Below are 59,990 nucleotides of genomic sequence, written 5' to 3'. Positions count from 1 at the left end.
TCTCTACATGTCAAAGTTTGTGTTTGGTGTGTCTTGCTGTAGGTCCCAGTCACTCTCTACATGTCAAAGTGGGTGTTTGGTGTGTCTTGCTGTAGGTCCCAGTCACTCTCTACATGTCAAGGTGGGTGTTTGGTGTGTCTTGCTCTAGGTCCCAGTCACTCACTACATGTCAAAGTGGGTGTTTGGTGCGTCTTGCTCTATGTCCCGGTCACTCACTACCACTACATGTCAAAGTGGGTGTTTGGTGTGTCTTGCTCTAGGTCCCAGTCACTCACTATATGTCGTTGTGGGTGTTTGGTGTGTCTTGATCTAGGTCCCAGTCACTCACTACATGTCAAAGTGGGTGTTTGGTGTGTCTTGCTGTAGGTCCCAGTCACTCTCTACATGTCAAAGTGGGTGTTTGGTGTGTCTTGCTGTAGGTCCCAGTCACTCACTACATGTCAAAGTGGGTGTTTGGTGTGTCTTGCTGTAGGTCCCAGTCACTCTCTACATGTCAAAGTGGGTGTTTGGTGTGTCTTGCTGTAGGTCCCAGTCACTCACTACATGTCAAAGTGGGTGTTTGGTGCGTCTTGCTCTATGTCCCGGTCACTCACTACCACTACATGTCAAAGTGGGTGTTTGGTGTGTCTTGCTCTAGGTCCCAGTCACTCACTACATGTTAAAGTGGGTGTTTGGTGTGTCTTGATCTATGTCCCAGTCACTCACTACATGTCAAAGTGGGTGTTTGGTGTGTCTTGCTGTAGGTCCCAGTCACTCTCTACATGTCAAAGTGGGTGTTTGGTGTGTCTTGCTGTAGGTCCCAGTCACTCTCTACATGTCAAAGTGGGTGTTTGGTGTGTCTTGCTGTAGGTCCCAGTCACTCTCTACATGTCAAAGTGGGTGTTTGGTGTGTCTTGCTCTAGGTCCCAGTCACTCACTACATGTTAAAGTGGGTGTTTGGTGCGTCTTGCTCTATGTCCCGGTCACTCACTACCACTACATGTCAAAGTGGGTGTTTGGTGTGTCTTGCTCTAGGTCCCAGTCACTCACTATATGTCGTTGTGGGTGTTTGGTGTGTCTTGATCTATGTCCCAGTCACTCACTACATGTCAAAGTGGGTGTTTGGTGTGTCTTGCTGTAGGTCCCAGTCACTCTCTACATGTCAAAGTGGGTGTTTGGTGTGTCTTGCTGTAGGTCCCAGTCACTCTCTACATGTCAAAGTGGGTGTTTGGTGTGTCTTGCTCTAGGTCCCAGTCACTCACTACATGTCAAAGTGGGTGTTTGGTGCGTCTTGCTCTATGTCCCGGTCACTCACTACCACTACATGTCAAAGTGGGTGTTTGGTGTGTCTTGCTCTAGGTCCCAGTCACTCACTACATGTCAAAGTGGGTGTTTGGTGTGTCTTGCTCTATGTCCCAGTCACTCACTACATGTCAAAGTGGGTGTTTGGTGTGTCTTGCTCTATGTCCCAGTCACTCACTACCACTGCATGTTAAAGTGGGTGTGTAGTGTGTCTTGCTCTATGTCCCAGTCACTCACTACATGTTAAAGTGGGTGTTTGGTGTGTCTTGCTCTATGTCCCAGTCACTCACTATATGTCAGAATGGGTGTTTGGTGTGTCTTGCCATGTGTCCCAGTGACACACAATATGTCAAAGTAGGTGTTTGGTGTGTCTTGCCATTTGTTTCGGTGGCTCACTGTATGTCCGAGGCACTCACTGTATGAAAAATGGGTGTTTTCAACGGTGAAACCTACCAGTATTTTAATCGTTTTATATGTGTTATTTTAATGCGTGGCTCCATTTATCTATATTGTCAACAGCTGAAAGGTTGGTGTAAATGCTGCAGGAAGCTAAAATACTGTAAGTGCCCATGGTCCCCAGTAATAAAGACTATTTATGGTTAAACTACTAATCCGAGAGCGATTGTCTGTTGCAGCATACTACTACAATGGAGATAGTCTATTGCAATCAGCTGTTGCAGTAGTTCGTCTCTCCTTGCATTGCCTCACCTGAAGCCATTTCCTAAATGAATTTGTAGTTTATATGAAATAGAAACAAGCTGAAATAGTTTCAGCCTTTTGATGCGACATGCGTGACTCGTTCTCAAGTACAAAATTATTCGCATTCATATTTCTCTTCTTAATTATAACGCTGGGGATAACCGGGCTCGAGTCGTGTTTCTCGAGGAATCACCCGGACGTTCCTCGCTAGCGCATAGCTAGGTCAAGGACATCGTAACAAAAGCCGCCCAGACAACGCATTGACATAACTGGGGACAGGTTTACTGGTGTTGTGTTTGTTAAAACCACACACACTAGATATCGATCATTTTGCATGCTGGCTGTAAAACTCCTTTTACCATGACTTATCACAGTGTATGAAACGCTTTCTGCTGCATTGTACCAACCAGGGTTATGTTTGCATACATCGTTTGCGCGATTCGAACCCTGTTATATTCCGTGCCGTGAGCCAACGGAACCTGGCGCCCCATTTGATTGATATTCGACTCGATCGGTCGAATAAATTCAAATTCAGACGACGCTACGTGACGACGGTCAGTTAATTTGGACATTAATGCTCGAGCCCGCTATGATGTATTACAAAACACATTTACTTGTAGGCAACTGATACTGTGCAATTCGACACAATAGTCGTAACAGAAATTGAACACGTGACCGTTATGGTTCATGTATAACGTTGTGGTCTGTATTGTGAACATATCATCGTTGTATGAAAGGAGATATGTTGTGTGTTGGCGGGCTGAAAATACGTACCTTTGTAGTACCCTTAAGCGCACAATGGTTTTAAGTGCACAGAAAGTATTAACATTCATCAGTGGGCGGAGCACAACATACGTTACATATTTGGACAGTTTGAGCAGTGCATGCTGACCCTTTACGCGAACACCTTTCGTCATCAGTGAATTTTACCGGACCATTCACAGCTTTTTGGTTGTACTGTCCGGTACACCAACTGGAATCGAATTTCTGAGAATAGGTAATCTTTGTGACTGACGTCTACATTTACATATCTATCAGGTAAATACCACGTAACATTCAGCAATAATATTGTTTGGGATTTTATACACACACACACGAATATCACAACTATCCTTTTACGATTCCATCTACATAACAAGTGGGTGTTTACTTATCATTGTCAAAGAACGAGAGCGGAATCTGTCGTACCTATAGCAACCATCACAAATACATGCAAAGGCAAGTATTTCCCTGTTCCTACCCAATCCTCCTTACCTCGTTGAGTGAATTTAAAATACAATATTTCCATGGATGATGACACAACGTTGAACGTGTTCATTCAACGCGAAACATACATTATGTTCAACGGTACGGTTTATATTACCATTTTTGTCACTCATCAATACACCAAATAAAAGCAACTGCTGAATTAAACAGATATGCTTTATGCTGTATATCAGGCCCTTGGTGGGAACATTTGGAGTGAGTGAGTGAGTTATATTTTAACGTCACATCGGCAACTTGTGGACCAAGTTGTGGAATTCCAGCTTGAACCCCAGCAGGGCGAACATTTGGAAAAGCTATAAATATGTACACGCTGTATGATGAGCTGACAATATGCTGACATAAAGTATTGTGATTCATATCTAATCTTCAGAACTTGTAGGAACTTACCTCTGACATGTTATCACCTGACATCAGTCTTATAAAGATTTCAGTTAATGACATTGCCTGCAAAGCAGTCTCTTCTCACCTGGAAACAGCTATTACATATTAGCAGGACATCTTTTAAATCAGCATGACTGAATACAAACAAGCGTTCTATATGTGGAGTATTAGAACAACCACCACTTTCAGGTAAAGGTCTGATGCTATTGCACCCAAACAAGGTTATTACTTCTACTGATACGGGGGAAGTTCACTAGTTAACTTGATCACAGATACATGTGATCAACGGTTAATGACGGATCATTTCTGAACAAAACATTACTGTAAGATTTACCTCCCTTGATCATTTGTAATTTGCAGACATGGGGATGTAGATGTCTTTGATCGTGACGCCCCATACATGCACCCATACAAGTACGGGGTGGAATAGGTCAAAGCAGCATAAGCTAGTCGTCAGTGCCAACGTAATGGATCTGACACATCTCGGTATCCCGATCTGTGGGCTGGTGTTTACGCTATCAATCACTGCTGTATTTGGTACATTTATAGAAATGGAATATTACTGCCTCAGCGAGCGAATTTACTTTCACACCCCTATTAGAAATATTCCAGAAATATTATGTCGCGGCTTGCGACACCAGAAATGTGATGTCACACATCGTGCCCATGTGAGGAATCAAACTTGGATTTTCAGTGTGACGAGCGAATGTTTTCATCGTCATCGCCATCAGGGAGTTTATCTCTATGAATATTCTGATACACCTATCATCTGAATAGAAGGAGTGAGCAGGAGGGACAGACGGAAATGCTCTGACATACGTGAGAACGAAAGAATAAGAATGTCATTTCAAGAACTGTTTTCGCTGTGATCAGCTTATTTCAGCACTAGTTAAATGAATTGAGTAGAACATGGTTGAAAACCGGTGTTAAGTGCAAAAACAGACTGAATACTGAGTATACGTCATTACCCAGGGAGTCATCCAAACATCTAATATATCGTAATCCCCTAGGGAATGCAGAACTACCTCCAAGATCAGAAACCGCCAGGAAGCTGTTGAATCCAACCGCCAGTTAACAGTACACAAGGCCATGGCAGTTACTCTGATATTAATCGTTGTGTGGTTAGCTGACTTGCCGAGTTATTGCAATCCAGACAGAACCAGTTGAAAGACCAGTCCCTCTCACTTGTGTATATGCCACGGTATACATACTGTGATCATCACCTACACCACAACGTCGCTCCCATAGCAATAAGGAAAATGTACATGTATGTATAAATTGTTATATACAGCTAGATTTTGTTATATCCTTTCTTTGTAAGCCAATCCAACAGAATTATATATTGTGTATAAAATGAGAATTCCACAACATGACCAATGATACGAATAAGTGGATTGGCATGACTGGGTGACATCTTCCGATCTCACTACATTACCTGTACAATAAATATATACTGAACTACAAAAGAAACGTCGCATTTCAAAACCAAATGCAAAATTTTGTTCTTGCAAAATGGTGTTTTTATCATGATTGCATTGTTTTGTTAACATGGCTTTCAATCCAAATTGACAGTTGTTACAAACATCAGTGTGTTTTCTGATGAAAAGGCATATCGACTAAACGCACCTAAAAAGGCAGACGTGGTACAAGGTTCCGTTGACATTCGTGAAAATGAAGATGCACGCGCATATCGTGAAACCTCTACCGATGAAAGAAAGTCTCAAACTCGCCCGAACATGTATTTGTCGCCATGACACGAATTATTTGAGACCAGAGGAACGATGTCTTCCGACGACTGCAAGTTGGCCAAACTGCCAATCATTTCAATGTGCAGGCTGGGACAATCTAACGACTGTAAGAGTGGTATGAGGTGGGAAACAGCATATAAGACCGTCCAGGTGAAGGGCGACCTTCAGTAACATCACAACGTCAAGACCGATAGATTATGTGCAACCATCTGCTAGAACGCTACCAGAGAACGACGGAAACAGCACTCCAGACCATTGGGACTCACAACAGACCCACCACTGTCGATATAATGCGTCGACCTTCCGCGAGAGAAACCTGTGTTGTCACAGAGCATATCGCAGTCCTGTCCTCACTGCTCACCACCGTCCAAACCGACTTCAGTGGACACCTCCGCATCGAAATGGACGCTATCCACAATAGAGGACTCTGCTTTTATCTCACGAAAACCGATATTGTGTTTCAATAGGCTGTGGCAGAGTGAGAGTATGGTGAGGCATTGGAACTGTTTTCCGATGACGGTATTGTTGACCATGGGATGGTCCAGGCATCATGGTGTGGGGTGCAATCGGTCTGAACCAGTTAGCGGACACCGTGGTGTTCCAGAACCTTGGTCCAGGATGAAGAAATGACGTGACAGATGCTCACTATATTGACCAAGTCACAAGGCTCCATGTCGTATGCTACATTTTGGACGTTACAGAAATCATATCTTCCAACAAGATCACACTGCCAGAGCAACATTTGCTTCCTAAGACAACATGGCATCCAAACTCTACAGTAGTCTGCACTCACTTTAGGATTTAAGTCCAATGGAACACCTTTGGGACGATATTCAAAGAAGACTGAATGAGCTCCAACAAAGGCCGACAACTGCGACGTGACTCGATCAGGCACTTCGGAGATCATGGTCCCAGAGCCAATGACTTTTATCAACCGGCTAATTCATTCCATACACAGATGATGCAACACTTTCATGAATGTCAATGGAGGCAATACAAAATGTTGATTATGGGTATCTTAATGATGCCATGAAGGGTGAATTTGTTTGTGTCAACGCTAAGTGTGATTCCCACAAGTGTGGTAACCATAATTATCAAGTTAGAACTAAGCCCTCCGTTTTTATTGTTACTGAGAGTGAATTAAAGTGTATCCTTCAAGAAACCACTATCAGTGTGACATTTCTTTTGTGGTTCAGTATATATCGTGCTCTCATTAATCAGTGATCGATGGGATCCCATGATGCACACTGAAGAATAATACGGACTTAACACTTTAGTTACATTTATCTACTGTGACTTCTACAAGAATGAATGCCACGTTGTGTATGTAATTATTATGCATTATGTGTGATTATGCTGACCCATCATTCACCTGAAGATCCGGGTTAGAATATTGATCTTCAGTAACCCGTAACCCATACATATCATAGAGGCGACTGACGGGATCGGGTGAGCAGGCTCGCTTACATGGTTGACTCGTCATCGGTTTCTGTTACGCAGATCCATGCTCCTACTGTTGATCACTGGATTTACAGACCGACGCCATTTAACTGGAATGTTGTTGAGTGCAGTGTAAATCTAAACACATCCACCCACTCAGCATTCACCTGCCGAATGTGAAGGAATTGAGTACGAAGAAGGTGTTGACATACCAATATGAAGCTCGGATTGCAATCACTCACCAAGTAGGTCCTGCCGTGACTAGTGCAAGCAAGGTAACTTCACAGCTTATACCCCCATGACGCTTTGAAAAGGACAAACCCTGAACACCGACTAAATCCTAAACTCACTTGTCTCTTATGAGTGAAACTACACATCGATATTTTCATAAGACAGAGGGAAGGAGTTGGTGTGATGAAATCATCAAGTGACTACATCTGGTTCCACGATGTCATCAGTCTACCTATTTGTGTGTGTGTGTGTGTGTGTGTGTGTGTGTGTGTGTGTGTGTGTGTGTGTGTGTGTGTGTGTGTGTGTGTGTGTGTGTGTGTGTGTGTGTGTGTGTGTGTTTTGGAGGCCATGTGTGCACGAATGAGATGTAAAGTATGCGAGTTCTACATTACTTGCTAGTGAACGAGTAAAGCGGAATGCAATGTTTTCTATAAAAGTTTTGCCTAACCTCAAAAATAAATTTCTGATTGGCTAAGCGCTCTTCTGTTATTTCCAAAGTAGACCACTTACAAGCGAGGTGAATTTCAGTGTACCTTGCTGCCCATGGCAGCTCATTCGGTACTTCGTGATAGAACTTCTTTATCTCGAATAACTTTCAATCACGCATGATGCTCGGAAATTACGCCTAGTACAAATCGATGGAAGGGAGATAACTCTAAAGCTGTTTTTTGTGTGTCGTCTGCTAAATCCAGCAAAGGCAACGAAAAGATTTGCCTTGCATTCCAATAAATAAATTGACAAACTGTTCAAATGTAGTCCCTGTGAATATTTTGCAGGCAAATTACACCGCGTCGACTTTACTAAAACAATACTTGCGGCAAACACCAGAAAGATGAAAGATTCGAATCGTTGGATTCACACAGGCTGGCTGAAGTGTACTACTATCCGATAGTCATGCTTCAAACAGATCAAAATTAGCATTGAGGTGTTCTGTAAGATAAACACTTTGTTCACTGGTGCCTCGGGGCGTGTGTGTTCATGTACCATAGATGTTTGTTTATGTTCATCGGCATAGATCTAAACAAACATCGAGGATATGTAAACCGAAGCCCCTCGTGACCAGTGAACAACTTAAACTATTTCTTACACCCCTAATCTTCCATTCCCTAGCACTTACACAGCGTCACCGCCTGAGAATGACACACCTCGATTATTTCACGAAACAGAGTCTCTTGGGCGTGAGATATATTTTCGAAGTAAAATTGTCCGACTTGATCCCTGTCAATCAATGACCACACGGGCGATTTCTCCATTGCATTTCTTTCGAAGAGATTTACGCTGTAGTGCTGTCAACACATAACAATGAACACGTGGTTAATCTGAATAATATAAATTTTATTACCTGAAGAAGAAAACGGATACTGTTATACAAACAAACAAACAAAAAACATTGATAAGAACACCCCACCAAGCACAATTATCATATTCAATAGATTATTGTAAAGCGAGATATTCAAATGCAAAACCTAGGAGCTAAATATAGTAATTTCTTTTGGAATTTGTTCAATGTTTGATGAATACTCGGTCCCTACATGTTCTGTTACGTCATCTATCAGAGAGGAATTTTAACTGTTTAATACTAGGAATTGAAAACTAGCCAAAGTCATAGCCAAGCAATATCTAGAAATTACTATTACAAATAGAATAAAAACAACATTTTTTTTCGAATTTCTGAAAGAGAAGATTAAAAAAAGAGAGTCTCGAAACCTCAAAAGATCGACCAAAATATATCCTGCTGAATGTGAAATAACAGGAGCGATTAATTTCTCCAGTCCATAGACAATACTAGAGGACTAGTACCGGCTGGTTCACGAACGAGGGTCTAATACAGAAAAAGAATCGCATTCCTTATCACGATCCAATTATTACAAATCTTCCATTATGCATATACCTGTTGTGTGATTAAAATAGACACATATTCCTATAAAAGTTAAAACACCAATACAAGTTTATTCACAAATGCAAAGTATAGCAAAACAAACACTGACCATAGATCAGGTATCACGTGGCTTGGTTTTGAAACGCACGTATATAAATTTATGTTACAGTCGGATTATGAACTCAGTTCGTGAAATGGCTAAACATTTCAGTCATTTCGTAAAATAAAACGGGTCGGCCATTTCGCGTTATTTTGTGTAACAATCGATATACCATCTATATGTGATGGACAGGGGGTTTTTGAAGTGTGGCTGTTCTGGATACAGCAAGTGTCAAACAAACAGGTGTAAATGTTATAAAGCCAAGCGTAAAGCCAAACTGAAGTGCAACAGTCGTTGACACACTAGTTTTAATTTTAATTCTCCCTTAATATCGTGATTCAGGCTGATGAGAATGCATTTATCGGTCGACGATGATATTAAAGATAATGATACAACGCAATAATAACCGAACATGGCAATTTTCACAACTTACATACAACATGACCAACACCAGCACAAAAATACAGTTACTGTAAGCACAACAGTTATATTAAGAATTAAAATGTCAGCGGCGTTGGTTATATAATATCATAATCAGAGTAGGAATTAAACCCAAAGGTAGTCTAGATGTTGAGGTACAATGAGTTTGTGAGTGGAATACCCTTGTCAGGTTTTTCCATATCATTCCAGATTTGTTGGTGATTCTGTTTTCTATACTCCAAGAATTGTCAACAGACATAAGTATGTTACTTATTTCCTTAGAAGTAAATCTTTCTCTCCGTACTCATGAATCTAATTCTGACTATGACATCGTCTGTGAATATGTAAAAAGTGACATAAAATGACGTGAGGGATTACATTTGCACGCAAAGCGAAACGATACACAGTATATTAAAATATTACAGGGTGATCTATACACACCCTTTTCAAATTCAGATGGGAAATGACAATGAAAATAGTTCCCCAAAGCCAATATTTTAAAATAAAAGATGTACACAATCTCAACATGTTTGCCATTAATATTACGTTGAATATATTAATATATATTTTTGTCGTTTGATTTGTATTGGTGTGCTTATTTTTCAGTATCTCTAACGTTCCATAAATATTCACAGTGATGTCAGTTATGACATTTGAACTTTAAACAGCTGTATCGACGATGTCATACCTTTTAATAAACACTGATACATTATCTTACAGAATTACAATACATTGTTAAACGCGACTTCGAACAACCTGGATAGTATAAACAGATAATGGACATGTGATACAGATAATGGACATGTGATACAGATAATGGACATGTGATACAGATAATGGACATGTGAAATACAAACGCAGCAAATACTGATATCTACCCAAAAACATTTTGAAGAAAAGATCACAACACTTATAATCTATAATATCCAATATACCTGAGTAATCAAATATGAATAAATGACCAACTACAAAGTGATATGTTTAAGAGAGCAATTTCAATTTAGTTTCAAATGTGCTCCACGGGCATGTAATTGTGTGACAATTTAGCCACACACACACGATGTTTTCTGATACTTCTTTTGTCAGGGGACATAAGCGGATATCGCCCCGAATTACTGATCGTATCACCTGAATGCGTAACACCGAAAATTAGTCAGAGAACTGTCTGTATGTTTGTCTTCTGAAAGTTACCAGTACAACTGACTGTGTAAGAACAAACTAAAACCACGAATGATCGCAAGAAACAAATCAGCTACTATTAACCTGGCGGTTTCTCCAGTTCCATGTGAATAAAATCATCGACATACAGTTTAATATGGAGCTGTCAGTGGTAGCACCACGATCTCTTCCAGAACATAATGCTATGGCACATCGTGTTTTATATAGAGTGATTAAAGCGTTCTTCACGTCTATGCCCGGGATTGATTCCCCACATGGGTACAATGTGTGATAACCGTTTCCCGTGTCTCTTGTCGTACTATTGCAGGAACACTGCTGAAGGCGGCGGAAAAACCAAAATGGCGGTATACTAAAACCAAAATGGCGGTATATGCCAGATACATGGGTCACCGAAAATCAGAGATGACACCAGGAACTCCCCTTTACATAGAATTTCTGATAATTATGATAACCTAGGACATGTAAAATAAACAACAGACAAGGGCATTCTTTTCATGGGTTACCTGTACATACACATTACAAAAACACTTTGAATTAAAAATAGTTCACTTTCATTATCTTGCTGTTTGTGTCACGTTTGCTATCATTATAATCTCTGAATTCGATTTGATGTAAATATTTACTTATTTTGATATTTGTATTCCAAAATGAATAGTTCCATGACAACAGAAAGACTGCCTGCTGGCAATGTTAGTTATCATAAGTTTACATTTACACCATCGACAAAACGGGAGTCCGCCTGGGAAAGCCACATGAAAATACCAATTGCCGCTAAAGCCACATTTCAAGAAAAATCCTCGGTACCGCCAATCATGGTGAAAGCCACAGAGTTTCTCAAATAAACGTCACACCTAAGATGGGCTTCCTCACTCTGTGCGTGTCTTCATCCACCCCACAAACTGCATTGTCACATGAGAGAAACAAAGAGATTAAAAACATTGACAGTTTCAATAAATAAGTAGTTGATTGCCCTAAACGTCGCCTTACTGTATCAAGCACAGAAGCCTTTGTAACACGTCATCACAAACAGGAACAAATGCCGTCTTGGTGCATACTATGTCATGTCTGACGAAAATGTCTTTGAGACCCTAAAATCATTAAATCTACATGTGAGGGTGTTGATTAGGAATTTGGTTTTGCTGCCACGACCCACATGACTCAGACTACATGACCAAATATGTTTTCAGTACCAAAATAATCCAGCTTTGATATAGTAAAACAACGTTTCAAGCATTAGGTATATGGTAAGGTGCAAGTAACCAAATTATCAAAACCCCTCTAAATATGGGATTTTTTGAGAGTCATAATGAGTGATACACTGAACTGACATCAACAAAAGATGTTTGCTGGTCCTTGTAGTGTGGAGACCCGGAAATAGGGCGTATTCCACTACGGGAATATTTCAGCCATATAAATTGTTAAATAAAACGTAATAGTGCATAACACGGCATGGAGACCCGGTAATTGTGTGTAGAGCAGGATGGAGACCCGGTAACATTGCGTAAAACAGCATGGAAACAAGGCATAGTACGTAAAACAGGATGGAGACCCGGTAATAGTGCGTAAAACTGGATGGAGACCCGGTACTAATGCGTAAAGAGAGCATGGGGACCCAGCTATAGTGGGTTAAACAGCGTGTAGACGCGGTAATTGTGAGTAAAACTGGATGGAGACCCGGCAATAGTGCGTGAAACTGGATGGGGACCCGGTACCAGTGCTTAAAACAAGATGGAGACCCGTTAATAGTGCATGAAACTGACCAGGTACTAGTGCGTAAAACAGCATGGAAACCCAATTATAGTGGGTTAAACGGGGTGGAGATCCGGTACAAGTGCGCAAAGCTGGATGGAGACCCAGTAACAGTGCGTACAAATAGCATGGAGACCCAGTAACAGTGCGTACAAATAGCATGGAGATCCAGTTATCGTGGGTTAAACAGAATGGAGACCCGGTAATAGTGCGTAAAACAGCATGGAAACCAGGCATAGTGAAAAAAATAGAATGGAGACCCTGTAATTATGTGTAAAACAGTATGGAGGCCCGGGCGGAAAATAGGGCAGCATACTAAAGCCCGCTTTATAGGCAACAGCGTACAAGACAGTCTGGAGACTCAAATAGGAGACGGAATAATGATGTGGGTTAGGGGAAACAGTGTGAACTACTGGAGACCCAAGTGAAAGACGTAGATGAGCAAGGCAGTAAAAGTGAAAGGTTGATAAAATACACAACACAGCAGGTTATATATCCAATTGTCAATAGAGGAGTACATATGGGTTTTTAATGACAAAATATATTTGGAAAATAGTTCTAAAACGTTTGTTGACAGGTCCAAGAGAAAACTAATTTTGCAAAACGTATCTCATAACGAATCAATTAGACACTGAAACTCGGTGGTTTAATAGTCGGATTCATGTCAACAGTCACTGGTTCTTTTGATGAAACTGTATACTGAGCGAAAAACACACTGTGAAAAAGAAATAACCAGTGTGACAGGAGATTACAAAGACTCCACACATTTCATCTTGGAAATGGTGTGGGCAAACGGATACGTATGTGTTGGATACCTTGCTTTCCATTTGAATATTATTGCTTATATATAGTCGCACAAATATTTTAAGTATAATTTATAAATAGTTACTATAGATAGGGCACATTTCTGAACCAGTATAAGGTAAAATGAATTAATACCAATAAAACGACGACATGTCAGCTAAAGCTACAGTTCAACAGTGAACGTCTTGAAGAAAATGTGTTTTTACACAGAGATAAACAAGAACCGAACAAAAGATATATTTGTAATAACGTACAGATATCTGAAGGGGAAATATGACAATATTTCAACGAATTTATTTTATCGACGTCTGGATGTGGCCTCAAATTTTGAGTTTTACCATTGTTCGGAGTTTATTCCTTTGGGCTGTATCAGTCAGAGGACTGTGGTGATATGTTTGGAGTTGCATCAACCTGCTGGGGTATCTTGAAAGCGGACGCAGCGACGTGAGGTAGATACAGTGTCCATGTAGATCACAGAGACACATTTCACATCCTCTTTGCACGTGATAACGCAGTCTTCCAGGAACTCCATGTCCTCGGACTTGTAGGGCCGGGCTGAGACAGTGCCTCTTGCGAACTGAGTTTCCCCATTAGCTGAAATGTATATACACACTCAGTGAATGTTTCCCTTGAAACTGAGTCTCTCAAATACAACCACGCTGACAACCCCCCAGATACCACGGTGAAAGGACAGGGAGATTGGATGTCAAGGGCACCGATATATCCATGTGGTCATTCCCCGCAAGCAGGTACCGGCGTTGGTCGGGAAAGGACATTTGAACAACGGGCAAATCGACGCTCACGTGCCGCAGACATCGTCGCGCCTCCACCGCGTCTCAGAGTACCGTGGGGAAACCATCACCATTATGGCTGCGACGAAACTATCAAAAGCGTATTCTTAATGGTAGACAGTGTATATACGATAGTTGATAAGGGATGACCAGTAAATGTTCCATGTAATACGTATGACAGACTGATGGCTCATGGGTATGGACATCGCGTTCCATAATGCTCTACGAGAGGAATAATAGAGAATCAAACATGACGTCATCATCTCGCTGCAATAGCTGTAAGAGTGAGTGAGTTTAGTTTTACACCACACTCAGCGATATTCTATCAATCTGGCAGCTGTCTGTATCCGCGGATACGTGCGGAGTGTTCACTTAACTAGCGGGCGTACACGTTGTTAGGCACTCGGAATCATTAACATAAACAGGTTCAATTCCAGTTTCACCTTTTAGAACCAGCGTCCCATTTCGAGTGCAAGGTTAGGATATATTTCCACATGGTTGACTAATGTGAAGCTATCAGATGAAATTGAAAACATTCACACTAATAAAGATATTCGTCTTCACTGACATTCGAACCCACTGACAAGTATTTGAGCCCATCAGTTTCGTTCAATATAAAAACAGTTCATAATTACCTTTCACCAGAAATGTTATCCCATTTTAAGAATTTCACCTCTATTCTGAAAATGGACGGTAGTCTTAGGAAGAAGTGCGCTGTAAACCCGCCGTTAGGAAAACCTGTTTACTACTGAAATACGCTTGTAAACTTGTTTACGATGAAAAGTGTTAGCATTCTGTTGGGTACTTCAGAAATACTTACGACCATTATGTGCCTTTTTAACAAATGCTTTAATGTTGGTCGGAAGAGCAGTGTTGATAGTGGTAGGTCGAAAATAGTTATCTGGAAAAAAGTAAGGTAGTTTGGTAACATGTTACTTCACTTACCACACAACATATTTTCCGGTTGTATCTTACCATTAAACAACATGAGGCCTTTCCACAACCACGAGTACATTCGGTAAAAGTAGACATGATAGCTATACCATGAGTATTTTTCCATGACTAACTATAACATGAAGTGTTCACATGACGGTTTGGGTGTTGTGGCCATTTGGTAACACCCTGCACAAACACATGCAAAACCAAACGCATGCATGAAAAACAGCAGAATATATTTATGGTACCAGTCAAATTAGTGAAATGCATCGGACATCGTTTTAGTCAAAGATGATTGTTTAAATTCCAGCGTAAGAGTTTACTGACGCTTGGATGCGACCTTGATTGAACAACGCCCGGACAAGAGTCTTATGACAATTAAACAGCAAGCTCGATTGCATCTTTAACGTTATGAAATGTAAACACTAAGAGGTGAAGCTTGGTGACTATTCTGAGGCCTTGAATGTTGCAAACGTCATCCAAAACAATTTGACCGAGGTCACATGGAACACTTGGAATTTTTTGTAGAAGTGGCTATCTTGGTTGCGTCGAAAAGTTGTGCTTCAGGAGAGGCAAGCATCTTCGTACCGGTCACGGACCACGTTTATTGTCCAACGGAAATGCAGTATATGACGCTGGTTATTAGTTCTTAGACAGGATTTGTGAAACTGGTCAAATTTGTATGAAAAGGTTCGGAGATGGAACATTGATGAAGCGTTTTCAAAAGGCCTGTACAGTAATAAGCTACGGTCCACTCGGGTTTATTACACAATATTTTCATTTGTTTGAGTGGCATTCTAGAAATTGGTGGTATAGCGATGACCACACTTTAAAATAATAGATAAGGAGTTGATCATCCATTTTTTATCATTTCAATAATATTTTCTGAATATTCACGTTCGTTTTCAGAGAGAGTTGGAACATTCCATTTCTCACAAACAATAGGCAGCAGTCGCAACCTGGGTATATTGACCAAAGAATGAGCATTGAAAATATCTTTTATAACACAGACAGAAATATCTCACATGTTCTATACATCTGTAATCATGTTGCCCGCCTCGCCATGACAATGAAGTAACAGCTCACGCGAATACTTTCCTTTTATATGACGATAATTCCCTATAACATGGGAGTCAATGAATCCTTAATTGTTCTCTGATACAGGGTATGAACATGCCGTTGGAAATGAGAATGCTATGTAGGAACAAGATATGAATGCTAATGGAACATTGAATTCATGTTCTATTAAGATTTGGTGCACGCATCCAGTTGTTTAGTCAACGGTCTTGCACCTGTCATAAATATCTGCGGGAATATTCCCAACGGATGTAATCATATAACAACTAAATGTTTTTAATAAGACTTGTGAATCAAACTGTCAGGAGTAGATGTATTCATTATAGCTTCCTTCATACAATAATCATCGAATACTGCTTCTTCCTGAAACTGAGTTCTGAAACCTTTAGTGTATTTTCAAAAGTAGAATTGATAGAATTTCTGAATTCAACAAAGTAATGAAAACTGAGATTCCTCTGGTGCCATTCGGTATTAATTATTCAACGTTATGGCCACACCTGCGCTGGAATGAATGAACTTGATCGGTTATGTAATGATCGTTAGTTTAAAGGTAGACTAGCCATACGTCTTTGTAATATAATTTCATGCATTAATCAAAGTAACTGCAAGAGTCGTTATCAGCGGAGGGTCTTGAATTCTTTCAATACTCAAGATATCATTTTTAACACTTTGTTGTTGAAGTGATTATTGTGTCATAATTTATTGAAACGTCTTGTTGGGAATTTGAGACTCACGTCCCTGATATATTGGATCTCTACAGAGGGAACTGTGTTGTCTGTCAACATGTTTTATTGAAGCCCATTTGACAAAGAGCTGGCATCAAATTTCCACCAGTCAACATTTCTTTTCTGTTCAGCAATATCAATTCTTGAGTGAATTTTCTGTGACGATCGCAAAGAACATGTGTCATTATGGTTACATTATCGAAGACCTCTGTAAAACTTTGGAATTTTTTTCAAACCTCGCGAATTTGACACATCAGTTGCAGTGCTACCAGCTGACATTCCTGCAACTGTCATCGTGCTTTAAACAGTAGTTGAGTTTGTATCTGTTTGTGATGGATGACATAATGATGCAGGATTCGCTAAACACCTAACTTCATGTGCAGTTGAACAGCGATTCATGTCATGGTTATAACGTAGTCAAAATCAGACAATTGACTGAAGGCAGATATTCTTTATGATTATGGAAATGTTTTTTTCATGTCTTTCCCTTTTGTTGCATGTCTCTGAGGAAGCAGTAAAGACGCGTTTTGTAACCTAAATTGCATGAACAGCTATCCTATCATCGTTGACTTAACCAGCTTTTATTTCTAAATACTGAGTTAGAATAATGAAAACGCATGTAAAGAATTTTATACTTGCGTTCAGTACGGTATGAGATCTTCGCTCCTCACATAAACTAAAGCAACGCGGATTATTTTGAAGATGATGGTTTTAGTAATGCAAGTGCAGAATTAATGACTTGTGTAACAGCAAAAGAGGTATGCACAAAATAATCAAATCTTCCTTGAATTGTAACAGCGTCCTAAACTTGCAAACGCATGTATGTACACAAATGATCATAAAAACGTTGTGTAAAATGTGTCTCGGATATTCCAGGTAATAGCTTCACATCACCCAGATTTCAATTTTTCATGTTTCAAACAAAGTCGGTACACATGTGTTACTGTATGTCCCAAACATACCAATACAGAACAGAGTTTTATTTGTGGATAAATCTGGTTTATGAACGTAATGAGGACAGGATTAGGCATCATGGTACGCTTGGTGCACCCTCCATAAGCAAAAGCAGGATTGCGTCATTTTTATATTTCATATGGCCAAGGAATCTGTGTAAGGACTTGTTCAGGTCCTCGTAAGGTACCCTCCGGCAGTCACAACAACAAGACAACGTTGTCTTCTGATTGACTGCCTACCACCTCTGAACATTGCGTTTGTCAACCTGCATCAATGCTGCACCGACACTGCTCCCAGCCTCAACAGTCAGGGATTGAAGTCTAAGGGCAGGAATGCTTCTTCAAAAAGCTTCCCATTGGTGTTCTATGGGATTGAGGTCAGGTGATATCAATGACCACCAGTCGCACACAGCTGTTTGTGGTCAGGACCATGAGCCACCATGTTTCTACACATCTTGGCATTCACCAAAAAGACGAATGCACTGTCAGTCTCCCGCAAATCCTTCTCAAGTTAAGCTAGTGCCTACAGATGAGTGAGCAAGTTTAGTTTTACTCCGCCCCAACAATATTCTACCTATATGGCGGTGGTCCTTAAAAAATCGAGTCTGGACCAGAAAATGCAGTGATCAACAACATGGGCATCGATCTGCGCAATCGGGAACTGACGACATGTGTCAACCAAGTCAGCGAGGCTGACCATCCGATCCCGTTAGTCGCTTCTCACGACAAGCACAGAAGCCTCTCTGGGAATGAACAGTGCGACAATAAATCAGCAAAGCCATGCATGTTCTGACCGCTGTCCGGTGAGGTCACTAGCGAGCAGAAGGACGAGTAATATTGCTTGTATGAGACACATACGTTCCGACATCTGTTCGGACCAGCTTGTTGTAGTAGGAAAGTACTGCCTCGGGTCTGAGAATCTTACCTGTGTAACGTATGTCATGGTTCCCATTCTCGTGGCCAGAAAAAAGTTCAACCTGCAACCTGTAATGACACTTCTATCCCCAGGAAGATGGTGTTTTGCAATATGTATATTTTCACATTTGGCGTATCGTACGGTGTTAGTCCCAAGACGTGTGAGCTTACCGCCACCAAAGTCCAAGCAATATATTGACTCGTCTGTGAAAGGAGCAACGGTTGCCGCTTGATTGCTATGTTGTATAAAGGTCATACGACCCATGGTACAAGGCGGTACAATAGTGATTTTGGTTACCATTTTCATACAACGCTGACAGGAACAAGGTACACATGTTCTAAGAACTTGACAAAATTATTTATTATGTTAATGTCTGATGGTGCACATATGCTTTGGAGTGAATATTAGTATCCATGGACATGGCTGAAGAGAATGTAACGCTGACGCATATCCTCATAGCGTCTACAAATATAAACAGCATGAATTTCATCCTCAATACTTTTACAGTGTTTATATAACACGATATCATTACTGAAAGAGGTAGTACATCTTCTAATATATTTGATACCTAGTGCATTACATCCTGATCTAAATAATGTGAACAGACGCTTGTACATGTTCCTTGTGTTAAATGATAAATATTTTCCCAGGTCAACAGAGATTTATGGGACTTTGAAGACATTGAAGGGACGTCTAGGGAAAGATGTCACTCTTGCATAGAACAGTGGATAATTCTTTTAGTAAGAATACATGGAGACATTATTGCATCACCCACGTCTGGTAAAGTCCAGGAAGTTCCAAAGCCATAACGAAGTAACAAATTACTGACGTGCCGAGCCCCCGTGGGACGGCTCGTGGATTCAGCAGATAATAACGTTGAAAACCTTCATATGGATATCTATTTGGATGCAATCTTTATAATCTTCGACAGTATTTAGTACATTTGACAAAATTAACACGGGTTTATTACGGGTGCCCTCCCACATTCCCCGTAGGCAACCGCATTAGATGATCTGTAACTAATGTAAAGTAAAAATGTTTCGACAATTTCAATACTTTCTCTCATTTGGGAACTCCACATCTCTGCACCATATGTTAGAATTAGAACAATCGTTTTTATCTATGATATAAAATCTTTCTGAGAGTTACATACCATATCGGGTTATAAATGACTTGATCGGCCACAGTGCCTTATTAGTTTGATCGGATAATGTATTAATGCCTTGGTCCAAATCAATTTGGGAGTTATCATAGATATTTATAAATACTGACAGCTTCCATTCGAATGCCATAAAACCGTTAATCGCTGTAGTCTAACAACAGCAGCCGCTATCCAAACCATATCATCTGCAAATAGGAGAGCAATAATATTCAGCACACCTTCGGAAACACATATAGCATCATCATACTTATTTTCTTAGGTCAAGACAAGTCAATTAATATGTAAACAAAATAATATCGGACTAAGGACACAGCCGTGTCGGACCTCATAGGCGCTATCAAAATATTCAGTTAATTTCCTTCCGTTCTCATAGAATACATGGAAGCTTGCAGGGATCTTCGAAACCACGAACCTTCTGGATGGAGCATGTTTCAAAGTATTTGTGTCGAAACATAGTTTCCTGTCACTTTTTGCAGTGTCGTGCTGGGCAGATCTTGCTGTGGTCAACCTCCTTCATGAGAGCAGCCGATCAGGGATTGATCTCCATCATCTGGCCAGTTTGGTCACACAGGATAGTTCAAGAAATGACGCTCCAACTGGCATTGTGGGATTGCTTTGCTGTTTCAGTTATGCCACGTCATGTATGTGTAATGGGAGGTTAGTTTTAGCATTATTCCAGTAATACTGAAGTGGGGAATCTAACCCAGTATTGTGACGTGACGAGAGAAGAATTTAACGATTAGGTTGTCTCACCGTCCCATAACGCATCATGTAGTTTCTGTTGCCGGGTCACCTCAGATGCAGATAAATGACACCTTAACGTTTCTTAACTCGAGCTAATACAGATTCATGTTGACTGCCAATATTCAGACCATTTTATTGAACATGCCATGTTTTATGATGGGTGATGTATTACGGCGAATCTGACCTAGTTCATGTATAATGACTTTTTCTCACATGTCTGGTTAGTTATGCAAATATCCCGTTTTGTTTTGTTATAACAGCATTTCATAAATTTTTATTTCTGTTTATAATCATATTAACTTAGTTGTTTACATCTTTGTGAGGTGCGTTCTTCACAGTCTTTATTTGGAAATTTGGATATCCAACCAAATGATATCACCATAATATATATTCCTCATCTGACAAGGTCGGGTTTTAACATGTTGTTCTAGTTTAGCTTCTTGACAATATTAAAAGACATATTCAAACTTCTAAATATCCCCCTGGAAGAAATGTTCCTTCATAGTGAACAGGCGGAAATGTTGCCCTTGGGTTTGGTTGAGACTAATTACCCAACAGTACTGAAGACTATATAATCGGCGTCAATTTGTTCCGAGAAAATGAGATCATAACGCGGACCCTGCTGACAATCATTAGCGAAATGATGATAATTATTTGCATCACGAACCTGTCTGACAGATGTTTCCTTCAAATCCATCCTGGCAGGTACAGTTGAAAGCACTGCCTCTAGCAACACAAGTCCCGTTGTTCTGGCAGGGATTCCTCACACAGGGATCACCGCCTGCAACACAATGTTTAATGTCTCTCACAAAATCACCGATTTAACGAAAGGGGCCGGTCATAGTTTTCATAAATAATCTATTTTCATTTTTGTCATTGAATAGTTCATTTTCTGTGAACCTTCATGCTTGAAAAGCACCACAACGCTGGATCCCTACGACGCATGATGAAAGAATTTAATGCTCAATGTTAGATACAAAGACATTTTTGTCATTGACTGAGGATACCTATTTCACAGTCTGTGCCATTGATACCATCAGGACAAGTACACGTGTACCCATTGACCACGTCAACACAGGTGCCGTTGTTGACACATGGGTCACTGGTGCATTCGTCAATATCTGAAACATGCACAGATGAACTGATGAAACAATAGAGGAGGAATTTAGTGATGTTTAGTCTGGCCAGGGATATGTTCACTTACTCTTTCTGCAGTGTGTGTCCAATCTGTTGGAAGTTCAGTGGCTGTTGCTGATCATCCCCCAAACATTTGATGTTTTATTTGTGAGTATTTTGTTTAATCCCGTCGCCTTGTAGGCCACGTAGTTCTTGGATATTGTAGTTCATGCAACTGGTTCCTCAGTCGTGCCGTGATCGGTCAGACATTGTCGTTTTTATGCTTGTTGCACAATTGAATTTCGTAAGTGTAATATAGTGTCATACATTTGTTATTTTGGATGTGTTGCAATTTGATGACAAATAAACGGAAAGCCATATTTTCCATAGCACAGTAATTCATGTCGCACGTGTACTTAATGTGGTGTACTATTGTGATAACTGATAACAGTTCGGTGATAAAAACCTGCTGGTATATTTTGTGTGATCAAGGTACGTTTCCGTTTCAATATATGAAAATACTCCTCACCCGTGCTACAGTTCCGGTCTGTGTATCCAGGTCCACAGTCACAGGTGTAGTTGTTGACGTGGTCGACACATGCTCCGTGCACACATGGACTATTAACGCAGTCGTCGATATCTACATTCATATCATTTATTTATTCATGTCTATTATATGGCCAACATGCTTTCATCGATATCTTCCTGATGTCACTAACTACGATGAGAAGTTTTCAGTATATGCACAATGATCAACAACCCTTGACACCCCTTCCATTCATCCCAAAAGTGCCCGTGAAGGTGCGGGTTAGAAATGGTCTTAAGTAACCTATTCTTGTCATAAGAAACGACTAACGGGGTCGGGTGGTCCGACTCGCTGACTTGGTTGACACACGTCATCGTATTCCTATTGTGTAGATGCTCGTGCCGTTGATTGCTCGATTTTGTTTCATTTCACATAATTCATAATAATACAGTCAAGCAGTACATTAAGAGCCACGGTTGACATATTTCAGTATGGATTAAGGAAACAGAATACACAAAATAATCTGTTAACTTTGTCTTCCTAGAAAAGGGGTTATTTCGGGTCTTTATGTGAACTTATTGACTGATAATGGGGCGTTGATGTAGCCTAGTGGCAAAAGCATTAGGTCGTTATGCCCAAGACTCGGGTCCTTTGAGATTATCCACATAGGGACAGCCAACTGTGAAGTCTGTTTCTGTTGTCCCCTGTCTTGGCATTACAGGAGTTTTGATACAAACGGCATGAATATGGGATCACGTGTGTACTATTGCACGATTTGACCAACTAATACTTTGCCAAACAAAGTGACAATGGATATTAGTAAGCACATTGTTCAACTTCTCACCTGTGCTACAGTTCCGATCTGTGTACCCAGGTTCACAGTCACAGGTGTAGTTGTTGACGAGGTCGACACAGTTGCCGTGTACACATGGGTTTGGTGCGCAGTCGTCCACATCTGCATGTAACATCCACAACCGAAATACACGACAGCGATTGGATTAAGCCAAAACATATCACAACAAAAAGAGTGATAGTCAGATGTTCTGCATCCTAAATGCCCTGTACATGGGTCGTAGCACAGTATATTTACAGTGCTTTATGTTGTGAAAATAGGTAAATGTATAAGGCTGTATACCGCAAGCTTTTCCAACGATTTGTGATGCAATATTTGGTTCAGATAGATTGTCTGAAATTATACGTATTTTGTGATTGTCTGTTTTAATTTAAGCTCAAAGCTACGCATTCTAAGATGTTTTGGTGAAAAAAAACGTATTGTCGTCACTGCGCCATTTCAGTCTCCACCTCGTAATCAAACGTACACTTCATAACCGATGCATGTTAGTTGTTATCGTCTCGCACAGCCTCCTGCCTGAACCATATTTGGGGAAATATGTGATGAGAAACTAGAATATCTTCATGTGGCCTTAGCAAGAAAATACACAGACTAGATGAACATCGCGACTTTGAGAGGTGTCGTGTATGACAGCCCACATTTTGTTTCCGTCACTCAACTTTGCACTCTCCTACCCAGAGTTCCATGCGGCGAGCCAGCATAGCATCTCTGCCACAGGCCAGAAAGATGTGACTAGTCCTCACATCTTACACAGTTCAGTCAATATAATGTACAAATTTCATAACTGTTTTATTTTTGTTGAGTCTACACATCTAATTAAACATCTTTGTTAAAACGGTTCATTTTCACTGAGAAATTATCCTAAAACTTGTAACACTATTACGATTTGCGTAGCGACCCTTTGTTTACGTGGGTTGTACGGCTCCACAGGCTGTCATCGAAACCTAATGGATAGCAAACGATGCAAACGGTTTGAAATATAAATATGTTTTGTCATTTACCTTACTGACGCAAACTCAATATATTTTATACAAGGTCACAATGTTTCGAAACAGTTCCTAGTCTCTTCTTCAGGTGATTTAATGATGTACAAATCTGTGTTGGTCCGTGAGTTAGTGGGCACGTAGCTTAGTCCTTTGGATAGCAGTGAGATCTGTGAGGTTGTCAAGGGTTTGCTGCTCAGGTTTATTACTGTTTTCTTCAGGTATTCATCTCAGTTTTCCCCTAGCTGTTAGAGGTCTAGGTTGACGAGGTCTAGGAATTTATTGACGTGGCTGATTCTGATCTTGTCGTGAAGTGACTTAGCTGAGGTGGTCGTGATGTTCTGAATCTTCTCATATATGTCTGACTCCAGTTGGTGTTGTGGGGTTGACTTGCCATTCTCTATGGCTTGGTGAAGGTGACTCCTGTTTTGCCTCAGGTTGCTTATCTGGTGTTTCAGTATCTTGCTGCTGACATCGTGCAGGAGCTTAGCGATAGCTGTTGTTGTCCGTCGGAGGGAGGTTTTCAGTTGCAAGCCTTAACGGACTAGTTTGTTATCTCGGCATCAAGGAATGTAAACTGGTTGTCGTTTCGAGTCTTCTTGGTTGGTTGAATCGGTTGATCGCTGCGACTGCCTCATCTCCATGATGATGTCGTATAAGTTGTTTCAAAGGCATATAGAAGTTGGTGGAATCAAACTCAATATACTTTAAGGTTCAACTTCTTTATTATACAAGGTCGTAACGTTTCGAGACAGTTCCTAGTCTCTTCTTCAGGTTACTTCTGAGTATACTGAATTTGATTCAACCAACTTCTTGAATCGCTTGCTTTATGCGAGTCTCAGCATATTAATGAATGTGCGCATTTGTTCACAAACACGAGAAAAGTCCGGTCACGTGATATGCAAGTTACCCCGTGGCAGTGATGTTATGCTAAGTTATCGCTGCGCCGGGGTGTAGTAACTTTGGTCATTTGACCAAGTGCAAATAGTGTCGGCAGCACGCGATGTTATTACACAATGTGTACTAACATTGAGGACTTATTAAACAGTATTATAGTCAAAACGTAAGAAATAAATACACGTAGTACACCAGAGAACAACAGTTCTTAATTTTTAACCACTGGCGTTTAGAAAAGAAATCCCTTCTCATTCCACACTGTACGTGACGAAACCAGACTGACTTTGAGTGTGATACATTCGCTATAAACTAATAATCCTCAGATATTTCAAGGCACCCGTGACGAGCCCGTCAACCCCCTGGTCAGCAAGGTCCATAGCACTCCACTGCTGGTCGCAAGGAGCGGCCCAATTGGGCAACCTGTTTGCATTGGGTTGCGTCCCGTGTCGGTGGAGGACGGGACCCTGATGGTTGAGGGCAACTGGACCTTTAACCATGTTCTGTGTGTGTTAACACACCACTTCGGCCCTTACGTCACCTAGACGGGTGGTTGAATGGGCCCGATTCGACCAATCGGCCGGTCATGCAAAGCCCTGTGCATGGATTAAATATGTCACAAATTTCGGCCTTGGCTGAATTATTCATCGATTTTTCTGGTTTTGGAATGTATTTTTGAAGTTCTGAACTTTGCCTAGAGTCTTATGCCCAGAAGGTGGTGACTCATGGGCCAATCTGGTGGATTAATATTTTTATAATTCTTCTGCTGGAGTATATCATCCGGATATCCTTGGTGCTGCAAGCTGGAGACCCGCTTGCTTTAGCATTGTCCTTGTGAGTGAGTGAGTGAGTGAGTGAGTTAAAATTTAACGTCACATCGGCAATATCTCAGCCATATCGTGACGAGAACATCTAATATCAAAATTAATTATATGTCTACTATAAAACCTGTCAACGAAGGACAGTAAAACAACTAGAATATCACAAATGGAATTAAAACTAGCATGGAAAGTTAAAAACAACATCACCATTAGGACAATACACTATAAAATCAGGCTATAGATCACCAAACTAGGGACCATGGGGACTTACAGTACCTTTGCTACCTGCATGGACCCCAGTTGGATTTACATCATCCCTTCAGCTGCTGGCGAGTGTGCAATATGCTAGCCAAAATTAAAACAACAAGAATACTACGATTAAAAACCTGGTAGATTTAAATTTACATGGAATGTTTGTGGACTTACGTACCCTCTCAGTGGGACAATAATTTTACAATACTTCAACCCCCCTTTTGAGGGTACAGCCACTAACAATTCTAGTTCCTAACCTAAACTACCAATCATTAAAATACATTTATATACAGAACATATTACTCAAAATTCAACCAAGAAATAAATTTCCTTTAAAAAAACAATAATTAAATGAGCGTTGACTGTGTTAAAAAGATCCTTAACAGTTTTTACAGAAAAATACTTATCCCTTATGATGGAGAATTCAACACAGTCAAGCAGGATATGCTTGACCGTGACTCTCTCATCACAAGGGATACAAAACGGAGGATCCTCACCTTTTAAAAGGTATGCATGAGTGTATCTTGTATGGCCAATACGACATCGTCGCAAAATGACTTCTTCAAATCTGGACTGACAACCCAAGTATGTATAACCAATGTAGGGTTTTATTTCATGTAGTTTATTTATACCTACTTGGGTGTCCCACTTCTTCTGCATCAGATCACGAGTGTAAGCTCTAATGCTAGTTTTGTAGTCAGAATAAGGAATACGAAGTGGTGTCACAGATTTGTTGAGTGCTGCCTAAGCAGCAAGATCGGCCATTGCGTTACCGGAAATGCCAACGTGGCTGGGTAACCAACAGAAGACGATGTCGTATTGGCCAGTAGCAAGATCATTATATAATTCAATAATTTCAATTAAAAGTGGATGTTTACAAGAAATATTTTTAATCGCCTGAAGGCAAGAAAGAGAGTCGGAATAGATTATATATTGTTTATGTTTATAGCGTCTTTGAATATATTTAAGAGCTGTTAATATGGCGTTAGCCTCAGCGGTAAAAATAGAACTGTTGTCTGGTAATCTAGAAGATATTGTTCTGGATCCAATGACAGTGGCACAAGCTACTGCGCCACCGTCCTTGGACCCATCTGTAAATAAGGATTTATAACTGCTATATTTATGTTTCAATTCATTATATTCTTGTTTATACTGTAATTCATTAGTTTCTGATTTTTTAAATGTGGTCAGTGTTAGGTCCACTTGTGGCCTAACCAACTGCCAAGGAGGAGAAGAAAGAAGACGGGAAGGAGCTATGTTTTCCAGCCCAATGCCGGCAGCAGCAAGAAATGGTTTAATTCTTAAACCAAGAGGCGGTATAAGCGAAGATTTCATATTGTATAAATTCTCACACAGAGGACTGAAAACACAGTTATATGCAGGGTTTGACTCACTGGAATATGATTTTGTTACATACTGTAAAGCTAATGTGATACGTCGCTGCTCAAGAGATGGCTCATCGGCCTCAACGTACAGGCTGTCAACAGGTGAAGTTCGAAAGGAGCCAAGACAAAGTCTTAGACCTTGATGCTGAACAGAATCTAAAAGTTTCAGGTTGCTTTTGCAGGCTCCACCATAGACAATGGAGCCATAATCAAGTTTTGACCGGATCAGTGATCGATACAGTTGCAGGAGGGTAGCTTGGTCCCCTCCCCATTTAGAATTTGAAACGACTTTCAACAAGTCAAGTGCCTTCAGGCATTTAGTTTTGAGGGATTTGATATGTGGTAGAAACGTTAAATGTGAGTCAAAAATTAATCCCAAGAACTTGGCCTCCTTTACAACTTTGATGGGAGTGCCATCTAGAGATAGTTCTGGGTCCTTATGTGGTTTATATTTTCTGCAAAAATGTATACAATTAGTTTTGGACTTCGAAAATTTGAAGCCGTTTTCAAGACACCATTTATTTATTTTGTTTAAACACAACTGCAGTTGCCGTTCAAAAGTATGCATATTTTTACCTCGGCAAGAAATATTAAAATCATCCACAAAAAGCGATCCATCAATTGAATCATTTAAAACTTTTGATAAACTGTTGATCTTGATGCTAAAAAGAGTGACAGATAAAATACTGCCTTGTGGAACACCCTGATCCTGATTGTAATGATCAGACAGGGTAGAACCCACACGGACCTGGAATTGTCTGTCATTTAAAAAGTTGGCAATAAATTGAGGCAAACGACCTCGCAAACCAAAGTCATGTAAATCCCTCAAAATACCATGTTTCCAGGTTGTGTCATATGCTTTCTCAAGATCAAAAAAGATAGACACAGCAAGTTGTTTATTAATTAGTTAACAAATGATTCCAGTCGCACTAAGTGATCGACAGTACTTCTGTTTTTTACGGAAACCACACTGTATATCTGTGATAAGATTATTTGTTTCCAAGTACCAAACAAGTCGATTATTTATCATACGTTCCATGGTCTTGCAAACACAGCTAGTTGGTGAAATAGGTCGATAATTGGACGGATCCGTATGATCACGTCCAGGTTTAGGTATTGGTACTACTATGGCGTCACGCCATGACGGAGGAAAGTTACCCGATGTCCAAATATCATCAAAAATATTGAGACGAGTTTCTAGGCAGGATTCCGGTAAGTGCTTCAGGAGTTGATAATGTATGTTATCAGCTCCAGTAGCAGTGTCATGAGCTTGATCAAGAGCAGTATGGAGTTCATGAATAGAAAACGTTTCATTATAATCTTCACCATTATCAGAATTGAAATTAATAGTTTTCTTTTCTTGTTGTTTTTGATATTGCTGGAATTGGTACATAATTTGAAGAGGAAGAGTGTTTAGCAAGGGTTTCACCTAGTTTATTAGCAATATCTGATTTATCAGTAAGCAATTGATGTTTAAGATGATGGACAGTAGATTTAGTACCTTTACCTTTGATTTTCTGGACCATGTTCCATACCTTGGACATAGGTGTCCGAGAATTTATTTTGGACACATAATTTTGCCAAGATTGGCGTTTGTTTTGTTTGAAAGTACGCCGTGCTTTAGCATTTAAAATTTTAAATTTATTTAAATTATGCACCATAGGATGGCGACGGAAATAATGTTCAGCTTTCTTCCCTGCCTTCCTAGTTTGTTTGCACTCATCGTTGAACCATGGTTTTCTTATGTGTGGAACTCAGAGGAATTTGGTATACACGCATCAGCTATGGAATTCAATTCATCAGAAAAAGATTTAATAGCATCAGGAACGTCAATAAAACGTTCGGGTTTAAGTTTTTCCGCACACAGTGTTTCATATAAAGCCCAGTTAGCCTTTTCAAAATTCCGCCTTGATGATGGAGGAACATCAGATGGAGTTACAGCTTTTAATATAACAGGAAAATGGTCACTTCCACAGAGGTCATTGTGGACTGACCATTCGAATTCATTTAATAGTTCGGATTTTGTCAATGACAAGTCGAAAGCAGAATAAGTCCCTGTACCAGGATGTAAATATGTGTTGGAACCATCATTATAAATACATAAGTCATTGTCAGAACAAAAGTCCTCCAACAATTTACCTCTAGTGTTTGTATTTACACTACCCCAGAGTGGGTTGTGCCCATTTAAATCTCCCATTATAATACAGGGCTTCGGGAGCTGATCATAAAGAGCTTGAAGATCGGTTTTGGCAAAAGCCGAAGATGGTGAAATAAAAAGAGAGCATAGCGTAAACGCTACATGTAAAGTAATTCTCACTGCAACAGCCTGCATATTAGTATTAAGTGAAACAGGGCTTTGAATAACGTTTTGTTTGACTAGAATGGATGATCCGCCAGTGGCCCTATCACCCGGAGGTGAAAAACAATGATATGCATTAAAATGACGAAGGTCAAATGTATCTGTTTGCTTTAAATATGTCTCTTGGAGACATAACGCTGAAGGTGTGAAATCTTGGACTAATAGCTGTACTTCATGTAAATTTGTCCGCAATCCTCTGCAGTTCCACTGTGCAATATTATTGGAATAAACTATCTTTTGGGAGATTTATTGGGGATCTACCCCGCACTCTTTTGGAGGGCGACAAGCTATGTGCCCTAGAATGGACGTTTTCAGAAACGTCCATATCTTCAAGAGACCCATATTTATTGTACAATTGAATTTTATTTTGTGACCCCTTAGGAGCTCTGCTACTGTGTTGTTTTGAAGTATCAGGCTTTGGCTTTGGTTTACTTTTCACCGTTTGTTGACTATCAGATGTTTATTGAGACCTTGAATGTGACTGAGATGATGATGATTTGTGATCAGAAGACGACTTTGAGGTACTAGGGAGTGGTTCCTCAGTCTGTGATGATATAGCAGGGTACAAAAGCTGTGGAGAATCGCAATTTACCCAAGTCAAGGTAGTTTGGCAGCCTGTGGATGGTTTTGTTATTTTCGAGCGTGACTCCAATGTTGTTTTTGCTACTGCAGCATAGCTTTCTGGAAGATCAGATCTTTTTACTATATTTTTGGCCTCAGAAAAAGAGATATTTTGAGTGAATTTGATTCTATTTATTTCCATTTGTTCTTTCCAAACAGGACACCGTTTAGAAAATGAGGAATGGTCGCCTGAGCAGTTGGTGCATTTTTTAAAATCACTGGTACAATCTTCTGTTGTGTGTGTCTTCTCACCACAGTGGGCACACACAACGGACAATGTACAAGTATTTACACCATGGCCGTACTTCTGACATTTAAAACACCTGAGCGGGTTCGGAATGTACACGTCAACCTTGATGTTGCAGTAACCAGCCTTCAATGATTTTGGAGCTGTCGGAGATGAAAAGGAGAACAGATAAGTATTGGTTGGAACACTTTCATTGTTTTGGCGGACTGAAAAGCGTTTGACGTCGAGCACACCTTGATCTTTCATTTCAGTCATGATGTCAAGTTCTGTCATGTCAGAAAACAACCGATCACGGTCTCTGATGATTCCTTTGCTTGTGTTTAACGTCTTATGAGCAGATACAGTAACAGGAATTCCAACAAACGATTCTATGCTCATCAAATTGACTGACTGCTGCCGTTTCCCACACTCAACCTGCAGTGCACCTGAACGTAACCGTTTAATGTTCTTAACTTCCCTGGCAATACCTTGAATACCTTTGGCAACAGCGAAATGGTTCAATTTTAGAGGCGTTTTATCAGCAGATTCGATCACAAGAAAGCGTGGCCAAAACTCAATTGATCTGGACGGTCGAAGGTCATTATCATCAACATCATTTTCAAGAGGACGTTTGTTTTTTTTTGTGGGGATTTCATAAACCATATTTAGGGTTGAGATTTCATCATCCGAGCTCCCCACCCACCACGGAGTATCACAAGGACAATGCTAAAAACAAGCGGATCTCCAGCTTGCAGCACCAAGGATACCCGGATGATATACTCCAGCAGAAAAATTAAAAGATTAATAGTTCCACCAGATTGGCCCATGAGCCACCGCCTTCTGGCATACGACTCTAGGCAAAAACAAACAACATTAAGATCAAAACATTCGCCAAGTCTTTAGACATGTTATAATTTCGTAATTTTCTCACAACAGTAAACAAATGTAGCACAGGGCTTGGCGTGACCAGCCGATTGGTCGAACCGGGCCTATTCGACCACCCGTCTAGGCGAAGTCAGGGCCAAAGTGGTGTATTGAGCAACAGGAACACGGTTGCAGGCCCCTATTGCCCTCAACCACCAGGATCCCCTCCTCCGCCGACACAGGCCGCAACCCACGGCAAACGGGTTGGTGGACCAGATATCCCCCCGGGTCCACTACGGGGGTGTCGGCGAGCTCTTAGCGTGACCCAGCACCCACCACGAGGAGGTGGCTCGCCACGGGTGCCGCATTGTCCTTGTGATACTCCGTGGTGGGTGGATAGCTCGGATGATGAACCACATTACACTAACCATGGCATATGAAATTTCACCCAAAAATACCAAAATTTCCACTTGAAATTGACCCTGATGATACTGACGACAGACCAGGATGTTAAAAACATTAGACGCTAACGTTCGGGTGCGCTGATAGTGGAATGCGGGGAAAAAGCAGCAAATCAACCAAACTGATGAACATTAAATCTTTCGTGGGCATTCCGGTCACTGTCTCTGCTCACAAAACCTTGAACACAAGTAAAGGTATCGTCAGAGATCGTGATCGATTGTTTGATCTTGATATAGTATCAGAAATGAAGAATCAAGGTGTGCTTTATGTCAAGTGCTTTTCATTTCGGAAAAGGCAGCCGTGGCGAGCCACCTCCTCGTGGTGGGTGCTGAGTAACGCCAAGAGCTCGCCGACACCCCCGTAGTGGACCCGGGGGATATTTGGTCCACCAACCCGTTTGCCGTGGGTTGCGACCCTGTGTCGGCGGAGGAAGGGATCCTGGTGGTTTAGGGCAATAGGAGTTTGAAGCCGTGTTCCTGTTGCTCAACACATCACTTTGGCCCTGACTTCGCCTAGACGGGTGGTAGAACTGGCCCGGTTCTATCAATCGGCTGGTCACGCCATGCCCTCTGCATAGTAAACGTTTTTTGCACACTCAACTACTTATTGGGTCTTGGGCATTTCGATTTTTCATTTCCAAACTATTAATATATTTAATGCCTAGAGTCCTATGCCAGAAGGCGGTGGCTCATGGGCCAATCTAGCAATGTTGACCTCCAAGTCCAATATGTGTCCAATCATTTGTCACGGGCAGAACCACCCTGGCAATTTATTTGGTATACAAATGTTGCTGTTTGTGTCATAGTTGCCGGAGTATAGCATCCCTGTATCCCTGGTGTCGGCATCTTGGAGATCCGATGCTATTTGACATCGTCCTTGTTGACAATCCATGGTGGGTGGGGAGTAGGGATGCTGAATTTGTTCCTTCAATCATGGATCCCCAGTCATCTGGTTCATGGCGAAATGAAAAAAAAGAGACGAACTGAAGATATTGATGAATCAACAAGAAGCGTTTCTTCCAATGCTGATTCCTGGGCACGCTTCTTAGTGATTGAGGCAACAGACAATCTTCCTATTAAATTAAACCCCTTTGCCATTTCTAAGGCTGTTTCAGGTATTTGTGGAGAGGTTCGCAATGTCACCCGTCTTCGTAGTGGTTCACTTCTGGTGGAATGCGCACGGAGACAGCAATCTCTAAATCATTTATCTATCAAAACATTTGCCAATATTGAGGTTGCTGTGTCCATGCACAGAACATTAAATTCCTGCCGGGGCATTGTTCGGGACAGGGCTCGCTGCCTGTCTGACATGTCAGAACAAGACATAGTAACTGAACTTCATGATCAGGGAGTCACAGCTGTAAAACGGTTCACCGTCAAGAAAGAAGGAATCAGTGTCAATACCAATACATATCTCTTGACGTTTGCTCGTGCATCCTTACCACCTTCAATCAAAGCAGGGTATTTCAATCTTGGAGTGGACGTGAATGTCCCCAGCCCGCTTCGCTGCTTTAAATATCAGACGTTCGGTCATGGGGCTAGTTCTTGTCGTGGTTCGGCTGCATGTCATCGTTGTGGTGAACACCATGCAAATACAGACTGCAACAATGAGTTCACATGCGCAAACTGTCCTGGACCTCATGCTGCTACATCAAAATCTTGTCCTGTTTGGCAAAAGGAGTCCAAAATAATGAAAGGAATATTTCTTACTTTGACGCAAAAAACTGTTGACAGCTGAAACCACACCTCCATTAAATAAGACCTACTCTGCTGCCGTCACTCACGCTGTTATGACATCTCCTGTAAGTTGTCAGACAGACTTGACATGGGTTAAGTCTGCAAAACCCATTACCTTATCCTCAGTTGCAAAACCATCTTCCCCAGTAACTCAATCTACATCTGGATCACAGACTGAGAGACAGCCTGAGCCCAAATCACAATCGTCTGACAAACAGACCGACGGTCAAAAACAGAAAGGAAAAAAAATAAATAGAAAATCAATTCCCATCATCCCTTCATCTTCAGAAGTTCCTGTAGAAAACTCTTTTGGGCCTCTGGATATGGATATCACTCTGTCCTCACAGGACCGCAGGAGGAATTTACCCTCCACACATTCGCGTGGAAGATCACCAATTGAGCCACCATGAACCAGTCCAATCTATTGCAGTGGAATTGTAGAGGACTAAAAACTAATTTCAACGAGGTACAATTGCTGATACAGGACTTTCAGCCGTCTACGCTGTGTCTCCAAGAGATATATCTTAAAAATACAGATACCTTGAATTTGAGACAGTATAACGCTTATCATTCTTTTTCTCCTCCGGGAGGACGAGCTACTGGAGGCGCTTCTATTCTCGTTCATCAGAGCGTAATACATAGCCCTGTTACTCTAAAAACAAATCTTCAAGCAGTAGCTGTTCGCCTGACTTTACACATTGCTTTGACATTGTGCAGTTTGTATATCCCTCCATCTTCCAATATTTGTCAATCAGATCTTCAAAGTCTATATGATCAGCTCCCAAAACCATGTATTATTATGGGGGACCTCAACGGACACAATCCACTATGGGGAAGTGACCATACTATTAATAAAGGCAAAATCCTTGAGGAATTAATTTCCGATAATAATTTGTGTATTTTCAATGATGACTCAGCTACTTATTTACATCCAGCTACGGGAAAGTGCTCTTCCCTGGATTTATCACTAGCTGATTCCAACTTATACAATGAATTTGAATGGCTGGTCCATGATGACCTATGTGGGAGTGATCACTTCCCCACCATGCTGAAATCCATCAACCCTGGTGATGATCCACCGGTATCAAGACGGAACTTTGCTAGGGCTGATTGGTCATTATATCAGACACTGTGTGCTGCACACTTGAAGCATGATCTTTTTAAGAACAGTGAAGATCCCATACAGTCCTTTTCGGATGTACTAAATGTCATTGCTGACAAAACAATTCCTAAGTCCTCTGCGATTCCACATATTCGTAAACCATGGTTTACTGACGAGTGTAAAATATAGGAAGAAAGCCGAAAAATATTTTTGCAAACATCCTACAGTTCATAATCTAGACAAATTCAAAATTACTAACGCCAAGGCTAGACGTGCTTTTAAACAAGGTAAACGTCAGTCTTGGCGAAATTATGTTTCCAAAATATATTCACGTACACCAATGTCAAAGGTGTGGACTATGGTCCAAAGAATAAAGGGCAAAGGTTCCAAATCTACTGTGCATCATCTGAAGGACGGGGATACCATATTTACTAATAAAACTGACATAGAAAATACACTTGGCGCAACTTTAGCCAAACATTCATCTTCATCAAATTATGTCCCTGAGTTCCAAAAGTATCAGAAACAAGAGGAAAAGAAACGACTCGATTTTAACTCAGACAATGGTGAAGACTATAACGAATTATTTTCGTTGCATGAGCTCCATACTTGAGCAAGCTCATGATACAGCTACAGGAACCGATAATATTCACTATCAGCTCCTAAAGCATTTGCCCGAATCATGTCTAGAAGTCCTTTTAGGAATTTTTGATCAAATATGGACGTCGGGGAATTTCCCAACTTCCTGGCGTAATGCCATTGTTGTCCCTATTCCAAAGCCTGGCCGGGATCATACTGATCCGTCTAATTACAGACCAATATCTCTAACGAGTTGTGTCTGTAAAACCATGGAACGTATGGTGAATAATAGATTAACTTGTTATCTTGAAACCAATAACATTATAACAAATATTCAATGTGGTTTCAGGAAAAATCATAGTACCATTGATCACTTGGTACGTTTAGAATCCTTTGCTAAAAATGCTATAGTTAATAAACAACATGCTGTATCAATTTGCTTTGATCTTGAAAAAGCTTATGATACGACCTGGAAGCATGGTATTTTACAGGATTTACATGATTTTGGTTTGAGAGGCCGTTTGCCTCTTTTTATATCACAGTTTTTCACACGGCAATTTCAAGTCCGAGTGGGTTCTACCCTGTCTGATCATTACAATCAGGATCAGGGTGTTCCACAAGGGAGTATTTTGTCTGTTACTTTATTTAGCATTAACATCAACAGTTTATCCAAAGTTTTAACTGATTCGATTGACGGATCACTTTTTGTGGATGATTTTAATATTTCCCGTCGTGGTAAAAATATGCGTACTATTGAGAGGCAACTGCAGTTATGCTTAAATAAAATTAAGAGAACGGTTTCAAATTTTCTAAATCGAAAACTAATTGTATACACCTCTGTAGACGATATAAACCACATAAAAACCCTGAGCTGTTTCTAAATGGCACTGCTATTAACGTTGTTAAAGAGGCCAAGTTCTTGGGATTGAATTTTGACTCACATTCAACATTTCTTCCCCATATCAAATCCCTTAAGACTAAATGTCTGAAGGCACTTGACTTGTTGAAAGTCATTTCTAATTGTAAGTGGGGAGGAGACCAAGCTACCCGTCTACAACTTCATCGATCATTGATCCGTTCGAAACTTGATTACGGCTCCATCGTCTACGGTGGAACCTGTAAAAGCAACCTTAATCTTCTTGATTCTGTCCATCACCAAGGTTTAAGACTTTGTCTTGGATCTTTCCGAACTTCACCCGTTGACAGTCTTTACGTTGAGGCCGATGAACCATCTCTTACACAACGTCGTATAAAATTATCCTTACAGTACATTACTAAATTATACTCTAATGAATCTAACCCTGCATATAACTGTGTGTTCAATCCCCTTTATGAGGATTTGTACGACAAGAAGTCTTCTCTTGTTCCACCTCTCGGGCACAGAATTTCTTCGGCCGGCATTGAGCTGGAAAACATAGCTCCTTCAAGTCTTCTTTTTTCTCCTCCTTGGCAGTTGGTTAGGCCACAAGACGACCTAACATTAATTACAAAATCAGAAACTAATGAATTACAATACAAACAAGAATATAATCAACTGAAACATAAATATAGCAATTATAAATCCTTATTTACAGATGGGTCCAAGGACGGTGGTCCAGTGGCTTGTGCCACTGTCATTGGATCCAGAACAATATCTTCTAGATTACCAGATAACAGTTCTATTTTTACAGCTGAAGCTAACGCCATATTAACTGCTCTTAAATATATTCAAAGACATCCTAAACAGAAACAATACATAATCTTTTCTGATTCTCTTTCTTGCCTTCGGGCCATTAAAAACCTAGCATGTAAACATCCACTTTTGATAGAAATTATTGAACTTTATAACTGTCTTAAGACCTGCCAATACGACATCGTCTTCTGTTGGTTACCCAGCCATGTTGGTATCTCTGGTAACACTTTGGCTGACCTTGCTGCTAAAGCAGCGCTCAACAAATCTGTATCACCACTTCTTATTCCTTACAGTGATTATAAAACCACCATTAGATCTTACATCCGTGATCCGATGCAGAAGAAGTGGGACACCCAAGTAGGTATCAATAAATTACATGCAATAAAACCATTTGTTGGTTACACCTACTTGGGATGTCTGTCCAGATTTGAAGAGGTCATCATGCGACGATGTCGTATTGGCCACACTAGGTATAAGCATGAATATCTTTTGAAAGGTGAGGATCCTCCGTTTTGCATCCCTTGTGATGAAATCATCACGGTCAAGCATGTCCTGCTTGACTGTGTTGAATATTCCATCACAAGGGACAATTATTTTAAATCAAGAACTATGAAGGACCTTTTTAGTAACGTACGTTCTCATTTAATTATTGCATTTTTAAAAGAATTGAATTTATTGACTAACATGTAAATAAATAAGTATTTTGTGACTGGAAGTTGAATTAGCAGCTAAGATTGTTAGTGGCTGTATCCTCGAAGGGGGTTGAAGTACCGTAAAATTATTGTCCTCCTGAGAGGGTACGTAAGTCCAAAAACGATTTAAGTAAGATTCAATCTTCCACTTTTTTAATCGTAGAATATGTGTCATTTTAATTCGTGGCTAATCTTGCATACAGTCGCCAGCAGCTGAGGGGGTGGTGTAAATCCAGCCAGGGACCATGCAGGTAGCAGAGGTACTGTAAGTCCCCATGGTCCCTGGTATGGTGATCTACCTTCTGTTGTTGGCGATCCATGGCCTGTTTTTATATTGTACTGTCCAAATAGTCATACTATATTATTTTAAGTTTCCACGCTAGTTTTAGTACTAACTGTGATAGTCTAGTGGTTTTACTGTCCTTCGTAGACAGGGTCTTCATAATATCCATATATATTCTTTTTTGTCATGTATGTTCTCGTCGCGATATGGCTGCAATATTGCCCATGTGACGTTAAATATTAACTCACTCACTCACTCATTTCGGAAAAACAACAAAACCATCAAAACGAATACGTATCAGTTTAATTTTTCATGTCCAAATGCACCCAAATCAGTGAAGGCAGGATATTGTAACATTCAAGACACCTACATTCCCCAACCGCTCAGGTGTTCTAAATGCCAGAAATATGGACACTGTGTAACTACTTGCAAATTGTCTGTTGTGTGTGCTCACTGTGGTGAAAAAACACACACAACAGATGATTGTACTAGTGATTTTAAAAAAATGCACCAACTGCTCAGAAGACGATTCATCATTTTCTAAACAGTGTCTTATTTGGAAAGAGCAAATGGAGATAAACAAAATAAAATTTACACAAAATATCTCTTTTGTCTGAGGCAAAGAAACTGGTAAAGAGATCTGATCTCCCAGAAAGTTATGTTACAGTAGCAAACAACATCATCTGAGTCTACCTCTAAACTAACAAAATCATCCACAGGCTGCCAAACTACCTTGACTTGGGTAAATTGCGACTCTCCACAGCTTTTGTACTCTACTATATCATTTCAGACTGAGGAATCACTTCCATGTACATCCAAGTCTTCTTCTGATTACAAATCATCATCATATCAGTTACACTCAAAGTCTCAATCGACAGTTTAGAGTCAACAAACTGTTAAAAGTAAACCAAAGCCTAAGCCTGATGCTTCAAAACAACAAAGTGGTCGAGTCCCAAAATAATTCAATTGTTTAACAAATATGGGTTTCTTGAAGACATGGACGTTTCTGAGTGAATGAGTGAGTGAGTTAAAATTTAACGTCACATCGGCAATATTGCAGCGATATAGTAACGAGAAATGTTGTAAATGCACACAAAAAATACAAGTAATTAAAGAACCAGTCATCGACGGACTGTAAAATAACTAGAGTATCACAAAAAGAGTTAACACTAGCTAGAATGCATTTTTAAAAGCAGAAAACTATGTTAGACAATATCACGTACAAATTGGCTATTGATCATCAACAACTGAAGGTAGATCACCATACAAGGGGCCATGGGACTTACAGTACCTTAGCTACCTGCATGACCCCTAGATGGGTTTACACCCTCCCTTCAGCTATTGGCGATTGTATGCAAGTTTAGCCACGAATTAAAATGACAATAATATTACAGTTAAAAGTGTGGAAGATTAAATTTTACTTCAAATGTTTCGGGACTTACGTACCCTCTCAGGAGGACAATAATTTTACGGTACTTAAACCTCCCTTGAGGGTACTGCCACTAACAATCTGAGTTCTTAATTTAAAGTTCAAATCATAAAATATTGCTCTATTTACAAATCAGTCAACAAATCCAATTCTTTTAAAAACCCAATAATTAAATGAGAACTTATATTGTTCATAGTTCGTGATTTAAAATAGGTATCCTTTGTGATGGAGTATTCAGGACGTGCTTGACTGTGATTCTTTCATCATAAGGGATGCAGAACGGAGGATCCTCACCTTTCAACAGGTAGTTGTGGGTATATCTGGTGTGGCAATACGACATCGTAGCATAATGACCTCTTCAAACCTGGACTGACAACCCAAGTAGGTGTTTTGTTTCATGTAATTTATTTATACCTACTTGAGAGTCCCACTTCTTTTGCATCAGATCACAGATATAATATCTAATGGTGGCTTTGTAATCACTGTAAGGAATAAGAAGTGGTGTCACAGATTTGTTGAGTGCTGCTTTAGCAGCAAGGTCAGCCAATGTGTTACCAGAAATGCCTACATGGCTGGGTAACCAACAGAAGACGATGTCGTATCGACCAGTGGCAAGATCACTGTACAATTCAATAATTTCTATTAAAAGTGGATGTTTGCAGGAAATATTTTTAATAGCCTGAAGGCAAGAAAGAGAGTCGGGAAAGATTATATACTGCTTATGTTGAGGGTGTTCTTGAATATATTTGAGAGCTATTAATAGGGCGTTTGCTTCTGCAGTAAAAATAGAGCTGTTATCTGGAATTCTAGAAGATATTGTTCTGGATCCAATGACAGTGGCACAAGCTACTGCACCACCGTCTTTGGACGTTTCTGAAAACGTCCATTCTGGGGCACATAGATTGTCGCCCTCCAAAGAAATGCGGGGTAGATGCCCCCAAAATCCCTCTAAAAGATAGTATATTCCAATAATATTGCACAGTGGAACTGCAGAGGACTGAGGACTAATTTACATGAATTACAGCTATTAGTCCAAGATTTTACACCTTCAGCGATATGTCTCCAAGAGACATATTTAAACAAACAGATACATTTGACCTTCGTCATTTTAATACATATTATTGTTTTTCGCCTAAGGGTGATAGGGCCACTGGCGGATCATCCATTCTAGTCAGACAAAACGTTATGCAAAGCCCTGTTTCACTTATTACTAATATGCAGGCTGTTGCAGTGAGAATTACTTTACATGTAGCGTTAAAACTATGCTCTCTCTACATATCTCTGTCTTCGACGTGTCACAAAACTGATCTTCAAGCTCTCTATCACCAACTCCCGCAGCCCTGTATCATAATGGGAGATTTAAATGAGCACAACACACTCTGGGGTAGTGTAACCACAAGCGCTAGAGGTAAATTGTTGGAGGACTTTTGCTCTGACAATGATTTATGTATTTATAGTGATGGTTCCAGCACACATTTACACCCTGGTACAGGGGCCTATTCTACTCTCGACCTGTCACTCACACATTCAGAACTACTAAATGAATTCGAATGGTCAGTCCACGATGACCTCTGTGGCAGTGACCATTTTCCTACTATACTAAAATTTGTAACTCCATCTGATGTTCCTCCATCATCAAGGCGGAATTTTGAAAAGGCTAACTGGGCTTTATAGGAAACACTGTGTGCTGAAAAACTTAAACCTGAACGTTTTATTGACGTTCCTGGTGCTATTAAATGCTTTTCTGATGAATTGAATTCCATAGCTGTTGCAGTACCACATATTCGAAAACCAAGGTTCAACAATGAATCTAGGAAGACAAGGAAAAAGGCAGAACATTATTTCCGTCGCCATCCTATGGTGCATAATTTAAATAAATTTAAAAATTTAAATTTTTAAGCGCAGAGTACCTGTAAACAGAACAAACGTCAATCTTGGCAAAATTATGTATCCAAAATAAATTCTCGAACACCTGTGTTAGAGGGTTGGAACATGGTCCAGAAAATTAAAGGTACAGGTACTAAATCTAGTGTTCATCATCTTAAACATGGAGATAAAAAAAATTGCTTACTGATAAATCAGATATTGCGAATAAACTGTGCAAAACTCTTGCCAAACACTTTTCCTCTTCTAATTATGTGCATAAACTCCAACGATCCCAAAAACAACAAGAAAAGGAAGCTATTAACCTCAGGTTTGATAATGGGGAAGACTATAATGAACTATTTTCTATTCATGAGCTCGATACCGCTCTTGATCAAGCCCACGATACTGCTACAGGAGCTGTTAACACACATTATGAACTCCTGAAGCACTTACCAGAATCCTGTCTTCAAACTCTGTTAAATATTTTGATGATATTTGGACATCGGGTAACTTTCCTCCCTCATGGCGTGACGCTATAGTAGTACTAATGCCTAAACATGGATATGATCATACGGATCCGTCCAAATATAGTCCTATTTCATTAACTAGCTATTTGCTAGTTTGGATATCCTGCTTGACTGTGTTGAGTTCTCCATCACAACGGATAAATATTTCCATGTCAAATCAATTAAGGATCTTTTTACCAACGTTACTTCTCACTTAATTATTGGTGTTTTAAAAGAAATTGTTTTTTGGTTGAATTATGAGTAATATGGTCTGTAAATAGATGTCTTTTAATGAGTGGTAGTTTGAATTAGCTGAGGGGATGGTGTGATCTACCCTCAGTTGCTGGCGATTTATAGCCTGTTTTTATATTGCATTGTCCATATAATGATATTAGTTTTAACTTTCTACGCTAGTTTTAATGCTACTTGTGATATTCTAGTTGTTTTACTGTGCTTTGTTGACAGGTTTTCCTAAAACACATACATTCCATTTCAATGTTAAATGTTCCCGTCACGATATGGCTGAAATATTGCCGATCTGACGTTAAATATTAACTCACTCACTCACTCAGATATTTCAAGTAATTATATTTAACTTTTTTTCACTTAAAACCTGAATCTCAACTGGTCCGAAAACGATTATACCTTTTCACTGAAGTTGAAAAGGTTGCTGAACAAGTATTTGTTTGACAATTCCGTACATTCATGTCGAAATACCCAAAGCCTCGGACCAACAATAATGCTTGTTTTGAACAAGTTTAGTCCACCCTAACAATGATCATCCAGGAAACGTGGTAATCATTGTATTTTCCGAATAGAAAACCTTCCCTGACCTTCAGGGATAGAACATTTTGTAAATTTACATGACCACTTTTCATATCCTCAGAATGTGTTCATAACCTTTATAACTAATGACGGCTTTGGTATCCAAACAGTGTTCATAATACCTTTTCCCGCTTCCTTCATGCGCTGTTTGGTCGTTAAAATATTCAGGGCATTTAATTTGCAATCGCAAGAACCACTGGAATGAATTCAGACTTAGTTTTATTTTTACCAAAACCCTTACTTTAATATTTCCGACCAATTGCTGAAAATGATTGAATCAAAACTCCTTACCTGTGCTACAGTTCCGGTCGGTGTATCCAGGTACACAGTCACAGGTGTAGTTGTTGACGTGGTCGACACAGGTGCCGTGTACACATGGGCTCGATGAACATTCGTCGATATCTACAACGAGTAGATAACAGCATGCAGCAACATACTATGGCTACATATACATTGACACATTTACCGTCTTTCTTGAGCATTCTGATAGACTATTATGCGTTTATGTGACACTGTTCATATTATACCTTGCAACATTATGCTATTGCAGTACATGTATCACCCACCTGTCTCACAGTATATACCGTTGTATCCTTCAGTGCATGTGCAATTGTACGACTCCAGCTGATCCACGCAAGTGCCGTTTACGCAAGTGTTGTTAGCACAGCTATCGATGACATCTGGAAACACAGCTTGACAGTATGCAGGTTCAACAAAACCAAGAGATGCTACCTCAGTGATAAAATCAACGGACTCTACCTTCTACCTCAATGATGAAATCCAACAGACTCTACCTCAGTGGTAACAACCAACAGACTGAACCTCAGTGCTGAAAAGCCGCATGTGCCCTGCACACCTCCACACAATGGTGTGTTGAATCACAGAAATCAGTCTGACAAGGACACAATATGTCCACACGTACTTGTGTATATACAATATGTGAACATAGTTCTTGTGTTAACGTTTACTTGAAACTACATCTACAGTACAAATCTAAAGTACCATGTCTGTGAATTCGACGAGATGTCAGCAAGTGCATCAAGTGCGATATGATGCACACTATCTTCTCACACTTCTATAAACATGTAAAACAACTGATCTGTGTCAATAGTTCCAGAAGGCAGTTGAATTCCAGCTCATTACAGACAAGTACAGACATTTTCATTGCCACGGCATCAGAGATACTACCTACTTACCAGTCTCGCAATGAGCTCCTCCCGACCCAGTGACACAGTCACACTGGTACAAGGTCTTCAGGTCAGTACAGTTGCTGGAGTACCTGCATGGATTATCCGTGCAGCCGCCTGAAGCTTGAATAATACCAGCGTTAGACAAGGACTGGAAATATGCGTATGATTTATCTTGAAAAGATCCCGTCAGCTCATCCGAGAATTAGTTCACCCAGTTATCGCTGACGGAAAATAGCATCATGCCAAGAAGCAATCACTCGAACATGACGTGTATTTTCAATTAAAATGCAATAATTGGTAAGTTTTCTAAACAAAGACAGGTAAATGTCTCGTCAACAAGATATAACGATGTAATTAGAGAGAACAAGATATGACGATGGAATTAGAGAGTTGGAAACACGTACTATCATGACACAGGTATTCAAATTAGCCTGATAAACACGAGCAAGGATACGGAGTCCCGTCTGAACACACTGCCGAGGGGGGACACGTGGTTTTATCTGAAAACAAGTATACCAAATAAACCTTCATATGGGACTTTCAGCCCATTCTGCTGCAGCTTCCAGTCAAGGTAAGTAGCGTTCAGTTATAACTACTACCATGAGTAAGACAAAAGAAAGACCTAATCACATCCGTCGACTCTCTACAAGCCACAATCTGGCCAGACACATTGAACATTTTGAAGCACCTTTATTCTTTGAGTTTACAATATTTCAACTGTTGTACGTCATGCCTTTACACGACGAATAACTCTGCCTCTCAAGGATATATGAAACCACTTTCTCTCAAGTATTGTCAACGTTCAAACTGAGAGTTCGCAGTTATCTTAATATGTATTCAGCTTCGTAAATACCTAGCACAGAGACAACCATTCTGAACAATCAATACTATGAGAGTACTTACCTACGTCATTTGTCAGATTTAGTCCTGCCAGGTGGGTGAACACGCATCGAGTGTCAACAAATGGAAACACGTACATCATGGCTCCGAATGGAACATCGTCCACGTGGGTCAGGCTGTAAAACCCTGGTGTTGTCAACTCCACTGATGCCTCTGAGAAACAGCTTCCTTTAATTACCTTAAACTGGGGAAATATCTGTGGACGTATTCCGAGAACCTTGTCCGTGGGAACAATGACCGTTATATACACCTTCTTTAGGTCATATGTCGCATGAAGAACAGGTTTCCCGAAGTCATAATAGCTGGAGTATAAACTGGTGGGTGGGACGAGTGCCATGGATGGTGTTTGTATAGCTATCTGAACAACCATGACGGGTTTGTCGGCTTCAATGTACAGTGGACCTGTGGTGGAGTCAACAGTTATGTCATGAAACTCCCGCTCACCCACAGAGAAGGATATATTACTGACTGACGGGGAGCGGACGATGGTTGACGATACTGATCCAACAACTCTGTATATAGCCCCACCAGTAACTGGTGGTGGTTCTGGCAAGTAATAGCTTCTTCCAAATGATTTTACAGGTAGCAACATTTCTACCATGCCATCTCTAATATTAGTGGTGTACTTCATATTATGTCCACTAATCACAGCCACAGGTTTATCACTGGTGATCAGTGTTCCAGTAATGTCCTCGGCACAGTAAGCACCAACTGTCTGATACTTGTTGAGTGTAAACGTTCTGCTCTCCCCATTAAAGAAAGCTCCATTGCCACATCCATCAGCCATAAGGGGTCCTTGTATCTTAAGACTGATGTTCACCTGGGTATTGTCGTCCGTAGCGACGATGAGGAAAACAGTTTGTGTTGTCCACGTGTAAGAAAGGGCTGTCTGATTTTGTGTGTGATTATCAATGTGTGTCACTACGATATATTCCGTCGATAATGCTTCCATCGGCAAGGCAAGGTATCCATCGCCTTTATGAACCAGTACGTGATAACAGAAGAGGGTTATATCCTCAGTGGATGAAAAGTGGAATGACATGTCAGTGACCTGAAGGTTGGCTCGATAATAAAAGCTTTCATTAACATTGTATTTGTATTCTTCCCTGGCTTGGATGTGTAAATCTTCCGAAATACCGAATCCACTCTCAACGTGAACAGTGGCTTTCTCCTCAGACAGAATCACAAAGAAGATGTTGGGAAAGCTGCTCCTTTGGTATAGTTGTTCAAAGAAGGCTGCAACGAATTGTCGTCCCTTTGGCATCACTGAAGCACCTGCAGACACATAAGTGAAACGGGTTATGTATTGAAGAAGGCTTGAGGCGTCATGGGTACATGGGAATTCTTGTATAGGTTGTAACATATGGGACAGGAGGAACAGGTTGACCCAATTATGCATCCAAACACCCGTCCACCAACACCAGCATATTTTATATTTGGTTGTTTTTGTATCCGTTCGTAATAGTATTATTGGTGCAACATGCAGTCAACATGATTACTTTCCAGATTCAGGTAGACCGAATATCGGAAGGTGGTTTGATCCCCTAGCCACCTCATCATAGTCATATGCAACGACGTTCAACTGTGGTCTGGTACTTGATATTGTTTCCAAGTTAGCGCTCCGCAGGTTGACGGATAAGATAGAAAACGTGCCCAAAGAGAAGAAGTCGAACCCAAGTTCGTCCCATTCCATCTCATTTTGTACATAACATAATTAACTGAGGGATGACAACTGGTAGGTGCATCACACCGCATCCACAGTCTAGTCAGGAAACGGTAGGCGCAATTCCACCAGCTGGTTGTCACCCGGCGTTGTGAAGAGGACAATGTTACATAGTTTCTTAAACAACGTTTTCTGTGATAGATCGTAAAACGTAAGATATCGGATCTGTTGAGTACAGAGGTTTCAGTAATATAATTATGCCTTATTTACGTTTTGTGCACTTATCACTAATTAGAGTTACTTAATCATTCATCGTTCTCATATGAACATCACGGGTAGGTATCTATTGTAGAGACGACAATTTCAAATATATCCGGTCAGTAAAATGTACAGAAGGTCAGAAACTGATCAGATGCAGCAAGAGCTATTTTACGAATTACACTTCTTTGGAAGTGAAGCAGAGTGTGAGGTTGAGTCCCACATGACTCAACTCCCAGAGGTACCTGTACAACAGGCACGTTACCAAGAAAGTGTAATCCCAAATATATCATGATATATTGGGTCAATTTCTAAATGGCAGGGTGGTCTTAGTTTCTGACTGTGGAAACTGTGCCAAATTCCATTTGTCGGGGAGAACGTGATACGTGGTATTGTGTGTTAGTGTTTAGAATGTCATTTTGTTCTTTGTAAGGTGGCTATGGTGAGGGGTTGATGATTGACCGCTAATGTGCATAAAATTTCGAATCCAAGACGAACTTAGAGGAACATAAAGGCTCAGTGACACACACAAACAAACACACACGCACGCACGCACACACACATACATACATGCATGCATGCATACAAGCTATACACATGCCCATGCACAGACATGTATACACATACTAAAACAGCCATACACACAGCCAAAATTGACAAGCATACACACAGCCAAGTACACACAGACAGATAGACAGTCATACATATATACATATACCTAAACACAGGAAGCTATCCATATGCCCAAACACAGACAGCTACACATATTGAAACATAGACAGTCATAGACTTACGCAGACACAGACATTCATACATACAACCAAACACAGATAGTCACACTGATTCTCAAACATCGGAGCTACAAACAAAACCAAACACAGACAGGCATCCATATACCCCAACACAGACAGGCATCCATGTACCTAAACACAGACAGGCATCCATGTACCCAAACACAGACATGCATCCATGTACTCAAACACAGACAGGCATCCATGTACCTAAACACAGACAGGCATCCATGTACCCAAACACAGACAGGCATCCATGTACCTAAACACAGACAGGCATCCATGTACCCAAACACAGACAGGCATCCATATACCCAAACACAGACAGGCGTCCATATGCCCAAACACAGACATCCATACTCTACCCAAACACAGACAGACATCCATACTCTACCCCAAAACAGACAACCATACACATACCCAATGACATACAGACATGCATACTCATAATTAAACACAGACAGACCAGAGAGACACACATGCATATACTCACATAGACATACAGGCACACACATACGGATAGAGAACCATACACATAAACACAGACAGACATATCGGCATAACATATTCCCAAGCAAACCAAAAGCAAAATACAAACACAGACAGACACACACATACTCAAACACAGGCAGCCATTCACATACCGCAAAAGGGACATACAGACATGCATATCCATACTGAAACAGAGAGAGAGAGAGAGAGAGAGAGAGAGAGAGAGAGAGGCAGATATGCACATACCAGAACACAGACGGAGATCCATACACATACTCAGATACTCACATATGCCAAAACACAGACAGTCACACAGACAAAGAGACAGAGGACCATACACATATGCAAACGCAGACAGACGGAACGGCAGACACATTCCCAAGCACAGACAAAGAGCCATATACAAAACCAAACAGCGATTTATATGTTTTTAATCAAATCTGTTGTAATCGCAAATCCTACACCATGAATTCTGTCTTCACCTTGAGGCTTTCCTTTCCAGAAGAAGGTGTATTCACCTCCTCTTTCTCTTCGGTTTCACCAAGTGAGGCAATGTCTTTTCTGCATCACTGGAGTTCCTTTGTGAGAAGCGCTGTTCTTTCTGGTCTCGATGCACTGGCTGTATCAAGTAGAGTCCAAACGTTTCAGGTGCCCAAATGAGCTTCTGGTGACATTTCTTTTGCATTGTTCAACCGCAATGAGGATGAATCTGCCAGACGCGGTAAGCCGACCAGGCTAAGAAGGGCAAGCATTTGTTTGGGGCACCTTTTCTAGCCCCCTCCCCCATGTGAGGGTGGGCAGTGCTGTCCTAAAGAGGCTGACCAGTCGCTTTTCGATGCTGCCGGACTCTCGTATTGCCCTCGAATTCAAAGGGCTACCTGCCCATGGACCGCCTACGTGCATGCCTGATTGTGACTACAACCGCCAGTTTTCACCTCCACCTGTTGCTTTGCTACGTGCCCATCGCTGTAGGACTTGAGGGGTGTGCGTGACAGATCGGCGATGAGTTGATGATGAGTTGCATAACAACCTTTTGCATGAGGATTTTATAGTGAGAAGATCGTGGCACAGACTTCTCTCGGCCTGAGAAGTCTTGGTCCAGTGGCACGGGGAACCGTTACGACGGGAGACTGCCAGGCTGCAGTGGATGACTGCCCCTACCTGACACCCCATATGCCAGACATAAACATACCCAAACACAGACAGGCATACACATACTCAAGCACAGATATCTACATTCATATCATGTATTTGTATTCATGTCAAGCATGTGTTGATCGACGTCTTGACATCGCTAATAACGCAAAGATTTTCTCAGTGACTTTTTCGCATGATAATCAATTGATTTTGACACCCCTTCCATGCATCCCAAAATTACCCGTGAAGACGCGGGTTAGAAATGGTCTTAAGTAACCTGTTCTTGCCATAAGAAACGATTGACGGGGTTGGGTGATCAGACTCGCTGACTTGGTTGACACACGTCATCGCATTGTGTAGATGCTCATGCCGTTGATTCTGGATTTTGTTTCATTTCATATAATTCAACATTATACAAGCAGTACATTAAGAACCTCAGCTGATCTTAACTAACACATATTTCAGGACTGACGTAGGAAACAGAATACACAATATACACATCTCTTAACTCTTCTTTCTTATGTGAACGTATTGATAGATAATGGGGGGTTAGAGGGAAAAGCATTAGCTTGTCGCGCCGGACACCCAGGCTCGATTATCCACATAGAAGCCAATTGTGAAGTCTGTTTCTGTTGTCCCCTGCTGTGACATAACAGGAGTATTGATAAAAGCGGCATGAAACTAAATTCACTCACTATTCACACACGGAATATGGGATCACTTCATTTAGTGTGTCCTGTTGCACGAATTGACCAACCAATATTTTGCGACACAGTGACAATGTTGTGATGGATATGAGTGGGCACATTGTTTATCGCCAGCGGGCATCCTTCCCCGTTAGGTGATAAGAAGATAAAAATACTCACCTGAGCTACAGTTCCAATCCATGTACCCAGGGTCACAGTCACAGGTGTAGTTGTTCACGTGGTCGACACAGGTACCGTGTACACATGGGTTCCATGAACATTCGTCGATATCTGCAAATCATATCCACAACCGAATTTTCTCTTTTGAAGATTGTACATGTAGAAATGGGATGAAATGATTGCCGACGTGCACTTGCATCACATGCATATTTCTGTACCTAACCATGACCATGCTCCTACATGACAGTCTATTAAGACATTACAAGCATTTCAGATATAGCAAAAGACGTGTTGATTTCATATCAATGGCTCGCAAACATCCTAATATATTATCCTTTTATTTGTCGCACTGATTTTGGCCAAAGAGAAGATTAGAGAGAAAAAGACTTCACAGTTAGGTTTAGGTTGAATAAATGCCTGACCTGGACATTTAGCGGGAGAAAAGGAATGATAGTGTTTTGTATCCTGGGTCGTACATGGGTCGTAGCACAATATATTTACAGTGTTTTGTGTTGTGAAAATAGGTAAATGTATAGGACTGTATACCGCAATTCGCTTTTCCAACGATTTGTGATGCAATATTTCGTTCAGATAGATTGTCTGACATTATGTGTATTTTGTGATTGTCTGTTTTAATTTAAGCTTAAAGCTACGCATTCTAAAATGTTTTGGTGAAAAATCAAAGGTTCTGACAGTAGTATATTAGACGATAATTGACGATTTTTCTATGACTTCACAACGTATTGGCGTCACTGCGCCATTTCAGCCTCCACCTCGTAATCGAACGTACACTTCATAACCGATGCATGTTAGTTGTCATAGTCTCGCACAACCGCTGCCTGAACCATATTTGGGGAAATATGTGATGAGAAACTAGAATATCTTTATGTGCCCTTAGCAAAGATACCCGAGAATACAACATTTAGGACGAGTGCATTACGCCGTCATACCATGTTCTATTTTTAAAATAATAATGCTATTACATGCAACCGTGTAAAGATCGGTTGAATACCGTGACTTCTAGAGGTGTCATGTATGACAGCCGACATATTTTTTTCCGTCACGTAACTTTGGTCATGTGACCAAATCCAAATAGTGCCGGCAGCACGCGATGTTAGTATACGACGTCTACTAACATTGAAGACTTATTAAACAGCATTATGTTCAACAAGTAAGAAATATATACACGAAGTACACCAGAGATTAAACAGTTATTAACTCTTAACCAGTGACGTTTAGAAAAGGAATCCCTTCTCATTCTACACTCTCATTCACGTGACCAAACCAGACTGACTTCGAGTGTGCTAGTCCTCAAATATATGATGTATTGTACGTTTTTTCACTTAAATCCCGAGTCTCATCTGGTCCGAAAACGATTATACTTTTCCACTGAAGTTGCAGAGGGCGCTGAACAAGTATCTGTTTGACAATGCCGTGCATTCATATCCAAATACGCAAATCCTCGGACCAACAATCACGATTGTTTTAAATACATTTTGTTCATCCGAACAATGATCATCCAGAAAACGTGGTAATCATTGTATATCACGAATATAAAACCATCCCGGACCTTCAGGGATAGAATTTTTATAAAATTACATAACCACTTTTCACATCCTCAGGATGTGTTCATAACCCTTAAAACTGCCGACAACTTTGGTAGCCAGGTAATCTTAATCGTCCCTTTTCCCGCTTCCTTCATCCGCTGTTTGGCCGGTAAAATATCCAGGGTGGATCGCAAGAATCACGGGTATGGATTCACGAAATGCCTGACCTGGATATTTAGCGAGTTTAATATTTCCGACCCATACTAAAAATTACTGCATCAAAACTTCCCACCTGTGCTACAGTTCCAGTCGGTGTATCCAGGTTCACAGTCACAGGTGTAGTTGTTGACGTGGTCGACACAGGTGCCGTGTACACATGGGCTCGATGAACATTCGTCGATATCTACAACGAGTAGATAACAGCATGCAGCAACATACTATGGCTACATATACATTGACACATTTACCGTCTTTCTTGAGCATTCTGATAGACTATTATGCGTTTATGTGACACTGTTCATATTATACCTTGCAACATTATGCTATTGCAGTACATGTATCACCCACCTGTCTCACAGTATATACCGTTGTATCCTTCAGTGCATGTGCAATTGTACGACTCCAGCTGATCCACACAAGTGCCGTTTATGCAAGTGTTGTTACCACAGCTATCGATGACATCTGGAAACACAGCTTGACAGTATACAGGTGCAACAAAACCAAGAGATGCTACCTCAGTGATAAAACCAACGGACTCTACCTTCTACCTCAATGATGAAATCCAACAGACTCTACCTCAGTGATGACAACCAACAGACTGAACCTCACTGTTGAAAAGCCGCATGTGCCTTGCAAACCTCCACACAATGGTGTGTTGAATCACAGAAATCAGTCTGACAAGGACACAATATGTCCACACGTACTTGTGTATATACATTATATGTGAGCATAGTTCTTGTGTTAACGTTTACCTGAAACTACATCTACAGTACAAATCTAGAGTACCATGTCTGTGAATTCGACGAGATGTCAGCAAGTGCATCAAGTGCGATATGATGCACACTATCTTCTCACACTTCTATAAACAGGTGTTCCGCGCTAGTTTTATTTCAAATTGTGATAATCTAGTTGTTTTACTGTCCTTCATTGACAGGTTTTTATAATATATAGTTCTGTTCATTGTTAACTGTTCCCGTCACGATATGGCTGCAATATTGCCGAGGTGACGTTAAATAGTAACTCACTCACTCACTCACTCTATAAACAGGTAAAACAACTGATCTGTGTCAATAGTTCCTGAAGTCAGTTGAATTCCAGCTCATTACATACAAGTAGAGAGATTTTCATTGCCACGGCATCAGAGATACTACCTACTTACCAGTCTCGCAGTGAGCTCCTCCCGACCCAGTGACACAGTCACACTGGTACAAGGTCTTCAGGTCAGTACAGTTACTGGAGAACTTGCATGGATCAACCGTGCAGCCGCCTGAAGCTTGAACAATACCAGCATTACACAAGGACTGGAAATATGCATATGATTTATCTTGAAAAGATCCCGTCAGCTCATCCGAGAATTAGTTCACCCAGTTATCGCTGACGGAATATAGCATCATGCCAAGAAGCAATCACTCGAAGATGACATGTATTTTGAATTAGAAAGTAAGAATGGTAAGTTTGACTCACTCACTCACTTTCGCTTTATAATTTGTTTCATTGTGTGTTCTAAACAAAGACAGGTAAATGTCTCGTCAACAAGATAAAACGATGTAATTAGAGAGAACAAGATATGACGATGGAATTAGAGAGTTGGAAACACGTACTATCATGACACAGGTATTCAAAGTAGCCTGATAAACACGAGCAAGGATACGGAGTCCCGTCTGAACACACTGCCGAGGGGGGACACGTGGTTTTATCTGAAAACAAGTATACCAAATAAACCTTCATATGGGACTTTCAGCCCATTCTGCTGCAGCTTCCAGTCAAGGTAAGTAACGTTAGATGTTGTGCCCACCATCAGTTGAGTTAAAACTACTACCATGAGTAAGACAAAAGAAAGACCTAATCACATCCGTCGACTCTCTACAAGCCACAATCTGGCGTCAGGCCAGACACATTGAACATTTTGAAGCACCTTTATTCTTTGAGTTTACAATATTTCAACTGTTGTACGTCGTGCCTTTACACGACGAAAAACTCTGCCTCTCCGGGATATATGAAACCACTTTCTCTCAAGTATTATCAACGTTCAAACTGAGAGTTCGCAGTTACCTTCATATGCATTCAGCTTCGTAAATACCTAGCACAGAGACAACCATTCTGAACAATCGACACTATGAGAGTACTTACCTACGTCATTTGTCAGATTTAGTCCGGCTGGGTGGGTGAACACGCATCGAGTGTCAACATATGGAAACACGTACATCATGGCTCCGAATGGAACATCGTCCACGTGAGTCAGGCTGTAAAACCTTGGTGTTGTCAACTCCACTGACGCCTCTGAGAAACAGCTTCCTTTAATTACCTTAAACTGGGGGAATATCTGTGGACGTATTCCGAGAACCTTGTCAGTGGGAACAATGACCGTTATATACACCTTCTTTAGATCATATGTCGCGTGAAGAACAGGTTTTCCGATGGCATAAGAGCTGGAGTATAAACTGGTGGGTGGGACGAGTGCCATGGATGGTGTTTGTATAGCTATCTGAACAACCATGACGGGTTTGTCGGCTTCAATGTACAGTGGACCTGTGGTGGTGTCAACAGTTATGTCATGAGACTCCCGTTCACCGACAGAGAAGGATATACTACTGACTGACGGGGAGCGGACGGTGGTTGACGATACTGATCCAACAACTCTGTATATAGTCCTATTACTAATAGGTGGTGGTTCTGGCAAGTAATAGCTTCTTCCAAATGATTTTACAGGTAGCAACATTTCTACCATGCCATCTCTAATATTAGTGGTGTACTTCATATTATGTCCACTAATCACAGCCACAGGTTTATCACTGGTGATCAGTGTTCCAGTAATGTCCTCGGCACAGTAAGCACCAACTGTCTGATACTTGTTGAGTGTAAACTTTCTGCTCTCCCCATTGAAGAAAGTTCCATTGCCACATCCATCAGCCAAAAGGGGTCCTTGTATCTTAAGACTGATGTTCACCTGGGTATTGTCGTCCGTAGCGACGATGAGGAAAACAGTTTGTGTTGTCCTCGTGTAAGGAAGGTCTGGCTGATCTCCTGTGTCATTATTAATGTGTGTCACTACGATATATTCCGTCGATAATGCTTCAATCGGCAAGGCAAGGTATCCATCTCCTTTATTAACCAGTACGTGATAACAGAAGAGGGTTATATCCTCAGTGGATGAAAAGTGGAATGACATGTCAGTCACCTGAAGGTTGGCTTGGTAATAAAAACTTTCATTAACTTTGTACTTGTATTCTTCCCTGGCTTGGATGTGTAAATCTTCTGAAATACCGAATCCACTCTCAACGTGAACAGTGGCATTCACCTCAGACAGAATCACAAAGAACATGTTTGGAAAGCTCCTTCTTTGGTATGGTTGTTCAAAGAAGGCTGCAACGAATTGTCGTCCCTTCGGCATCGCTGAAGCACCTGCAGACACGAAAGTGAAACGGGTCATATATTGAAAAAGGGATGAAGCATCATGGGTACATGTGAATTCCTGTTTAGGTTGTAACATATGTGAGAAGAAGAACAGGTTGACCCAATTGTGCATCCTAACACCAACCCACCAACACCAGCATATTGTATATAGTATTGTATCGGAAAGCTGAAACTGTCACTTTCTTAGAACTGCAATGAGTCTGATTTGTTGAGTCTGTGGTTAAATTTATCAAACTGGACAATTTAATCGGTATGGTTGTCTTTGTATCTCTTTGCAATAGCATTAATGATGCAACATGCAGACAGCATGATTCGTTTCCAGATTCAGGTAGACCGAATATCGGAAGGTGGTTTGATTCCATAGCCTCGTCATCATAGTCATTTGCGACGACGTTCACCTGTGGTCTGGTACTCGATATTGTTTCCAAGTTAGCGCTCCGCGGGTTGACGGATAAGTTAGCAAAACGTGCCCAAACAGAAGTCGAACTGAAGTTCGTCCCATTCCATCTCATTTTGTGCATAAAATTATTACCGAGGGGTGACAAACGACTGGTGGAACAGAGCCGGCACACACTTAAGGTGCATCACAGCGCATCCACCTTCTAGTCAGGAAACGGTAGGCGCTATACCACCAGCCGTTTGTCACCTGTGGTTGTGAAGAGGACAATGTTACCTAGTTTCTTAAAAAACGTTTTCTGTGATAGATCATAAAATGTAAGATATCGGATCTGTTGAGTACAGAGGTTTCAGGACCGTACGTCATATTTGTGTTTTGTACACTTATCCCTATTTCGAGTTACTTAATCATTCATCGCTTTCGTGTGAACCCCAACAGTCTCCAAATAAATTAAATAATTTGAAATATATCCGGTCAGTAAAATATACAGAAGGTCAGAAAATGATCAGATGCATCAACTGCTATTTTAAGAATTACACTTGTTTGAAAGTGAAACAGAGTGTGAGATCAAGTCCCAGATATGACTCAACTCATATAGTACTTGTACGTTACCAAGAAAGTTTAATTCCAAATATATCATAATTTATTGGGTCACTTTATAAAAGGCGGGCTGTTCCCAATTTTTGGCTGTGGAAACCATGCCATATACATGCCCCAAAACAGAGAGCCATACACATATATAAACACAGCTTACCTAAACACATGCCAAGCCACAGAGAGCTGTACATATACTCTGACATACACCCACCCATACACATACCCAAACACTCACAGTTAGGCAGCTATACAAATATTCAGACACAGACAGACAGACACTTATCCAAACACAGACGGCCATACATATACCCAAACACAATCAGGCATACTCAAACTCTAACAGCCATTGAAATATAGAAACAGAGTCAGACAACCATACACATACCCAAGCACAGAACAAATACATAATTATAGTCACACACAGACACACGCATACACATACCCAGACACTCTCAGCTACACACATACATAAACACAGACTCTTATGAACATAGCCAGACACAGGTAGCTACACAGATACCCAAACAAAGACAGCCATATACATAGCAAAACACAGACAGCTATACCCATACCTAAACACAGACGATTGCTACAGAGATACCACGAGATACCAGAGTTACACGGATACCCAGACACAGACAGAAATAAGCTTACCTAAACACAGACGGTCATACACATACTCAAAAAGGCAGGCATACTCAAACCCAAACACAAACACCCATAAAAGTACCAAAACACAGACAGTCATACACAATCTCAAGAACAAATATATCCTCACAGGCAGCTACATACATACCCAGAGACAGCTGTATACATACCCAAGCACAGACAGCAATGCATATACCCAAACACGGACACACACCCATACATATACCCAAACTTTGGCATCTACACACATATCCAAACTGAGACAGTCATACACTTACCCAAGCACAGACAGAGATGCACATACTAAACCACAGACAGGCGTACACACTCAAACACAGACAGCCAGGCACACACTTCCCAGGTAGCATGGCAGCATTGGCCCAATGCTGGTATTACTGCCGCGAGTTACGCTTGTGCCGGCAACGGGGCTCAAACATTGGCACAGCACTGGGCCACCGCCGGGGAACCACTGTCTCTCAGCCACCTGCTGGTACCAGCAGATTCCCAGCACTGACCCATGTGTTCTAAAGTTAACCTCTTTATCAGTTCATCTGCCCGGAGCTACTTTTAGCTGTGAAACTAGAAGATTCACTTACAAATATATCTAACAAGCCCTTGTCCAGTTTCATACAATCAGTGCACAAGTTTTTTTGCGAATGGTCAAAGTTTATAGTCCAAATATAATTCAATAGAAACTACAAACAATGGAAACATTTGAAACAGACTTTTGCTGCAGACTGTCAACTGAAGAATTTCTTCTTAGAGAGGTATTATACACCAGTGTTCACTCTTGCATATGTTCGAGGATTTACAGATTTCAAGTCCCTTTTCCACGTGATATACCAGGATCATTTAAAGAAAGGTATAGTTTACCATATTTTCACAGTTTTAAAATATATGTAAACATGTTACTAAAGGATAATTTGGTTATTTGGAAATGGTAGTAATTTGATACGTAAGTGCCACTGAGTTAATTATAAATGTGGCCATCCTCACGATTTACTGCAGCACTTCATTTCAGTACTATACTGTTTGTCACTGTTTTATGTAATCAGAAATACATATGCTTTTCGATCAGTACCACATTTGGTAACAATTGCATACTTGAGTGACTGGGATTGTTCAAATTATATTATGAAAAGAAAGTGTTTGAAAGGTACAAACTTGATAGAGTGAAATTTTCATTTTTGAGATTAAATATTAACAAAAATTGAAAGGAGCCTCAGAGGTAAGGCTATCTAGAATTGTGAAACTTGTGACTTTATATATGACAGTACACAATGATATACATTAAAATGTTTAATGAAATTAGAGAATTATTGATACAGCAGCTGTATGTACTTTTACGCCCAATTTCAATTTCCATTTCAGAAGCAGCACGGAAGAACCCAGCGTGCACGAAGACGTCTGATTGCGAACTGGAAAGCCTCATTAAACTGTGACTGCAGCTGCGACAAACGTACTATAAACAACTCCATCACCAAAACTTGTGTTCCACAGGAGATATCGCTTGTATGAGATCGTGTGTCAGCACCTGGGAGACATATCGGTTTGACAGTAGATTTTGTACAGTGCCCTGTCAATGCACTTGATGACGTCACAATGCTATGGCATCACTGCACTGCAAGTCTAATGGTAATACAGTTTTGAGAGTTGTACATTTTTCACTGAAAACTAATGAAGCATGATTTGTGACGATGCATAGAATCTCAGTATAGATTCAACTATTAACGACATACATGTACACACATTTCAGCACTATTGAATTGCATATCGTCAGACAATTCGTAGATATTTGTTAAAGTTCGCTTTTTTGTAAGATATATAATGATATGTGGACACATGTTCCGTTTCATGAAACCTTAGAATTCAACTTACAGATGGTAATTACAGTGTTTTAAAGTGTTTTACAGTATATGTATCCTTACAAATGCCGATTGTCACAATCACAAGGGATGGGTGGTAGAGAAAACCAAGATACGATTTCTTGGCCTTAGTCAATGAAGAATCATATAATATGTAGATTAAAAAGCCAGGATGATATGATTGGTAAAAGGAAGGCACAGACAGGCACGCCATCATTGGGCCAGTGATGGGCCAGTATTGGCTACACATTGGCCTGCCATCATTGGACCAATGCTGAGCCAACGTTGATAATCAGCATTGTCCCAATGCTGAATGGCAACACTGGCCCATTATTTTTACAGCAGTGGTCCAATGCTGGCCCAATGCTGCCATGTTACCTGGGTTACCCAAACACAGATAGCTATACACACGTATCCAAACACAGATTGTCTACTACACACATACCTCAAAACAGACAGCAATACACATAACGAAACACGGACAGCTACCCAAACACAGAGAGACATACATATACTCTAACACAGAAAGCTAGACACATGCGAACACACAGAGAGGCATACACGTACTCAAACACAGGCAGCTATACAGATACACAAACACAAACCGCTATGCATATGCTCAAAACAGACAGCCATATACACAACAAAACACAGACAGATATACACATACCCAGACAAAGAAAGTCATACTCAAACACAGAAACACACACAGCCATACATGGGAAAAGGGATCAGTTTCACAACGAAAGGATTAAACGTTTGGGCAGGCTGTTGTATGGCCATTCCTCTCACAAAGCGAAAAGAAGTTTTCGCGAGAGGTATGTGCACGACTACAGTCGAGCCGAACTACTAGAGGCACACAAAGAAGAATCCTCATGCCTTGAGAGAATGAAAACGTGCTCAAATTTATCCATCGTCAACATCAAATGTCGTACCCCACGTCATCTCCGACCACGACACGACAAACACGACCAAACAAAGTTTCACGAATAACAGCGATGAACACGATGTTTGTGGGCTTTACTACGTGGGCGTATGACGGACGAACAACAGACAATGTGGCGAAACTCGGCCAAGACGCGAGTGATTTTTTCTTCACTTGCCTACAACGCCAGGAAAAATCAATTCGGACAACCTTATCCAACATCATTTCCATGCACATGACCCCAGAAGACTGTCCACCTTACAACAGCAGCACTCACTGACACGTGTTTGACGAACCTCTGGACAGGGAGGTCGCAAGAGATCAATGTCACATCACCGGTCAGTACAGAAGTGTCGCCCACAACGCGTTTGTAGATTGAAGCTCAGAATCCATTCCCAAATGATGCCCATCGCTGTGATGTTTCACAATCTTCATGGGTACGAAGCCCACGTCATCATGCAGGTCATCGCGAAGATTGATAGTAAGTTCACATGCATCCCCAATAACATGGAAAAAATACATCACGTTCTGGTCGGCCTGAGATTCAT

At 40.7% G+C, this 59,990-nt stretch overlaps 1 pseudogene; it reads right to left on the bottom strand.

Annotated features, from left to right (window-relative positions):
* Nucleotides 1–21,471: 21,471 nt before the first annotated feature.
* Nucleotides 21,472–54,987, bottom strand: LOC137272125 (fibropellin-1-like; annotated as a pseudogene).
* Between the last annotated feature and the right edge of the window lie 5,003 nt (nucleotides 54,988–59,990).

Source organism: Haliotis asinina, chromosome 2, assembly GCF_037392515.1.
Source record: "Haliotis asinina isolate JCU_RB_2024 chromosome 2, JCU_Hal_asi_v2, whole genome shotgun sequence".
Lineage (NCBI taxonomy): Eukaryota > Metazoa > Mollusca > Gastropoda > Lepetellida > Haliotidae > Haliotis > Haliotis asinina.
This window is presented reverse-complemented; position numbering and strand designations above follow the sequence as displayed.